The 65,787-nt window shown below is 34.8% G+C and overlaps 4 protein-coding genes across 10 annotated transcripts; 3 read left to right on the forward strand and 1 right to left on the reverse strand.

Moving 5' to 3' along the window:
- Nucleotides 1-15,729: 15,729 nt before the first annotated feature.
- LOC141677968 (3-isopropylmalate dehydratase large subunit, chloroplastic-like) lies at nucleotides 15,730-19,084 on the reverse strand. Of its 7 annotated transcripts, none has more exons than XR_012557581.1 (8): nucleotides 18,809-19,084; nucleotides 18,651-18,726; nucleotides 18,371-18,511; nucleotides 18,166-18,293; nucleotides 16,826-16,910; nucleotides 16,584-16,642; nucleotides 16,363-16,479; nucleotides 15,730-16,099 (listed from the first exon to the last, which is right to left on the reverse strand). XR_012557581.1 is itself a non-coding variant. In XM_074484129.1 (8 exons), the coding sequence occupies exons 5-8, from the start codon at nucleotides 16,840-16,842 to the stop codon at nucleotides 16,061-16,063; spliced, it is 303 nt and encodes a 100-aa protein (XP_074340230.1). In that variant the 5' UTR covers nucleotides 16,843-16,910; nucleotides 18,166-18,293; nucleotides 18,371-18,480; nucleotides 18,651-18,726; nucleotides 18,809-19,084; the 3' UTR covers nucleotides 15,730-16,060. The 7 variants fall into 7 exon arrangements, 2 of the variants coding, with proteins under 2 accessions (XP_074340230.1, XP_074340228.1); XR_012557580.1 differs by having other exon boundaries at nucleotides 16,584-16,693; XR_012557579.1 differs by having other exon boundaries at nucleotides 16,584-16,706.
- A 1,451-nt stretch (nucleotides 19,085-20,535) lies between these two features.
- Nucleotides 20,536-22,776, forward strand: LOC141679555 (uncharacterized). Its single transcript, XM_074486026.1, has 4 exons — nucleotides 20,536-20,851; nucleotides 20,971-21,195; nucleotides 21,724-22,317; nucleotides 22,430-22,776. The coding sequence occupies exons 1-4, from the start codon at nucleotides 20,536-20,538 to the stop codon at nucleotides 22,774-22,776; spliced, it is 1,482 nt and encodes a 493-aa protein (XP_074342127.1).
- Nucleotides 22,777-22,928: 152 nt separating this feature from the next.
- LOC141679557 (uncharacterized) lies at nucleotides 22,929-23,504 on the forward strand. The gene has a single exon (XM_074486027.1). It carries the CDS (start codon nucleotides 22,929-22,931, stop codon nucleotides 23,502-23,504), a length of 576 nt encoding a protein of 191 aa, XP_074342128.1.
- Nucleotides 23,505-23,582: 78 nt separating this feature from the next.
- On the forward strand, nucleotides 23,583-24,086 carry LOC141679558 (uncharacterized). The gene has a single exon (XM_074486028.1). It carries the CDS (start codon nucleotides 23,583-23,585, stop codon nucleotides 24,084-24,086), a length of 504 nt encoding a protein of 167 aa, XP_074342129.1.
- The last annotated feature ends 41,701 nt before the right edge of the window (nucleotides 24,087-65,787 follow it).

Raw genomic sequence — 65,787 nt, forward strand, 5'->3', positions numbered from 1 at the left:
TTTCTACGAGTCTTTAGGGTTTCCTCATACCCAACTCCCTTATCATTCCTCAAACTCTCTTGCCTTTATATTCCTTTCTCTTATCGTTATTTCATGAACCAACACAACATAAGCATTGATTTCAAACATCCCGTCATTCTGGATTCGTGTCTTCAGAACGAATCTTGATAACTTTTACAACTTAGATTCATAATTCATCATACTCGTCTGCCTTTGTTCTCGCTCTTAAGTTTTTACACTATCTCCATAACCTTGGGAAGTACTTTCCTGAAAACAATTGACTGAACTTAAATCAGTTTATTATAATCTCTTGCTCCGTGCCTTCCTTGGCCTTTCACCAGCGGGTGGTCTCTCTCTTAGGAGGGTAAGTGACAAAACAGTCTTTTGTGGTTCGTCAATCATTTAGAATCTCAAATGATTCATCTATTTCCTTTAGCCAGGCTCTTGCCTCGACTGGGTCAGCATGTTCCTTGGAACTCTGAGAGCTTAGCGACTTAAAGGTCATGAAAGAATTTCCCACCGCACTGTCTCCTCAGGGTGGTGGTTGGGGATAATAGTCTAAGTTCTTTTTTTTTGGACAGGTCCATGAATTGCCGTATAGGAGTACCGTCTCGGGTCTCCTTTCCTTACTCGACTTTCTATTTCCTTAGTATGAAATGTTTCAACCTTCTCCCATAATCGGGGTTATCTTATACATTAAAAACCTTGTTTTCCACTCTATTATGTTATGGGTTCTTTCTTTCTTGATGGCAACCTCCCTGACTATCACACTCTGGGTTTGCCCTAAATCCTATTCCTCAAACTATGGCTCTCATCTAAGTTCTCATCCTTAAGCTCTTAACCTTTCGGAACCCAAATTCTATAGGAATACCTCATTATTCCCTTATCATCTTTCTCAGTATTAATCTTTTATCTAATTGCTGGCTCCCTGCCTTCATTCATCACCTTTTTCTGGCACCATATGCTCTTTTCCAATAATTCGGTCTCTATTGCAATCTCAAACAGCTTTTCGGTACCGGCTCCGGTTACCTTCACTACTATTTCCATTTTCTCAAAATCTCTTATCAACTCTCCCAAAGACATTATCATCTTGAGTCTCTCCTTTTTACTAATGCCATCAGCCACCACATTGGCTTTCCCCGAATGATAAAGAATCTCCCAATCATAATTCTTGATTAGCTCTAACCGCCTCCTCTGGCGTATGTTGAGCTCTTTCTACGTAAGAATGTACTAGAGCACTTATGGCTTAGGTAATTCTCGCACATCTCTCCATACAAGTAGTGCCTCCAATCTTTAGGGTAAAACTATTGCCACGAGCCTAAGCTCATGGGCGGGGATATCGAATTTCATATTACCTTAATTGTCTTGACGCAGACGCGATTATCTTGCTGTGCTAAGAAGCACCCTAATTCCTTATGCGAAGCGTCACTTACAAATCACAAAATCTCCTTTTCCATCCGGCAACGCCAACATAGGGAACGTCACCAACCTTTGCTTCGGTTCTTAAAAGTTGTTCTCGCATTTCTCTGTCCATTCGAACTTCTCAGTCTTACGAGTAAGCCGCGTTAAAGGGGCTACTATCTTTACAAACTTGCACGAACCTCTGGTAGTGACCGGCCAATCCTACCTCTGGTAGTCGACCCAACCAGGGTCATCAATTCATCAGTGGTCCTTTATCCAATCTCGTCAGGATCCTCCATGGGATCCTCCTCAGCAACTATCCCTTCTAGAACAACATCCTCAACCGCTACATCCTCAATATCAACATCATCCGGTCCTGCGTTAGGACGCTCTATTGGATCCACAATCTGATCTCCAATTAGTAATAAAACATCATCACGTTGATGTTCCTCAACTTCAGGGTTCGGAGTCCCGCTACCATATACGATAACGAACTACGCTTCTATCGCTACATTTATAAGGGTTCCCATAAGGGTTTTAACTGTCAGTACTACGTTAGGTAGTCCGACTATGAACTTGGAAAGAGTTCTTATTATCTTAGTGAACTTATTATCTTAACGTCCCATCATCTCTGAGGTTTATAACGCTTAGCTCTGATACCATTTCTGTAACACCCCCAGATCCGGGGTCGGGGATCCGGGTCGTCACGAGTTCCATTTCCCTTAATAACACCCAATCTTAATAATTACTCAACTACTCTGTACTGTGACCCTACAATAAACACACACACCACACGTTATAGTCTCAGAGATGAACATCCAAAAATAACCACAAGTCATTTTATTCCACAATTATCTGCCAATACACCTTAAAAGGTTTTCTGAATAAATTTACATTTCTTTGCCATTATTACAATTCATAAATATAAATAAATCTGGTACATCAAAAGTTGAAAGCCTAGCCTATTGGTAGTTCCTACCTCAGCTACGGCGGCATCAATGCTTCTAGAAAACTGCGGAACGTCTCCTAATCGCTTGCGAATTGGGAGCTTGGTTCTGTTCATCTTTTATATCTGTTGTTGTATGATGAAAGAAGAAAGCAAGGGTGAGCATCAAGCCCACCAAAATAATATGTATAATGATTAATAGTATATGAGCCTTCTCATAGTACTCATGAAAGTCTTGGTCAAAAGAAATGAACCAAGTTTGATATCTTAATGCGATGAAGTCGCAAAATATTCAGTATATATACATATATACTTTTCAAAATATTGGAAGTCCTCTTCCATGCATAATATACACAAAGTCCCAGTGTATAACTGTATAAAAAAAAATATCGTTGCAAGGTGATCTCATATATCTAACCTTGTCTCAACGTTTTTCTGAAAATCTTTGTCATTCATAAGACAATTATTAATTAGATATAAGTTTAAAAGATGAGGTTACCAAATACCCCAATATACTTATATCTTTCCCAATACTACTTGAACTACCACCGTTCAAGTTATAATCAGTTTCAAAAGTTCATCACATAGATGAGACTACAAGACAAGATTTGAATAGATTCAATCTTTGAAATATTATTGAATGAAATAAAGTTACGAGATACTTTATTTAGTCCCGATATATATCCACATATATATATCTCTTAAACATTTCCTGGAACCTCTGTTATGTAAAGTATGAACAGAGTTGGTAACATCCAATGAATTTTGGAAAGGAAAAGAATTTTGGCATAAACCAGATATCTTGCTGATCAGGCAAAGATACCAATAAGTAACCTTTTCTACTAGTAGATGGATGAATCCCCCACCGGTCATCACCCTGGCCACATAAGGACCTTGTGCTGGACCGCCACCCGGCCTCTTACGCGTTGATGGACTGCCACCCAGCCACTTACACTTTGATAGACCGTACCCCGGCCTGTCGCTTATGCCGACTCAATTAGATGGGCTTACTTCCCGAACATTGGGCAAGTAATCAATTCATTTATCAAAACAGCAACCTTGTTGCGAATATAAAATACACCATAGAGCCGGATCCCTCAGGTTTTGAGCGAGTATTTAAATCCCCTTAAAAGGAAGATCTTAAATATAAAAATGAGTTTTGGGATCCGCTCTAACTTTTAAAAATCATTTTGAAGACTCGAAAACACTTTAAAGAGTGTTTGGAGTAAAGCTGATTTAATGAAGTAAATCAGTCCCCGTATATTAGAAAATATCTGAATATTATTATTTAAATAATATTCTCATAAAGAATAATCTTTATAAAAATAATTGAAGTAGAAGTATTAAAACTTATACTTGAAATAAACATTAAATAACCAAAGATATACTTATATGAAAGTATTATCTTTATTTGAATAATCGAAAATAAGTTTGATTATTAACACTTTATTCTCTAATGAAATAAAGAATATATTTCAGTAATAAGCGGAGTCATAATACCTCGAATGAATATTATAAATAATATTCATTAAATAAAATAAACGGAGTCATACATCCTTCAATGAATAACCAATTAATAATCAATAATAAAATAAAGGAGTCATACATCCTCAAATGAATATCCAAGTAATATTCAATAATAAAATAAAGGAGTCATAAGTCCTCGGATGAATATTCATAATAATATTCATTAAATAAAATAAAGTTATCGAATAAACCTTATTCGATTAATAGTTTTGCAAACTATCACCATATATATATAAATATATATGTATATATATATCCATATCCATACATACAAAATCTACTCGGGATCCTCGACTCCCGGTTTTAGAAAATATTTTCACCTTTGGGTCCCTATACTAAGGGTATATGCAAGTTACCGCTATCCTCTAGCATAGGTATTATCAACTGAACCAACAGATATATTTGGCAAGAATACGAAACAGGCATGCATATATATACCATATCAGCATGCTTCAATATATCGCAACATTTGCTAATTAACCAACATGCATCTATCGCAAGATAATGCATATACATATATACATCACAACAACAGTATAACGGATAGAAAACTTGCCTGAGCGACTGGGGGTTACGAATGGCTCGGGACGAGTCTGGTAACCTATAAACAACAAGTAAGTTGGAATTAAACCAAAGTCACTTGTAAATCTATACTTTAACTAACTTAGACTCTAACGCTTGTTTTGCGCTTACTGATTCTCTTAAGTCACTCGAGTACCCTCGACTCCACTATTTTTAATAATTTAACCTTTACGAGTTTTAAGGCGATTCCTTCGCGAGTGTCTTACCAACTGCCTAACACACTTACCATAAATGTTTCATATATTAATTAACCCTTTTTGGTCTTTAACCTATGTTTCAAAGTAAGGCGAGGGGAAAAGTTTCGTTCGCGAAACGCCGTTATTTGAAACGGTCGTTTCTCCTAAACCGTGCATCGGAATCGAACGAACTACATATCAAAACGAAGCTCGTAACATGAGCTATCTAAACATGGCAGTGGTCATAATCTAGCAGGGGGTTCTCGGGTCCTAATGTTATGCACAAAAACAGTCCAAAGAAAATCGGACGTTACGACGGCTATGTTTACGCGATTACCAATGTTTAAACTACTCCAATTAACCACCAACCAACTCATAACCATCAATACAACAAAACTTCACCTAAACCATACCACATCAGTCCATAATCTCCAAGGTTTTCAACTCAAACAACCACAATCACGACCTATGAACTATAATCAAGCTTCAATTACCAAAAACACTTCCAAATCAAACCAAACTACTAATAATCACAATCCATGCTTCTCATTTCACAACACCAACCATTAAACTTACTAACAAATAAAGTAAAGGCTAGGGTTTGAAGTTTATACCTTCCTTGGGAGGTGTTAAGTTGCTAGGAAGCCTTAGGGAGCCTCCTACAAGCTTGATCTTTTCAAAGAAATCAAGAACACAAAGTTAGGCTTTGAAGTTTCTAAAAGTCCGATTTAAAGAACTGTAAAAATGAGGGTCTTACCATGATTATTTGGACGAGACTTGTGAACAAGAGTTGTAGGCCATCTCAATACCTTTCCAATGAGCTATAGAACACAATATTTGAGTGAGAAATGAAGGAGATACAGCAGTTTTAGTGTTCTGGTTCTGTTTTGGCCGAGAGCATGAAGAGCAATGCCTTGGTTTCTTTTTGATTTTGATGAAAAATGATTTGCTTGGCTTGGTTGGTTTGATTTTTGTGTTTGTTTTAGTAAATTACCTAGTTGCCCTTGATTTTGTGTGGTTAAAAAGCCACCACATCTCCTTCCTTCCCATGTCATGCTTGTGTCATCCTCATGATGTCATCCTCCCCTCCTTGTCCTCTTCTCATTGGTTGGGTGACATCATCCTCTCTAATCCCTTTGATTAACTTCCTAATTGTTTGCCTAATGACCGCTGATATGTTATACGGTTCGCTTAACTTTCGTTTTCGTTTATCGTTTGAAGGATCATACCCGGGATCTTATTACTTAGGTTCCCTTAACCTTTATCAATATATTATATTCCTTTTATGATCCTCTCCTATAATCCTTTAATTTAAATCATTTTTATCCTGTTACCTTTTTCTCAAATCTTTCCGTATCTAGTGTATTTCCGGGAAAAATCAAAGTGTTCGGATTTGGATTCTGACGATCTTTACATACACTTATATCCCATATAAAGTACTAATAAAATCTCAGAATATCCATATCAGAACCCCTACATAGTGTGGCATGAAAAGTTTTCTCATTCAGCAAAAACACTATTCATAAGGGTTTCAAAAATTTTCCAAAAATTGGGGTTATTATAATACCGCTCATTATTTATAATTTAAATGTGAGATATTTAAATTATTTTCAACGTGATAATAACCTATAGGGTCGTACAAAGAAAGCTTGGAGGAATATTTAATTTAAATATTCGGATTTGAATTAAAAAGAAAATTCAAATTATTTATTATTAATTATGTTGGACGTAATTAATGGGATAAATGAATTTTGAATTTGTATATTATTAAATTCGAAATTCAGTTGTTATTAGATAATTCAGTTAGACTTAATTATTGAACAAATAGGATTTTATATTATAATAAACTCTAACTTGGATTTGGGTTAGGAATGTTGTTGGCCTCTATATATAAACATCCTTAAAGCTAAAATTAGGATTACATTTTTCTTAGATAGAAACACAAAATCCTAGCAGCTAAAGGGGTGTATGTGTGTGAGAGAGAGAGGGAGAGAGAGATAGAGAGTAAGAAGAAGAAGAAGAAGAAGAATAAAACAGGTTCGTTCTTGGTGCTAGTACAAGCCTCCTCCGTACCGACTTTCATGTGGATACCTCTACGATGTAGATCATTAAGGCGGGCTACGTGGTGTTCGGTTAAAGCTAGTATCTCCTTTTGACAACCACAATCGTAAAGCTCTTTAAGGTAAACATCTCATCCATAAATTAAATATTATTTTTCGCATGTTCAGTTTTTAAAGTTTTAATTTCATTTCTGATATGTTTTTATGTCTCGAAACCTAACAACTATCTGCTTCAAATAAGGTATAATTAATTTGTTTGTTAGTTACCACGATATTGAATGAAGGTGATTCTGTCACTGATAATGTGAACGAATTTAATATATCCTTGAAAGATTGGCTTCGATGGATATTAAATTCAATGATGAAGTACAAACCTTGTTGTTGGCATTTTCATTACCAGAAAGTTGGTTAGGATTTGTCACTGTTATAAGTAATTCATATAGGAGTAGTAAAATGATTTTTTTTGGAGTTCGAGATTTGATTCTTGGAGAAGATATTCGTAGGAGAAAATATTGAGAGTTTTATCAAGTTCTTTGTTGAGTGCTGAGAATATAGGCAGAAAGTTTGAAATGAGGCAGAATAAGAAGCATAGCAGATCGAAGTCACTGAAGAGAGGACAATCCAAAGATCGCAAGGATATTGTTTGTTGGAATTTTCATAAGAAGGGTCACTTCAGGAATTAGTGCATGTCTCTCGCAGCCCCTAAAGGAAAGATTAAAGAGGATAATTCAGCTAATACTTTTAAAGAAGTGGTGGATGACGATGTTTTGATTTGTTGTGCTAACTGTTCGGTTGAATCTGGTGCATCATTCCATGCTAACCCTTGCAAGGATTTGAAGTTAAATTTCAAAGTTAGAAATTTTTGGTAAAGTCCATCGTGTTGATGACGACACTTTGGATATTATGGGTATAGAAGATATTAATCTCAGAACCTCTTTGTAGAATAGGTGGACGCTGAAATAAATAAGGTACTTTCCTAGAATGAAGAAGATGTTGCTATCTGTGGGTCGGTTAGATAAGGACGGGTATCGAGTTACTTTCGGAGACGGATAGTGGAAGGTTATAAAGGGAAATCTATTTATTGCTCGGGGAGAGAAAAATAGGAATTTGTACATTGTTGAACAATCTAGCTATGAAGCAAATGCAGTTGCTGATGATATTGGGTCTTCAACTTATTGGCACTAAAGGCTGGGTCATATGAGTGAAAATGGTATGAAGCTGTTAACTTCGAAGGGAATATTTCATATTTGAAGAATATGGAGGTTGGGTTCTGTGAGCCTTGTGTTCTTCAAAAGCAGAAATGAGTTCCTTTTACAAAATTAAGGAGGACTCCCAAGGCTAAGAAGTTGGATCTTTCTACTATGTCACTTTCATTGATGTTTCCACCAGAAAGTTATGTGTTTATTTTTTGAAAAATAAATCAGATGTGTTTAATTCTTTCAAGAAGTGGAAGACTGAAGTTAAAAATCAAACTAGTTTGAAGGTGAAGAGTTTGATGTTTGATAATGGTGGTGAATACATTAGTCATAAGTTTAAAAGCTATTGTACATAATTTAGGATTAGAATGATTAAAACTATTCCAGAGACACCACGACAGAATGGTGTTGCAGAGCGTGTGAATATAACCTTGAATGGGAGGGCCAATAGTATGAGATTACATACAGGGTTGTCAAATATATTTTGGGCAGATGCAGTTAGCACAACAACGTATCTCATAAATAACGGACTATCAAGTCCTTTGGGGTTTAAGATTCCTGAAGAACAATGACAGGAAAATGAGGTAAATATTTCACACTTTCAAGTTTTTGGTTGTGTTTCTTATGTGCTTGCTAAAGATTCTGACAGGGATAAGTTTGATCCTAAAGCAAATAAGTGTATATTCATTAATTATGGCTAAGATGATATGAGTTATCATTTCTGGGATGAATTGATAAAGAAGGTCGTTTGATGTAGAGATGTTACTTTTAATGAAAATGCAGTGTATAAGGATAAACTTGCAGTTAATTTTGAATTTACAAAAGAACAATCTGAGAAAGAGAAAGTAAATGTATATATGTTTAAGATAATACTAAATATATATTTATTAAAACTTGGACTTATATATATATATATATTTGCCATTCAATATTTAAAATAAATTTTATTAAAATATTATACTATCTATAAAATAAATAAGATAAATAAAATGAATTACTAAATATTTTGTTAAAACACGAGTTTAAGTTTGAGATATGTACTAGTTTTAATATTGTTGTACCAATCATGTATGAAAAAATAATAATATTGTATTTATTCTTATTATAATACTTATAATTGTAAATGTATTAATTCAATACAACCATTAAATTAATATAATTTGATAATAGAATAAAAGGCGTCTTATACCAATATAGTATTTAAAATTTAAAATTCATATTTATAAATTTATATGATAAAAATGTTACAAGTATTAGTTTATAAAATTACTGTGCGGTTTAAACCGCACTATCAAAAACTCAAACTGCGACCCGTATTACGCATTTTATAAAAACTCACACCGCAACATGAAAATTAAAAATCACATTTGACAATGTGGTGTGTTGCGGTGCGGTACGAGCGGTTTAATGAATACCTGATGAGCTTGGACTTTATCTTAATATTGTCCTTATATCTTGTTTATTTTGTACTGGTTTGTATTTTTATTTAATAAATATTAATATTTTATTGTAGATATCAAGGATCAAGGTGTTTTATTATAGATATCAAGGATCAAGGAGTTATAGTAAAGAAAGACTTGGAGTTTACAAAATCAGATTTGGAGTTTAATTTGATTTAAAATCGGATTTTATGGGCCAGCTGCGCAGTCTACACTGTTTGCGCCATATCTGGAGTTCTAGAAGTCCGATTCTAATAATTCAACAGCCTATAGAAATCTCATGAGAAGAGTTTTATTTCAGAAGTGGTCTTGAATTCAAAGTCCAGTCGAATCAACCCAGAATCAGAGCCCAAAAGTCAACTACGAATTTTCACTTTCTTGGATTTCAATTTTAATTGGAAAATCTCCTTGTATTTGCTTTAATTCATTAAAAAGACTATTATTAGATATTAGTAGATGAAAAAAGGCCCCATATGTCACTATTTGGGGAAAAATGACCCTCAATGTCACTTTCTAAAAAGATGTCCTAAAATGTCACTCCAAAACCTAGTTTCAAATCACTTTTTTGTAAACATAAAAATGGAACATCTTTCCACGTGTAACAACCATTTCACTTTTTATTTTTTCTTTAATTCATTTTATTACTTTAAGTCACGTTTGGAGACCCTAAAAATCACTTGATGTTACGTTTTTAACAATATAACACAACTTAAAAATATGTTTTCATTCATTTTTAATTAATATTTATTATTTTCAAAATTTGTTTATTGGGTTTCAAAAATATAAAAATTTAAATTAATTTTTTAAAATTCAAGCGTGAGCCCAATTTGAACAATTTTTAATATTTTAGGATTCAATAATCCTCTTTTGGGTTTTAGAAATATTAAAAAATTAAATAAAAATATGTTTAATTTAATAATTTTTAACATTTTAGGATTCATCAATCCTCTTTTGGGTTTTAGAAATATTAATAAAAATAAATTAATAAAAGCTACAACAATTTAGTTTTTAATATTAATTAAGTTGGGTTTAACAAACTATAATTATTTAGTTTTTTTTAATATTTTAGTTTTTAATATTTATTAAGCTGGGTTCACCAAACTATAATTATTAAGTTTTTTTTAATATTTTGGAGTTCACCAATTCCTAATTTGGGTTTTAAAAATAATAAAACATTTATAGATATAAATAAAATACGAATAAAATACCGTTTAGATTAACCTGTTAAGCTTAAAAATATAATATTATCTAACATTTTGAATAAAAATATAAAAAAAGAAATATGCAAAACTTTAATGTGTTTTGCGTTTAGCTCCAAAACTAAAACTCAAGTTGACTTTAATGCGTTACCAGTGAAATAAGTAATTTTAATATAAATACTCAATTGACTTGATCCCGTAAAGACCACAAACACATTAATTTATATTAACATAAGATATTAAAAAATTTCACATTATTGGTAAGATATTCTCGCCGAGCTTGTAATTTAAATTTACTAAACCTAGAATGTGACGATGTTTTTCGGTCGGGTCATGTAGTCAAATTTTGAGTATTTTTTGAACAATGGGCCAAGTTCTAAAATGCATTGACTCATTATAATTCGAACTTATCTAAATATGTAATACCAATATAGATTATTTATATATAAGCGATTCTATTTTCAATATTTTTTTAAAAATTATATATGTACATTTTAACTACTTTTTATAATAAAAAATATGTTAAAAATATATAAGATATATTTTTAAACTAAAAAATGATTAATAAATAAGATAATAATCTATTTATGTATTATGCCTAACTTTATATCTAGAATTCAATTCTTTAAAATTAATTGTACAAACATTCAAGTAACTATCTTTTTTTTTGCAGATCAAGTACCTATCTTTAAAGTTAAATAAAATATTCATTTAGCATACTTACATATTATATGTATGATAAAAAGCACATGTGACAATATGGTGTAATGGTATGAGTTTGTATACATGAATGAAATATCTTGAATTCGGTTCTCACAAACCACATCTTTTATATAAATATTAAAAATTGTGTTTTTCTATTATCTATATATTCTTAAAGTGTACTCCTTAATTTGCCCATTTTCCAAATGGGTAAATTTTTTTACCCATAACCCATGTTAAGTATAAAATCACTAGATCCATGGATATATCCACAAAATTTACCCAATGGGTAAATAAATTTACCCATGACCCATATTAAGTATAAAATCTATATATCCATGGATATATCCATATAAATTTATCCATATTTTTACCCATCACAACACTGAACATGGAAATGTTTTGAATTTTAAAATTTAAACATTTTATCTAAGGAAAGATTTGCATGATTTTCTCACATCTGTTACAACACTAATTCAATGATAATTATTGGTTTCCTTATTCTCTCTCATTCTTTGCAAGCATGACCTAATTTTTTCATAAAATTCTTGATGAAGATTTGATGTGTATCATGTTCGTCATACAAGTTTACAGAATATGTTGTTCATCTGTTAAAACCAGGTTCATGATTTACTGAATATATCCAGATGGATTCTCGAGGAACAAGTACATCAGGTATTCATCTCCTTTGTCAGTTTACTTATAATAACATCGTTTTACAGATATCTGATTTGATCATGATTTTCTTATAGGTTCAAAATGATGTGTTCGTGGACGCAATATTGAAAATGTGTTTAAAAATCCATCAGAACCAGAGAATCAAGGTAGTGTACACTTTAATTCCATTTCTGATTCGTTTATTGAAAGTGATAATGATGTTCATGTATTAATTCAGTTGTCAAACATCGTACACGTGGGAAAAATGTGGACAAGAATCTCACAAATTCAGCGAACAGATATGATACATGTAAGCTTTCTCTATAGAATTTCAGATTGGTTGATGTATATATACGTTTGACAGACCATGTTATGTAACATACCATGTATCATCTCCGACTGAGCATATGAGTAATAATAATATACATTGTTATACATATATATGATGTGCTTATGTTAATAAAACAAGTCATTATGTAAGAACTCCGTTATCAATTATTGATCAAAGCATGACACCATAACAGGGTATTGGTCTCATTGTTTATCCTCCTGATTGTTTTTATACATGGATTGATAATTGTGTCCTGAAGTTTCTATTAACATTCAGGAATAAGACAGCTTTCGAAAGATGTGTTTCATAGTGGAGTTGCGGAAAATCTGGAAAGCAATAGAATGACATCAGAGTATATCAATGGTATCATTCTTCATCCATTCTGATTGTTATTACACAGTTTTTGTAATGATGTCTTCAGTTTGCATATATGTGTCGTGTTGCTGTTAATAATAAAAAAGGTCAATCTGTAACAACTCCGCAATCAATGATTGATCAAAGCGTGACACCGGAACAAGGTATTTGTATCATTGTTTATCCGTCTGATTCTTTTTATACGTGCATTTATAATTGTGACTTGAAGTTTCTATTAACTCAGGAATAAGACAGTTTTCGAAAGGTGTTTTGCATAGCGAAGTTGCAGCAAATCTGGAAAGCAATAGAATGACATCAGAGTACAATAATGGTATCATTCTTTATCCATTCTGATTGGTATTATACATTTTTTGCAGTTTTGTCTTCGATCAATTATTATATCTGTTGTGCTACTGTTAATAATTTAGGCCTAATATATTGTTAAGATCATCAATAGGTAAAATAAGGATGGATTTTACCCATTACTACTAATTAACAACTTCATGCAGGTATTGTTTCATCTCAGTTTACACAATTAAAACAGCAGCCGCAAAGTGTTCTAAAAAGTCCTCTTTCAATATTTGATGAAAATATATCTCCTAATATTTCAGCAACCTCAAAAACAGGTTAATTTTAAAATAGTTTGATCAACATCTTATTCCAGCCTATTAGGAGATGTTGGTCATGTTTCATGCTTCCATTTATTTTCCATCTTCTATGTAGTGCGAAAAGTAAGAATTCGTTTAAAGAATTTGAACAAACAAGATTTCGGTGTTTTTCGTAACACCTTAGCAGATGGAGAAAGCAATAGAATGACACCAAAGCACAATAATGGTATTATTCTTACTTCATTCTAAGATGTATCATACCTTTTATAATTGTGCCATCAATTTGCCTATATCTGTTGTGTTTCAGTTAATAATATAGGTCATCCAATGAGAACTCCTCTATCAAGAACTGATGAACGTGTGCCGCCTAATATATTGTTAAGATCGTCAAGAGGTAAAATTTAGTTGGATTTATTTCACGATTACTATTTTTAACATATAATTGCCAGAATTTATAGCGGAGACATGCTTTAGGTAGTATTTCATCTCAGAATTCATGGTTAACACAACATACGCAAAGTGTTCTGTAGACCTCTCTTGCAGAAAATCTTGAAAGCCACATAATTTGTTCAGAAGAACCTAATGGTATAATTCTTGATATATCTCATTTTTCTGATACATCTGTTATAAAATTGCTTTTGAAATTGTGGATTTTGTGGGAATAGTTGCAGCAATGAACAATAGATCTATGATGCAGCCCGTTGCGGTAAAAAAATCACAATCGTGTTAGCCGAGCCCTCTATCAAGATTTGATCAAAATATATCTCCTAATATTCCATCAAATTCAAAATCAGGTTAATTTTCATTACTTTCATTAACTTCTTATTTCAGTCTATGTATGAGTGTTTATCAGCGCAGATGCTAAAATATGTTTCCCATCTTCTATGTAGTGCATAAAGTTAGGATTCGTCCATAGAATATCAACAAAGAAGATCTCGGTGTATTTCGTAGCACCTTACCAGATTTGAGAAAAATATCCGGACAATGTACGTTATCGCCTAATATTCAGTTTTCTTCTGCAACTAATACACAGTCATCAGGTAATTTTTTAAATAATAAAATGCAATTCCGGATGTATCAGTTGATTACGAAATTATGTCAAATTCTAAAAATTTCAGTAATCTAAAAAATATTTTTTCAGGAATGTATTCCTCTTCTCAGACAGCTGAACAAAGTAAAAATCAATTTCAACACATAATATAGCCAAACGTTCCTGTCAAAGGTATCAAATTTTGTGGCTTATTCCTGAATTACAAAACTATGAAGGATTATTTAAACAATGTGTCATGTTTAATACTCTGCATCTACTAATGTATATCATGCAGAACATAAGAGTAAAAATGCAGAAATTCAGAATATTAACAGCAGTGGAAACAGTTCTCTCATATTCTCAATTCCTGAATCTTGTGTGACAACCATTCACAAACAAAAAGGTGTCAAAAAGAAAATTGTTGCTGACAGTGAAGAAGAACAGAATCATTCAAAAAAAATTATGGAAAACTATCACCAGGTCCTTCGTCGTTCAATACAGCAAATGTAAAGAGTACATTTGAAAAAGGTGAAAGTTCTAGGCAAAAAAAATTAATGAATGAGTTCAACGATGTCGATGACAATGTTACCATCGACAGTGATACAACATGTGGAGGTATTAATTATTTGTTTTCGAATAATTTGTTTAATTCTGCAGGACATTAATAATTGTTTTACTGTCTGAAGCATCACATACTTTTGCTCAATGATGATTTTTAAAATTTTGCATTTTTTGCGACAGACATGGCAAGTGATATTGAGGATATTGATAAAGAATATTTGAGCAATAATCAATTTATGTGGGACGGATACTTGGATCTTGGAGCTCCCGATAAAATCTGTTCGAAGTGTGATGTTGTCATGTGGAATCACAAAAAAAATAATAAGAGTTCTCCTAATAAGCCACCAACATTTTCTCTTTGTTGTAAAAATGGTCAAGTCGTACTGGATAAGGAGAAATAGCCTCCTGAACCTCTGGCTACTCTCCTTACTGGTGGTGTTCATTCACTACGCCATAAGTGGGCTATTGTAATGCCTAAATGGTGTTACAATAGGCCCCAAAAGCGTTACAATAGGTCTATTGTAACGCTTTTGGGGCCTATTGTAACACCATTTAGGCATTATAATAGCCCACTTATGGCGTAATGAATGAACACCACCAGTAAGGAGAGTAGCCAGAGGTTCAGGAGGCTATATAGGTCTATTGTAACACCAGGGGGCGTTACGTATACGAGCATTACAATAGACACCTTATTGTAACACTTTACTGATCTATTGTAACAGAGAGGATAATGTTACAATAGGCTTCTACTGTAATACTAACTGGCCCAAATGTAACACAAAATGAGTGATACATTAGGTTCAATCAAGATTGCAAAAGTGGCCCCGCGTGTGGGGCCCACATAGCCTATTGTGATAGTCTGTATTATCTATTGTAACACCATTCTTTTTGTAATTGAACAACAATAGCATTAGTAATACAACACTGTATATAACATAAATTTTACTAGAAAATGCAGATTGTAATAGTTAATTTTAAAAAATTTGAAATAAATGTTTTGTGCAAATCTCATTAGCAACAAAATATCAAAATTTCTATACATAACGGTCTTTATCTCCAAACCAAACCATACTAATATATATAAGAGTATCATTCTTCAAACTAGATTACCATGTTGATCTCGCTAAAGGAACAAGGCATTAGTGATGACTCTGATTTCATTTGGTCCATGTTGATTTTTTTAGATTCCCATTTATCGGCTTATCAGGAGGCTAGGACTGTGTTGACCTATCCGCTTCTACACCACATGGATCTCCTTTCTGGCCAATACTTGTATTAATTTTACAACCATTCACAAAACACAGAGGTTGTCCACTGATGGAATTTTCCCCTGCAAAACAGGCTCATTAAGTTATATTATAGGCAACAGAGTACACACCTCTGACATTTTCTACTCTATTTCCATAGATATTTTACAGAAGAAATTTATTAAGTGTAATTTTGTAATCAGGTAAAAAGAAATTGGATTTTTTGTATATTGATAATAGTTTCTCAAGTTTAAAATAACTAATCCTTAAAAAAGGAAGAACAGAAATGAAGTGGAAAATTGGTAAGCAGAAAACAGAAAGAAAGGTAGAGTTTTCATTCAGAAACCTTGAGCAAAAGCTTTCCTGTTCCCAGTACAAAACCAGCATCAGTATTACCAATACATGTCGCAAACTGCACGAATGCGCCAGCAATACATGTGTGGGAATCTGTTCCTAGCGGAACCTGAATGCATAAATTTAAATCAACCATTCCCACCTATAACATGTGAATGAATTTGAAAGAATTTATCTATATATATAGAAAAATATTAACAGTTAAAGTACCACCTCCCCAGGCCTGCAATGACCTTCTTGAACAAGAGCTACATTGGCCAGGATAGTAAGGCCTGCATTGAGGATAAAATTCAAATCAAGATATGCTGCATTCAGGCTTGCTCCTGCCACATCGAACTTTTGACTTTTCAGATGGTTGACAAGATAAACTGTGAGAACTATAAGACTTGTTAAAATGATTAAAATCCAGAAGATTGGACAGAAGATGGCAATACACCACAAAATGGCTTACATACTTGTTTGAAAAATGCATTCGCAGGATATAGGGCTTCTATAAATTTTTGATTCTGTCAGGCTTCAGTCGAGGAGGAATAACCATTTCTGTTAACAGATAATTCAATATAATTATTAAAATAGTTTGCAAGTAACGATATCTCAGCTGTCAGCTCTTATCGACACATAGCATGTACCAGTGCTTGTCACATTCTCATACTATCTATATAAACTATAAGACCACTGGCATATCACAGAACATAACTCAACAAGACTAACATTACATTACATTACAAGTCATGGGGAGAATCCACATTTCTGATAGTTTCTCATAGTTCTAATATTACCTGAAGCATTTAAACTGAGGGAAACCTTGATCAAATAGTTTAAATGCTTTAAGAAAATATATCTAATTAACAGCTTAATTAGGCCATCCAAACTTATTTATCCATATTTTGTACCAATATAACAAGTGGCAGAACTAATATTTTACACTAGTGTGCTCCTTCGCCAACTATAACCAAAGTCAATCTCCTCAAGAAAGGGGGGGAGAAAGAAAGAAAGTGTAGAAAAAAAGGTCATGGGTCATTGGCTTTTGAGGTTTTAGACCCTGCTGTATACAAGTATATACATAAACAACTTTTGACGTTTTAGACCATGTAGTATACAATTATACATAGATAAAAATTAAGACTCTAGTGTTTAGAATACCATAAAGTGAACTTTGATATATTACGCATTGTAGCAACCAAACTATTTGGAAAGAACATCAAACTGAGCATAAAAAGATACAATATTCTAGATGACTGCAACTATTACTTTGAATAGTATGTTTCTTCCGACAGATACCTCAGGTAAGTCTTCACTAAATCTGAACTATATTTCACTTCTAAAATAATATACCTCTCATTTAGTAACAAGTCTTATTTAACTATTCAAGTTCCATTTCTACAGGAAGAATGATTAAATCTTCGACTTAAACATAATTATAATATCAGGATTTATTTTGGTAAAAAGTTAAACAAATAGGGTTAGTTTATTCCAGGAATGAAGTTCCTGATAATATTTAGAAAGGACTCTGTTCTCATGTTTTTCTTATGTCCAATGATTGTATCTGAATATAAATAAATGATGCTCAAGTGCTACAGATAAAAGATACCCTCACCTGAAGACTTATGTGTAGACGTTTAACACTTCACTTGAAATGCCCAGTTAAAGAGGTCACTGTATGTGCCTAGACTAATTTCTATTATAGATATTTGTTTCAATTATAAACTGTACATACATTTCCGTCACATGTACAATACCTCAAATTTATTAGTAGCATCAAGTTTCTAATGAAAAAAATAGTGTTAGTGCATACCACAATTGAATCTATGCATCTGCCCCTTCCTATCTTGAATTTTAAACACAAAAGCTGTAGGAATGTTTATCGAATATCTCCCAATTTCGGTTCATGTTCCTTCGGAAAGCAATTTCAATGAACTCTCACTGCAGTGCCACAGAACTTAGTAAGAAAGTGTAAAGAAATTAGAAGCATGTCAATATCACAATAGAAATATTATTACCTCCGTGTCTCATCATCATCATCAATGGGGCTTAAAGCCATAACAGAGTCCCAAAATTTTTGCATCATACTGCTTGCAGCCTCATTATTAACCCCGGCCGCATTTCTCACCTATTTAATCCTTTAAATAGTGACCACATGTCTACTCCAAACATTATAAATAATAGATTAAGTACATTAAAAAGTATAAAAATTAATATCAAATTATTATGATAACAAACCCTACTTTTCACAGTATATCATTTGCTAAATAATGGCCGCAAAATTAGAACAATATTTACCTTCCCAACATTAGTCTTGAATTAAGCTTGAACTTAGTGTAAGTGTGGATTTAGAAATTTATGAAGCCCTAATCTCCTACAAAACAAAACCTCCTGTAAATGGTACCAAAACCCATAATTGAACGCAACAAAACACCAAATAAGATGTAAATGCTTACCAATTCACTTCGAACCCCAATTTGGAACCCCAATCACTTGTAAAATTAATTAAAAATTAGTAATTTTCTTCGAATCGCCATAGGGAATCCCTACAAACCTTGCAAAATCATATAAATTGCCAAGTAAGTACCAGCCTATTAATTAGAGCCATATAAATATTTATTCAAATTCCAAATCCCCAATTTGTTATTCAATTCATCGAGTCGGGAGAGAGTGTGTGTGTTTTCAGAGAGAGAGAGAAAATGTTTGTATAGTTTTGTCCAAGTAGAGAATAAGTCGGGCCATTTTTGTTTAGGGGGGAAAAGAACCGCCCATTTTTCACTTAGAAAAATGTGTGTGTAATTTTAATTTTTTAGTTTTATGTTAATTGTTAAATTATTATTTTATTAAATTAAAATCTAAAAAAGTGATTTTTATATTTATGTACAACAAAAAATTTTAACTTTTGTAATATTATATATTACATTCTTGAATCATTAATAATCCAAAACATTATTTTAATACCAATTTATGATAACATTTTTACTTTAATATTTTGAAAATTTAAAAAAGTAACTAATGTAACACTAGGTGATGGTGTTACATGTCGTGCAATACCGGCATTTCTGTGTAACACTAATTTTAACCTACTGTAACACTAATTGAGAGGTGTTACAATAGGACAAAAAAAATTTAGCTAATGTAACGCTGCTTGTAACACTTGCATTACAGTAGCCCACTTATGGCGTAGTGATTTTAAGCATTTCAAACAAAACATAAGATTTTACAACTGCATGGTTGCCATGAGTTCTACTGGAGGAAAGATTGACCATTCAATAAACAGAGGTGGTGCGCCATATTGCTTCAAGGTCCAAGGTGTTAATTACCAAAAAATAGGAAGTCTGGTCCCAACTGACGATAACACTCCAAAGTTTTGTCAGCTTTATATCTATGACACAGAGGACGAAATCAACAACAGGATCAATGCAGTTAATGGTGGCAGGGATACTGTTAATGAAGAAATTGTACAATCTTTGTTGCATATGTTGGATGAGCATAACAGGTTGGTTAAAGGTTTTCGTATGGCTCGCGAAAGGGTTAGGCAAAATGCAGTAGATGAGTTTAAGTTGGTTCTGATTTCATCGAGTTCAGCAAGTGGCCGACCAAATCACATTGCTCCACCAAATGAGGTAGCAGGATTGATTGTTACTTCTCCTTATGCAAAAGGCTGTCGAGATACTATCATTGATTCTAGAGTTGACGGATGACAGAGGATTTTTGAGACTGATCCACGTTTCATGCAACTTCAATATCCATTACTTTTCCCTCACGGAGATATTGGATATTACCGTGAGATCCCATCAAATAGACTTGTGAAGCATTCTAAGAGAGACGTAGAAGTTACCGAATCTGAAGATCCTGATGAAAAAGGTGCTAGAGAGTATATTACAATGAGAGAGTTTTATAATTATAAACTAATGATACGTCTTTCCGAAGGTACAAAGTTTCTATTTAACAGAAGTATAATTTCTCATTCAGATGTTCAACTTTGTGATAATTAGTTTATATTCGATTCATTTATACCTTTTACTGTAACAGGTTTGACACCATATCTCGGAGGTCGTTTATGGCAACAATATGTTATGGATGAAAGGCTTTCACCGCAATTGAGCAGTACAGATTGGACTGGATTAGAGACCATCAAACTACTATAAGATATGATCTCTACCATAATATCAGAGATGCAATGCAAAAGGGAGATAGAAATCCATCCAATATTGGTAAAGCAATCATTCTTCCCGCTTCATTTACCGGAAGTAAGCGTTATATGACTCAGTATTTTAAAGACTCATTAGAAATATGTCGAACTTTAGGACATCCTTCATTATTCCTTACTATGACCACTAATACAAAATGGCCCGAAATTCAGCACATGTTAAAACATATGCCTGGTGTTGATGTTGCTGATGCACCTGATGTTGTAGCCAGAGACTTTAAAATGAAGGTTGATCAACTTATAGATATGATTAAAAAGAAAAATTGTTTTGGCAGATGTGTAGGAGGTATAATTTTCGCTAAGTTTTTTTATACTCACACAATTATTCCTAAATTGTTCTATCAAAATGCACTTTTAGTATATATTTTTCCTGGTACTAACCGTTTTTCTACAATATATCCATAGTGATGCATGTAATTAAATTCCAGAAGCATGGATTGCCTCACACTCATATATTAATTTGGTTGCACCCCGACGATAGACCTAAAACAATTGAGCAAATTGATAAAATGGTATCAGCTGAAATTCCTGATCCAGAAATTGATCCAGTTGGATATAATGCTGTGAGCAATTATATGATCCACGGACCATGTGGTTCTGATTATACTAAATCCCCATGCATGGTCAAAGGCAACTGTATAAAGCATTTTCCTAAGCGGTATTTTCATTAAGATCCTTAAATTATAAATACTTTACTTTGTTAATACCTCCAGTTTTATTACCCGATTTTTTACAATTTTAAATATGTTTTGTTACATGTATAATTCTCATACATTTTTTTATGAGTGTGGATTCCCCATATATAAAAGAAGAAGGACTGGAATTACCATTAACAAAAAGGGGGTCAATCTTGATAATCACTTTGTTGTCCCATTCAATCGCGATCTTTTGGTGCATTTTCAATGTCACATGAATCTGGAGATTTGCAATAATTCAAGATCATTAAAGTACCTTTTCAAATACTGTCTAAAGGGTCCTGACACGGCAACAATGTGTTTGAGGAAAACACGTACATGTACTTCTGCAATAATCCCAAAAAAGCACCAAAAGGCCCGATTGATGAGGTAAAACATTATTTGGATGGGAGATATGTTTGCGCGTCAGAAGCATCTTGAACGATATTTGCTTTTGACATTCATTCTCGTTGGCCATCGGTAGAGAGGTTACTAATATATTTACCAGGTGAGAAGCATGTTTCGTTTAAGGCTGGAGATGTCTTGGAGGATGTTTGCGACAAGGCAATATCAAAAAAAACCAAGTTAGAAGCATGGTTTGATGCAAATCAGACTTTCCCAAATGCGAGGAATTATAGTTATTCTGAATTTCCAAATAAATTTACTTGGCATCCTCGACCTGGTATTTGGAAAGAAAGGAAAAGAGGAGAGGTTATTGGGAGACTCTCTGAAGTGCATTCATCAAGGAAGAAAGGTTCCAGGTCTTTTGAAGATCTTAAAACTGTTAATGGACATATCCACGAAACATTCAAGGAAGCATGTGCGGCCCTTAGTCTTCTACAAAATGATAACCAATGGCATGAAGCAATTGTCGAGAACTCTCATACATCATTGCCTCTACAGTTACGTGCAATGTTTGTCAATATTTTGGCATATATTCCTATTTCAGATCCACTTAGACTTTGGGAAGTTAATTGGCAATGTATGTCAAACGATATTCTCATCATCAGGCGACATATGCTTAATGATCCTCATCTATACCTATCAGACGAAGATTTGAAGAATTATGCACTTGCAGGTTTATATCTCATTATCATACTACCTGAATAATTAACATAATTCTGTTTTAGATATTATATGTAGTATACTTTTAAACTAACATAACACTTCATGTATATTTTTGCCCGCAGAAATTGAAAAATTATTTAATGACATCGGGAAGAGTTTGAAGGACTACGCGACAATGCCATTTCCAAGTGAAGTTTATTTTAGCAATGCTGTTAACAGACTACTCCAAGAAGAAACTTCATATGATAAAGAAGAACTGGAAATTTTGCATGAAAAGAATCATGGAATGCTCAACCCTGAACAGAAGAACGTTTACGATTCTATCATACAAAATGTTTATAATAAGGTAGTGGTGTTTTCTATGTATATGGAAGTGGAGGATGCAGCAAGACATTTCTGTGGCAGACATTATGTTATCGCCATCGTTCAGAAGGAAATATTGTGCTTCATGTTGCCTCATGTGGAATAACAACCGTATGGTTGCCTGGTGGTAGAACTACACATTCAAGATTCCATATTCCTTTGAAACTTGGTCATGACAGTACAGCCGGAATCAAACATGGAACCGATATTGCAGAATTAATCCAACAAACTGATTTGATCATTTGAGATGAAGCGCCAATGCAACATCGTCATGCCTTTAAATCTGTTGACCGTTCTTTGAGGGATATAATGTCTGCTATTGACAAAAGGAGAGCAAAGAATCCATTTGGTGGTATCACAGTAGTTTTTGGCGGAGATTATAGGCAGATTTTACCCGTGATTCCAAAGGCATCCAGAGCTGAAGTAGTAGGTTCCACCCTCAATAAATCAAAGATTTGGGAATTTTGCCAAGTATTTTTACTTAAGCAAAATATGTGTCTTCATGCAGGAAATACAGATGTGGAGAATAAGGTTATAGCGGAATTCAGTAAATGGCAGCTTTTAGGTGGCGATGGTAAAGTTGAGAACTTTAGTCCTGATGCAGACACTGGTGAAATGCTAATAAAGATTCCAGATCAATATGTTGTTCATACCATGCAAAATCCTATAGAAAGTCTTTTTGAAATTACTTACCCGGATTTTCTAAGAAACATGTCTTCACATTCTTATCTAAGATCAAGAGTTATCCTAACACCAACTAATGTTGTGGTGGACGACATCAATAACAGCATTCTTGAGAAAAATCCTGGAACTCTACACACATATCTTAGTTAGGATTCAATTGACGATGCTGGTGATAAAGATAATGAATTCAGATCAGCATTTCAAGTAGAGTACCTGAACTCATTAAATATGCCTTGCATTCCTAAGCACGAGTTAAACATCAAGATTGGCGTCCTTGTCATGCTTATGAGAAATTTAAACCAAATTATGGGATTGTGTAACGGCACACGAATGATTGTGATATCCTGCAAGAATAATAGTATTGAGTGTGAAATATTATGCGGATCCCATGTTGGCTCAAAACATTTGATCCCGAGGATAGAGATGATTCCAACAGATACCAGCTGGCCTTTTGAGTTTAAAAGAATTCAGTTCCCACTCCAGATTTGTTATGGAATGACAATTAATAAGAGCCAGGGCCAATCACTTGACATGGTTGGTCTATACCTTCCCAGAGCAGTGTTTTCTCATGGCCATGTCTACGTTGCCATCTCAAGAGTTACAAGACCAGAAGGTCTCCACATTCTCATCGACAGTGATGATGGTACCACCACAAATATTACATCAAATATAGTCTATGAAGAAGCATTTTACAACCTACCGAGCATAAATGATGAGAATGTATCAGATTAGTTATTTGTATTGCACATTTACAATCCTGACTAAGTTACTCATCATTTTATTATAATTGGTAGTTTGAGAAATTATTTGTTAATAAATTAGAATTACATCAGGTCATATTGGTTATTGATGCTCATATGCGAAGTAAAAGGCAGATTCTCGAATAGTTTTTCATGCATATCAAATTCTCAATAAAATTAGATGTGATATGTTTTATATTAATAAGGAGACATTATGATAATCAGAGAAGATTATGGGATAACAACAATAACTATCAGATAATTAACTCATATTTAAATATTTGTTTAATATCACGTTTATGTTACTAATTGATCTTCTATTTTAACACAATCTTTTTTTCCATGCTAATATTAGTGTAAGCTGTTAAGGATCATTATATAACTCTAATAGATATCTATTGATTGAGATTTTCATGGACTAATTATCAGCCTATCACCTTAAATATAAAGATAGTGTATATCTTTATTAAAAATACAGCCGATTGTCTTAAACGCTCCACACATTCGGATTTTTTTTGCTATATATCCAACTCACAAACTAATTTCAGAGTTCATATGGCAGAACATCCAAGTATAATTACAATTCATTACCTCTTTGTTGATATGAACATTTAACATACTCCTTTTTTGATAACATCTATTAACTTTTTCGTTACTCAGATATGCAGGACCATCATCATTTATCCAATCTGGATGGTAATCATACTGCTTGGACTATGAAGGTTCGTGTGACAAGAATGTGGGTATCAACTTATCGACAAGGTGTTTTAGTCAGGCACAATCTTATTCAATTGGACTATGAGGTTTGATTGAATAACTATATGACTTATACCGCATCTATGATTGTGGTTTCCAGCCTCTATCCTAAAATTTTCTTTTTTTGCAAAATAATCACATACTTGTAATTGTTCCACCAGCTCTTTGGAATTTCTTTGCCTTTATCAGTAAACCTGGCACATTGTTACGTATCAGAAATGTTTAGGTTCTTCCAGCTGCTGGGTTTTTGAGGCCTGTACATTCTACAAATTATATCATGTTTCTTCCCATCACTGTGGTGGTGTTGGAACCTGAGGAAATTTTGAGTATACCGCGCCATAAATTTGATTTGGTTCTTGTGACGCTCCTATATTATTCCCTTCATTATTCTGCTCTCGATGAGCTTCCTATTTATTCCACTGGTATTACGTATTAAATTTTAGATCAAATCTCTTACAGTTTGTTGTTTTTAACTTTAAGTTTATTGTTGTAGATGTTATTGGAATTGTTGAACTCCTACAACCAGTACAATCTATTATGACAAGATTTGGTGAAAAGGAAGTGTTACGCTTCAGAATTTCAGATGGCGTGTAAGACTCTTCAATAAAAATTTTGACAATTATAAAAATACTACGCCATCCTCTAATTTTCATATTTTACGCGTTAACACTATTGAACATCCATAATTGTTTGACGTTTTATTATATTCATTTTAGGAGGGCCATCCAAGTGTGTTTTAGCGGTTCTTTGCCAACAAATTTTGAATCATTGTACAAGTTACTGAAATTGAACCCAAAATTGTGATTCTGGCATCTGTTAGAGTCTTTATGTATCGAGGTTAATGTCTTATTTTTTATATTAAAAACCTTTAAAATTGTAAGCCTTCTCATAAGTTATAGAATTTCTTCTAGCTCTTAAATAATATATATTTTTCTCTCTTAAAAACAGGAAGAGCGTAGATCAGCAATGTTAGATATATTTGATAATGTCATGGCTAATATGATTTATGTTTAGTTTTCAGATCTTACTTAACAGGACAAATCAGTACTTAACTGGGAATCAGTACTTATACTGGAAGTCAGGACTTAAGGATATCAGTACTTATATTATCAGGAGATAATCATCAGAAGTTGGATATCAGAAGTTAAGTGCTGAAGGACGATCAGATAAGGACAGTAGCTGATTAAAGGAAAGAAGATCGAGATAAACATAAGAAGAGATATGCATGAAGAAGGAGTTCCGTGAAGAATGGAATACTTGGAAGAAAAGATATCTGATTGATATATTTTAGGAAGCAGAATTATATTCCATATCAATTAGCGATTATCTTATAACTGTGTAATATATAAACACAGACATAGGGTTTACACTATAAGTGTTATCATATTCGAGTAGATTATTCATTGTAACCCTAGCAGCTCTCGTGATATTTGTTTATCACTGAGAGGTAACAGTTCCATACTGTAACAGAGTTTATTGTTCAATAAAGTTTGCTTTCTGTTACTTAAGATATTAAAGTTTGATTTGATTGTATTTTACACTGTATTCACCCCCTCTACAGTGTGTGTGACCTAACAAGTGAGGAAAGGAGGAAAGTCAAGGACAGTTGCTCTTAAGGCTGAAGAAGAATCCCCCAAGGCAGCTACCTCAAGGAAAGACAAGGGTAAAGCTCTGTTCACAAAGTCTGATACTGAGTCATCAAGTTCTGAAAGTGATGATGACTCAGATTTTGAAAGCTTGCCTGAGACTGATGCTGATGAGGAGATGATGAAGCTGTGTGCTCTTATGGTGAAAGGGATCACAAAATTGCATACAGGAAGTTCAAGAAGGGAAAGAAGTTTTCCAGGAAAGGCATAAGTTCTGATAAGAAGAATTTCAGAAGATCTGAAGGCAGAGGAGGAAAGTCTGATAGAGGAGATTATACCAATGTCAAATGCTATAACTGTGGTGAGAACAACCACATATCTCCTGATTGCAAGAAGGTAAAGGGTGACAAAGGCAAGGCTCTTGTCACAAAGCAGAAAAGCTGGACAGACACCTCAGACTCTGAAAGTGAGGAGAACTATGCGTTGATGGCAAATGCTGATAAAGAAAGTGCTGAGAGCAGTTCTGAAATCGCTGAAACAAAGGTACATTAGACTACTTATGCTTTTCATACTGATGATATTAATGAGTTGAGAAGATATCTTAAAACCATGTTTGTTAGTTATAGAGATCAAACTTTAACATGTGAAAGATTAACTTCTGAAAATCTTGCTTCTAAGAAAAGAAATGATTTCTTAGAAAAAGAGTTAGTTATGTTCCATCAAACTCAGAAGGATAGAGATGATGCTTTTTATGTTAGGGATGAAGTGCTAAAAATGAATGAATCTCTAAAAACTGAGTTAGAAAAGGAAAGAGAGATAATCAGGACTTGGACTAACTCTGGCAGAACAACTCAAAATTTGCTAAGTAGTGAAAATTGGAAAGAGGGCTTATGTTATGGAGAGGATAAGAATGATAAAGGAACTGTAGAAATTAAGCCTATGGTTAAGCAAAAGCCAAAGTTAAAACCTGTTAAGTTTGTAACTGTAAAGTCTGATAATGATAAATTAGAAGTTAGAGAGGGATTAACTTCTGACAAACTAAGACAGGAAAAGACAGCTGAAGTAAACATAGGCTTAATGACTAAGAAGCAGCTTAAGCATAAGCTGAAAGATGTAAAGAATGTAAACAAGGTAAAATCACCTAGGAAAAATAGGAATGGAAAGGAAGGTGTGAATAAAAGAAATGATTATAAACCTGTTCCTGATGCTCCTAGGAAAACATGTCATAACTGTGGAAGTTCTAACCATCTGGCTTCTTTTTGCAGGAAGAATAAGAACATTAACTCCTTACCTTCAAATCAGGAGTTAAGAGTCAGTCTGTTAGATATAAATCACAGAATCCTTGTTTTCATTGTGGTAGTTTATGGCATTCCATTTATACTTGTAAGGAATATCATAGTTTGTACTATAATTATTATCAATTAAAACCTTCTTTGAAGAAAGTTTCCATTGTTCCTTCTAGTGTAAATTCTGATTCAAAGTCTGATAGTGTAAGTTCTGATAAGAAAAATGTTAACATAAACTCTGATGCTAAATCCACTGCAAATGTTAACAAACTTGATAAGGCCAAAGGATCCAAGCAAGTCTGGGTCCTTAAAACTAATCATTAGTGGTCTTTGTGATTGCAGGGCAACAGGAAAAATATCCTAGTTCTGGACAGTGGATGTTCAGGACATATGACTGGAAATAAAGCCCTGCTATCAGACTTTGTGGAAAAAGCTGGCCCAAGTATTTCTTATGGAGATGGCAACATTGGAAAAACATTGGGATATGGCAATATCAATCTTGGGAATGTCATCATTAAAGAAGTAGCTTTGGTGTAATAACCCCAATTTTTGGGAAATTTTTGAAACCCTTATGAATAGTGTTTTTGCTGAATGAGAAAACTTTTCATGCCACACTATGTAGGGGTTCTGATATGGATATTATGAGATTTTATTAGTACTTTATATGGGATATAAGTGTATGTAAAGATCGTCAGAATCCAAATCCGAACACTTTGATTTTTCCCGGAAATACACTTGATACGGAAAGATTTGAGAAAAAGGTAACAGGATAAAAAGGATTTAAATTAAAGGATTATAGGAGAGGATCATAAAAGGAATATAATATATTGAGAAAGGTTAAGGGAACCTAAGTAATAAGATCCCGGGTATGATCCCTCAAATGATAAACGAAACGAAAGTTAAGCGAACCGTATAACAGATCAGCGGTCATTAGGCAAACAATTAGGAAGTTAATCAAAGGGATTAGAGAGGATGATGTCACCAACCAATGAGAAGAGGACAAGGAGGGGAGGATGACATCATGAGGATGACACAAGCATGACATGGGAAGGAAGGAGATGTGGTGGCTTTTTAACCACACAAAATCAAGGGCAACTAGGTAATTTACTAAAACAAACACAAAAATCAAACCAACCAAGCCAAGCAAATCATTTTTCATCAAAATCAAAAAGAAACCAAGGCATTGTTCTTCATGCTCTCGGCCAAAACAGAACCAGAACACTAAAACTGCTGTATCTCCTTCATTTCTCACTCAAATATTGTGTTCTATAGCTCATTGGAAAGGTATTGAGATGGCCTACAACTCTTGTTCACAAGTCTCGTCCAAATAATCATGGTAAGACCCTCATTTTTACAGTTCTTTAAATCGGACTTTTAGAAACTTCAAAGCCTAACTTTGTGTTCTTGATTTCTTTGGAAATATCAAGCTTGTAGGAGGCTCCCTAAGGCTTCCTAGCAACTTAACACCTCCCAAGGAAGGTATAAACTTCAAACCCTAGCCTTTACTTTATTTGTTAGTAAGTTTAATGGTTGGTGTTGTGAAATGAGAAGCATGGATTGTGATTATTAGTAGTTTGGTTTGATTTGGAAGTGTTTTGGTAATTGAAGCTTGATTATAGTTCATAGGTCTTGATTGTGGTTGTTTGAGTTGAAAACCTTGTAGATTATGGACTGATGTGGTATGGTTTAGGTGAAGTTTTGTTGTATTGATGGTTATGAGTTTGTTGGTGGTTAATTGGAGTAGTTTAAACATTGGTAATCGCGTAAACATAGCCGTCGTAACGTCCGATTTTCTTTGGACTGTTTTTGTGCATAACATTAGGACCCGAGAACCCCCTGCTAGATTATGACCACTGCCATGTTTAGATAGCTCATGTTACGAGCTTCGTTTTGATATGTAGTTCGTTCGATTCCGATGCACGGTTTAGGAGAAACAACCGTTTCAAGTAACGGCGTTTTGCGAACGAAACTTTTCCCCTCGCCTTACTTTGAAACATAGGTTAAAGACCAAAAAGGGTTAATTAATGTATGAAACATTTATGGTAAGTGTGTTAGGCAGTTGGTAAGACACTCGCGAAGGAATCGCCTTAAAACTCGTAAAGGTTAAATTATTAAAAATGGTGGAGCCGAGGGTACTCGAGTGACTTAAGAGAATCAGTAAGCGCAAAACAAGCGTTAGAGTCTAAGTTAGTTAAAGTATAGATTTACAAGTGACTTTGGTTTAATTCCAACTTACTTGTTATTTATAGGTTACCAGACTCGTCCCGAGCCATTCGTAACCCCCAGTCGCTCAGGCAAGTTTTCTACCCGTTATACTGTTGTTGTGATGTATATATGTATATGCATTATCTTGCGATAGATGCATGATGTTTATATTAGCAAATGTTGCAATATATTGAAGCATGCTGCTATGGTATATATATGCATGTCTGTTTCATATTCTTTCCATATATAATTGTTGATTCAGTTGATAATACCTATGCTAGAGGATAGCGGTAACTTGCATATACCCTTAGTATAGGGACCCAAAAGGTAGAAATATTTTCTAAACCGGGAGTCGAGGATCCCGAGTAGATTTTGTATATATGTATATATACATATATATTTATATAAATATATGGTTATAGTTTTCAAAACTATTAATCGAACTAGGTTTATTCGATAACTTTATTTTATTTAATGAATATTATCTTGAATATTCATTCGAGGACTTATGACTCCTTTATATTATTTATTGAATATTACTTGGATATTCATTTGAGGATGTATGACTCCTTTATTTTTTTTATGAATATTATTTATAATATTCATTCGAGGGCTTATGACTCAGCTTATTTATTTATTGAATATTATTTCGAATATTCATTCGAGGGCTTATGACTCAACTTATTTTATTTATTGAATATTATTTGAATATTCATTTGAGGATCTATGACTCCGATTATTTGCTGAGATATATTCTTTATTTTATTAAAGAATAAGGTGTCGATAAGTCAAACTCACTTTTCGATTATTCAAATAAAGATAGTACTTTCGTATAGGTATATCTTTGGTTATTTAATATTCATTTCAAGTATAAGTTTTAAACTTCTACTTCAATTATTTTTATAAAGATTATTCTTTATGGGAATATTATTTAAACAATAATATTCAGATATTTTCTAATATATTGGGACTGATTTATTTTGTTAAATCAGCATCACTCCAAACATTCTTAAAAATGTTTTGCGAGTCTTCAAAATGATTTTTAAAAGTTAGAGCGGATCCCAAAACTCATTTTTTATATTTAAGATCCTCCTTTCGAAGGGGATTTAAATACTCGCTCAAAACCTGAGGGATCCGGCTCTGTGGTGTATTTTATATTCGCAACAAGGTTGCTGTTTTGTTAAATGAATCGATTACTTACCCAACACTCGGGAAGTAAAATTCTTGGAACAAGTTAATCCATTAACAGGCATCGCCTGGGAAATATCGGTGAGTTCTCCTTTCCAACTAGATACGACTTCTTGGTGGAGCCGTATCAACAAGTTTCTACTTGGGGAAAGGAGGAACGAGCTTTACGTTTCAGAGTCATGGATTTCATCTGAACTAGGAGTGGCGTAAGTGGTCGAGTGGCGCCGGTCCCAGCCTTATTATATTGGCCCAAATGGCCTGGAAGTTCCGCTAAGGCGGTCCATTCCTTAGGAGTTCAGTGTTCGGATTGACAAGTAAATCCGACAGGTTCTCCTCTACATGTAGAAAATGGTGGGGTTGTACTACTACGACTGATCATCGTAAGTGGTCTTCCTGGCGCGGCAAACTCCCGTAATGAGTTCATCATCCAATTGGATATTTCTGCAACACTACCCAGAGCACTTCGATAGAAAGGCTACGGCTGGGCGATTGTTGAGTGTTGGCAGGGTCAAGTTTTCAAAATGATGTTTGCATCAAATGAAGTATCTCGTAACTTCATTTTATTTTGATGATATTTTAAAGATTTAATCTATTCAAATCTGGTCTTGTAGTCTCATCTACGTGATGAACTTTTGAAACTAATTATAACTTGAACGGTGGTAGTTCAAGTAGTATTTGGAAAAGATATAAGTATATTGGAGTATCTTGTAACTTCATCTTTTAAACTTATATCTAGTAAATGATTATCTTATGCATGACAAAGATTTTCAGAAAAAAACGTTGAGACAAGGTTAGATATATGAGATCACCTTGCAACAATATTTTTATACAGTTATAAACTGGAACTCTGTGTATATTATGTATGGAAGAGGACTTCCAAGATTTTGAAAAGTATATATGTATATATACTGAATATTTTGCGACTTCATCGCATTAAGATATCAACTTGGTTCATTTCTTTTGACCAAGACTTTCATGAGTACTATGGAAGGCTCATATACTATTAATCATTATACATATTATTTTGGTGGGCTTGCTGCTCACCCTTGCTTTCTTCTTTCATCACACAACAACAGATAGAAAAGATGAACAGAACCAAGCTCCCGATTCACAAGCGATTAGGAGACGTTCCGCAGTTTTCTTGAAGCATTGATGCCGCCGTAGCTGAGGTAGGAACTACCAATAGGCTAGGCTTTCAACTTTTGATGTACCAGATTATTTATATTTATGAATTGTAATAATGGCAAAGAAATGTAAATTTATTCAGAAAACCTTTTAAGGTGTATTGGCAGATAATTGTGGAATAAAATGACTTGTGGTTATTTTTGGATGTTCATCTCTGAGACTATAACGTGTGGTGTGTGTGTTTATTGTGGGGTCACAGTACAGAGTAGTTGAGTAATTATTAAGATTGGGTGTTATTAAGGGAAATGGAACTCGTGACGACCCGGATCCCCGACCCCGGATCTGGGGGTGTTACAGAAATGGTATCAGAGCTAAGCGTTATAAACCTCAGAGATGATGGGACGTTAAGATAATAAGTTCACTAAGATAATAAGAACTCTTGCCAAGTTCATAGTCGGACTACCTAATGTAGTACTGACAGTTAAAACCCTTATGGGAACCCTTATAAATGTAGCGATAGAAGTGTAGTTCGTTATCGTATATGGTAGCGGGACTCCGAACCCTGAAGTTGAGGAACATCAACGCGATGATGTTTTATTACTAATTGGAGATCAGATTGTGGATCCAATAGAGCGTCCTAACGCAGGACCGGATGATGTTGATATTGAGGATGTAGCGGTTGAGGATGTTGTCCTAGAAGGGATAGTTGCTGAGGAGGATCCCATGGAGGATCCTGACGAGATTGGATAAAGGACCACTGATGAATTGATGATCCTGGTTGGGTCGACTACCAGAGGTAGGATTGGCCGGTCACTACCAGAGGTTCGTTCAAGTTTGTAAAGATAGTAGCCCCTTTAACGCGGCTTACTCGTAAGACTGAGAAGTTCGAATGGACAGAGAAATGCGAGAACAACTTTTAAGAACCGAAGCAAAGGTTGGTGACGTTCCCTATGTTGGCGTTGCCGGATGGAAAATGAGATTTTGTGAAATGTAGTGACGCTTCGCATAAGGAATTAGGGTGCTTCTTATACAGCACAGCAAGGTAATCGCGTACGTGTCAAGATAATTAAGGGAATATAAAATTCGATATCCCCACCCATGAGCTTGGGCTCGTGGCAATAGTTTTTCCCTAAAGATTGGAGGCACTACTTGTATGGAGAGAAGTGCAAGATTTACACAAACCATAGGAGCTCTAGTACCTTTTTACGTAGAAAGAGCTCAACATACGCCAGAGGAGGCGGTTAGAGCTAATCAAGAGTTATGAGTGGGAGATTCTTTATCATTCGGGGAAAGCCAATGTGGTGGCTGATGCCATTAGTAAAAAGGAGAGACTCAAGATGATAATGTCTTTGGGAGAGTTGATAAGAGATTTTGAGAAAATGGAAATAGTAGTGAAGGTAACCGGAGCCGGTACCGAAAAGCTGTTTGAGATTGCAATAGAGACCGAATTATTGGAAAAGAGCATATTGTGCCAGAAAAAGGTGATGAATGAAGGCAGAGAGCCAACAAATAAATATGAGATTAATACTGAGAAAGATGATAAGGGAATAATGAGGTATTCCTATAGAATTTGGGTTCCGAAAGTTTAAGAGCTTAAGGATGAGAACTTAGATGAGAGCCATAGTTGAGGAATAGGATTTAGGGCAAACCCAGAGTGTGATAGTCAGGGAGGTTGCCATCAAGAAAGAAAGAACCCATAACATAATAGAGTGGAAAACATGGTTTTTAATGTATAAGATAACCCCGATTATGGGAGAAGGTTGAAACATTTCATACTAAGGAAACAGAAAGTCGAGTAAGGAAAGGAGACCCGAGACGGTACTCCTATATGGCAATTTATGGACCTGTCTAGACATAACTTAGACTATTATCCCCAACCACCACCCTGAGGGGACAATGCGGCAGGAAATTCTTTCATGACCTTTAAATCGTTAAGCTCTCAGAGTTCCAAGGAACAGGTTGACCTAGTCGAGGCAAGAGCCTAGCTAAAGGAAATATATGAATCATTTGAGATTCTAAATGATTGACGAATCACAAAAGACTGTTTTTATCACTCACCCTCCTAAGAGAGAGACCACCTGCTGGTGAAAGGCCAAGGAAGTCACGGAGCAAGAGATTATAATAAACTGATTAAAGTTCAGCCAATTATTTTTGGGAAAGTAATTCCCAAGGTTATGGAATAGTGTAAAAGCTTTAGAGCCAGAACAAAGGCAGACGAGTATGATGAATTATGAATCTAAGTTGTAAAAGTTATCAAGATTCGTTCTGAAGACACGAATCCAGAATGACGGGATGTTTGAAATCAATGCTTATGTTGTGTTGGTTCATGAAATAACGATAAGAGAAAGGAATATAAAGGCAAGAGAGTTTGAAGAATGATAAGGGAGTTGGGTATGAGGAAACCCTAAAGACTCGTAGAAATAGAAATAGAAGAGTATGTAATCGTCAGGATGAGGGTGATTCACCATGAGTTAAAATTGATGGTTGAAGGCATAAGAGATACATATATATTATCCCCTGTAAGTTGGGAGGATTCGAAGAAACCTTGAGATAGTTCGAAGGATAAATAATGAGACGCGAATAGACTGAGGAGACAAGAAAGTAAGAAATTAAGAAAATTGGATGAAGGAAGTGACCTTCAAGAATGTGAAGTGTAAGACTGGTGGCTTGATACCCAGGAAGGGAGACGCCAGGTATGAAAGATATCCCAACATTGAGATGACTGTTGAGATAAACAACAAAAGTAAATAAGGATTTATTAAGAAGAAGTTCACGTTGAACACGACCAATATCTTCCAGATCATCCATGTGATCATTACCAAATCAGGAAAGAAAAGCGGATAACCATTTTTATCTTTTGGAGGCCATGTGGATTGACCTTAACTTGAATAAGGATGCTATTGTGAAATTCGATATAGACTATCGAGGTGGAAATGATTGAATAAGATACCCTTATCAGGGATATATGACTTTATTTATCCATGGAAGGATGCTTGTACCTTTTTAAAGGTGGAATTAAGGATAGAACATCGGTAACTTAAAACGAATCCTAGGGGAATGCATAAAGGTTGGCATTTCACCCTTAATAGGGATAGTATGAGTTTTGACAGTATGAATTGGAAAGGATTAAGGTAATAATAACCTTTAAGGATCAGTGGAGAAATTTTTCAGAAGTATATAGACAATGGTTCTAGTATCAGTAAATGGTATTTTGATATGCCCTGTATATAGGGAATACAGGAGGAACGATTGAAGGATAACCTTAGAGGTTTTACAAGGAGAAAGGAAATATTTGAAATTCTCAAGAATAAAAATGTTGATAAAGGAAATATGACATAATTATAATGATGCCAAGTGGGGCACGTGTTAAACCACGAGAAAGTATGGATCGAACCAGTAAAGGTCGAAATTATTCAGGGCAATTAAGACTTAAGATAAAAGATGTTCTAAGTATGATTGAGAGTCAGTCGTGACAGTGATTAACCTCTAAAGACTGAGGCAATAACTTATGGAAAAATGGTGATATTTTTTTTTACTCATCAGATTTTAAGGAATACATCTTCACAAAAGCAGTGATTGAAATAAGGTAGAAAATTTATTTGGAGGTGGTTAAAATGACATTGACTATAAGGAAATTTTAATATCAGGAAAGGCCAAAGAGGTGGCCGACACTTTAAAGGTAAGAGGATAATTATAGGCGCTTGTGCCAGAGGAATACAGTGATGATGGTTAAAACTGTGAAGGTTGTATTATGGTTTGGAAGATTGACATTCCTTCTGATGACTGTGCAATACCCAACCGTAATAGTAGTTGGTAAAAGTTTAATTCGTGTAATCGCCATGAACGGGCTATCTATCTTAGGAGGTCCTATCTTGGGATAAGCCAGGACCATATTTCCAAAAGGACTAGACGAACCTTTGAGTTAAGTCTTCTATTTAAGGCATATGATTAAGAATGGTATTAACCTGCTATCGTTGCTTTGATTGAAACTCTTCTGCAATTTTATCTGCTTCACGTCATGAATGTACGTCAGGATCAGGAGTGTTCTTCATGAATCAAGAACGGTGATCATGTTACCTCCTTAGAAGGATTTGATACGACATGTATGGACTCCGTATGGTTAGCTATTAAGATTTCATGGAAAGTGAATGATGACAGTGGGTCAGTGGTGGACCATAGTAAGGCAGCAATGATTCTGCGAGTAACGAGCTGATTACAACCGTGAGAGTTGTATTGGAATGGATGTTGAGATTGAGTACCACTAATCAGGTCGTGGTAGTGTATAAGTTATCATTGATAGACTAATTAAGTAGAGTATCTACCTAGTGAATATTTATTCTTTCTTATCAATAGAGAGTCGTATTATTATACGAAGAAGGTTGCGGTATAGAAATGGGTTCTAGTAATGATGATGTCTAGAATGAGATCCCAGATTCGATTTTCGATGTCGAGGGAGTTTCAAAGGTGATTGTGTATAAGCTCGAGGAAGAGCATGGGTCCATAGAATGATGAACGGAATAGAAATATTTAGGCATGGGAAATACGATGCTATAATACTTGATGCTGATATAAATACGTTTATGTTTTGTTCTCCTATGACAAACCTCTATAATTCAGAGGTAGGTTCCAAGCCAGATATTTTGTGGCAGTATATATTTTTTTTATATATACAATTCTCTTCAGTTCGTTCTTTTCTCTTCTTTTCATTTCATGTAATCTGAGAAGAACAACCCTTCCAGAAGGGGAGGTATTGCCGAATGACTATCTATCTGTGTGATAGAAGCCTAGTAGGATACCATCTATTGTTTAATTGCTTGTCAAGTACTAAAGGCTGGCCACCTTCTGTACTAACTATGTAATATAACAAGTGTTCATGATCATAGTGATCTCTCAACAAATTCCTTTACTTCTATTTGATTGATCAAATTTTGGAAAATAGAAACAACTGAAAAAGGAGTAATAAAGTGGTGGTAGTATGCGGAATGGAAACACATTCGTGATACTAAGGTTGTCGTGGTCATTAAAAGGTTATAGAACGCTAACGAGCAAAAGTATAACTAGTATAATATTAGGAACGGAAGGTTGTAGCGATTACGAACTAGAAAAGAATGGGTATTGAGAAGCAAAAGCTCTAATGCTAAATGCTATAATGAGAGTCTGTGCAATAGACTTGAAAGAATTTGGAATGATCACTTAACGCGGATTTAGTTATATCACGACAATAGATCATATGTCATTATCGAGGTGTCACCTTATGAGATCCTTGAGGGAAGATAATGTCGATCTCCCTTATGTTAGGATGAAGTTGTAGAGCGCAAGATGCTCGGACCCGCAGTAGTCCAAAGGACCAGGGATATAATAGATCTAATCAGAGGACGGCTGGTAGTAACCCAAGATGGACATAAGAGGTATGCTGATTTGACTCAAAAAGGACAAAGAGTATGAAATAGGGGGCCTAGTAATGTTATAGGTATCCCCTTGGAAACCCTTGAAAAGGATTGATGAGGTTCGGAAAGAAAGGAAAGCTAAGTCTACAAGTTGTTGGACCCTTGGATATATTAAGACGTTTGGGAAGTTAGCATATGAGCTAGCCCTACCCCCGAACCTGTAGCAAGTTCATAACGTGTTCCACGTATCAATGTTAAGGAAGTGTAATTCAGATGCCAGACAAATAGGGGCATATGAGCGCATAGACATGCAACCAGACGTAACCTATATGGAGCAACCAGGAAGGGTATAGAGTAAAAAGGAACGAGTGCTTAGGAGAAGGGTTATCAAACTAGTAAGAGTTTGATGGTAGAACCACAATGTGGGAAAATTTACTTGAGAGTTAGAAAGTGCAATGCTAAGAGAGTATCCCTATTCACTTTCTATCTGATTCCGGGACGGAATCCTTTTAAGGAGGGGAGACTGTAATAACCCCAATTTTTGGGAAATTTTTGAAACCCTTATGAATAGTGTTTTTGCTGAATGAGAAAACTTTTCATGCCACACTATGTAGGGGTTCTGATATGGATATTCTGAGATTTTATTAGTACTTTATATGGGATATAAGTGTATGTAAAGATCGTCAGAATCCAAATCCGAACACTTTGATTTTTCCCGGAAATACACTAGATACGGAAAGATTTGAGAAAAAGGTAACATGATAAAAAGGATTTAAATTAAAGGATTATAGGAGAGGATCATAAAAGGAATATAATATATTGAGAAAGGTTAAGGGAACCTAAGTAATAAGATCCCGGGTATGATCCCTCAAACGATAAATGAAAACGAAAGTTAAGCGAACCGTATAACAGATCAGCGGTCATTAGGCAAACGATTAGGAAGTTAATCAAGGGGATTAGTGGGGATGATGTCATCCAACCAATAGAAAGAGGACAAGGAGGGGAGGATGACATCATGAGGATGACACAAGCATGACATGGGAAGGAAGGAGATGTGGTGGCTTTTTAACCACACAAAATCAAGGGCAACTAGGTAATTTACTAAAACAAACACAAAAATCAAACCAACCAAGCCAAGCAAATCATTTTTCATCAAAATCAAAAAGAAACCAAGGCATTGTTCTTCATGCTCTCGGCCAAAACAGAACCAGAACACTAAAACTGCTGTATCTCCTTCATTTCTCACTCAAATATTGTGTTCTATAGCTCATTGGAAACGTATTGAGATGGCCTACAACTCTTGTTCACAAGTCTCGTCCAAATAATTATGGTAAGACCCTCATTTTTACAGTTCTTTAAACCGGACTTTTAGAAACTTCAAAGCCTAACTTTGTGTTCTTGATTTCTTTGGAAAGATCAAGCTTGTAGGAGGCTCCCTAAGGCTTCCTAGCAACTTAACACCTCCCAAGGAAGGTATAAACTTCAAACCCTAGCCTTTACTTTATTTGTTAGTAAGTTTAATGGTTGGTGTTGTGAAATGAGAAGCATGGATTGTGATTATTAGTAGTTTGGTTTGATTTGGAAGTGTTTTGGTAATTGAAGCTTGATTATAGTTCATAGGTCTTGATTGTGGTTGTTTGAGTTGAAAACCTTGGAGATTATGGACTGATGTGGTATGGTTTAGGTGAAGTTTTGTTGTATTGATGGTTATGAGTTGGTTGGTGGTTAATTGGAGTAGTTTAAACATTGGTAATCGCGTAAACATAGCCGTCGTAACGTCCGATTTTCTTTGGACTGTTTTTGTGCATAACATTAGGACCCGAGAACCCCCTGCTAGATTATGACCACTACCATGTTTAGATAGCTCATGTTATGAGATTCGTTTTGATATGTAGTTCATTCGATTCCGATGCACGGTTTAGGAGAAACAACCGTTTCAAGTAACGGCGTTTCGCGAACGAAACTTTTCCCCTCGCCTTACTTTGAAACATAGGTTAAAGACCAAAAAGGGTTAATTAATGTATGAAACATTTATGGTAAGTGTGTTAGGCAGTTGGTAAGACACTCGCGAAGGAATCGCCTTAAAACTCGTAAAGGTTAAATTATTAAAAATGGTGGAGCCGAGGGTACTCGAGTGACTTAAGAGAATCAGTAAGCGCAAAACAAGCGTTAGAGTCTAAGTTAGTTAAAGTATAGATTTACAAGTGACTTTGGTTTAATTCCAACTTACTTGTTGTTTATAGGTTACCAGACTCGTCCCGAGCCATTCGTAACCCCCAGTCGCTCAGGCAAGTTTTCTACCCGTTATACTGTTGTTGTGATGTATATATGTATATGCATTATCTTGCGATAGATGCATGATGTTTATATTAGCAAATGTTGCAATATATTGAAGCATGCTGCTATGGTATATATATGCATGCCTGTTTCATATTCTTTCCATATATAATTGTTGATTCAGTTGATAATACCTATGCTAGAGGATAGCGGTAACTTGCATATACCCTTAGTATAGGGACCCAAAAGGTGGAAATATTTTCTAAACCGGGAGTCGAGGATCCCGAGTAGATTTTGTATATATGTATATATATACATATATATTTATATAAATATATGGTTATAGTTTTCAAAACTATTAATCAAATAAGGTTTATTCGATAACTTTATTTTATTTAATGAATATTATTTTGAATATTCATTCGAGGACTTATGACTCCTTTATTTTATTATTGAATATTATTTGAATATTCATTTGAGGATGTATGACTCCTTTATTTTATTTAATGAATATTATTTATAATATTCATTCGAGGTATTATGACTCCGCTTATTACTGAAATATATTCCTTATTTTATTAAAGAATAAGGTGTCAATAGTCAAACTTATTTTCGATTATTCAAATAAAGATAGTACTTTCATATAAGTATATCTTTGGTTATTTGATATCCATTTCAAGTATAAGTTTTAATACTTCTACTTCGATTATTTTTATAAAGATTATTCTTTATGGGAATATTATTTAAATAATAATATTCAGATATTTTCTAATATATTGGGACTGATTTATTTTGTTAAATCAGCATCACTCCAAACATTCTTAAAAATGTTTTGCGAGTCTTCAAAATGATTTTTAAAAGTTAGAGCGGATCCCAAAACTCATTTTTATATTTAAGATCCTCCTTTCGAAGGGGATTTAAATACTCGCTCAAAACCTGAGGGATCCGGCTCTGTGGTGTATTTTATATTCGCAACAAGGTTGCTGTTTTGTTAAATGAATCGATTACTTACCCAACACTCGGGAAGTAAAATTCTTGGAACAAGTTAATCCATTAACAGGAATCGCCTGGGAAATATCGGTGAGTTCTCCTTTCCAACTAGATACGACTTCTTGGTGGAGCCGTATCAACAAGTTTCTACTTGGGGAAAGGAGGAACGAGCTTTACGTTTCAGAGTCATGGATTTCATCTGAACTAGGAGTGGCGTAAGTGGTCGAGTGGCGCCGGTCCAGCCTTATTATATTGGCCCAAATGGCCTGGAAGTTCCGCTAAGGCGGTCCATTCCTTAGGAGTTCAGTGTTCGGTTGACAAGTAAATCCGACAGGTTCTCCTCTACATGTAGAAAATGGTGGGGTTGTACTACTACGACTGATCATCGTAAGTGGTCTTCCTGGCGCGGCAAACTCCCGTAATGAGTTCATCATCCAATTGGATATTTCTGCAACACTACCCAGAGCACTTCGATAGAAAGGCTACGGCTGGGCGATTGTTGAGTGTTGGCAGGGTCAAGTTTTCAAAATGATGTTTGCATCAAATGAAGTATCTCGTAACTTCATTTTATTTTGATGATATTTTAAAGATTTAATCTATTCAAATCTGGTCTTGTAGTCTCATCTACGTGATGAACTTTTGAAACTAATTATAACTTGAACGGTGGTAGTTCAAGTAGTATTTGGAAAAGATATAAGTATATTGGAGTATCTTGTAACTTCATCTTTTAAACTTATATCTAGTAAATGATTATCTTATGCATGACAAAGATTTTCAGAAAAAAACGTTGAGACAAGGTTAGATATATGAGATCACCTTGCAACAATATTTTTATACAGTTATAAACTGGAACTCTGTGTATATTATGTATGGAAGAGGACTTCCAAGATTTTGAAAAGTATATATGTATATACTGAATATTTTACGACTTCATCGCATTAAGATATCAACTTGGTTCATTTCTTTTGACCAAGACTTTCATGAGTACTATGGGAAGGCTCATATACTATTAATCATTATACATATTATTTTGGTGGGCTTGCTGCTCACCCTTGCTTTCTTCTTTCATCACACAACAACAGATAGAAAAGATGAACAGAACCAAGCTCCCGATTCACAAGCGATTAGGAGACGTTCCGCAGTTTTCTTGAAGCATTGATGTCGCCGTAGCTGAGGTAGGAACTACCAATAGGCTAGGCTTTCAACTTTTGATGTACCAGATTTATTTATATTTATGAATTGTAATAATGGCAAAGAAATATAAATTTATTCAGAAAACCTTTTAAGGTGTATTGGCAGATAATTGTGGAATAAAATGACTTGTGGTTATTTTTGGATGTTCATCTCTGAGACTATAACGTGTGGTGTGTGTGTTTATTGTGGGGTCACAGTACAGAGTAGTTGAGTAATTATTAAGATTGGGTGTTATTAAGGGAAATGGAACTCGTGACGACCCGGATCCCCGACCCCGGATCTGGGGGTGTTACATTTACAGCTTCTTCCCAAAAACTAGTTGGCAGATTGTCATCTTGCAGCATTGTCCTTGCAGCTTCTACTAATTTTCCGTTCTCTCTCAACTACCCCATTTTCTTGAGGTGTTCTAGTAGCATAGAATTCTTGAACAAGGTCTTTGTTTTTACAGAATTCACTCAATGTTGTATTTTTGAATTATGTTCCATTATCACTTTTCAATCTCTTCACACAGTTTTGATCTTTAGCCTGATTCTCTATCTTCTTTATGTGCTCAATTATGATGTGTGGAGTCTCATCTTTAGAATGCATAAATTCTACCCATGTGTATCTTGAGTAGTCATCCACCATGACAAGTGCATATTTGTTTCTTGAAATTGATAAGACATTTTCTGACCCAAACAAGTCCATGTGAATAAGTTGCAATGGTGCATTTATGAAATTCACAGTTTTTAACTTGTGACTTGATCTTTTCATTTTTCCTTTCTGACAGGCTTCACAGACTTCAATTTGAGCAAACTCTAATTTTGACATGATATCCTTCTTATAATCTTACATAACTCATCTACATTATAAAGCTCCTGCTAACTCAGTCCATCTTATCCTGAAATCCTAGCTTGCACACTGGACTGGGAATCCTCGTTACCAACAATTTCCTTTTCAACTGTAAAATAACATAAACATATTTGCAAGAGTGAGCTAACTAGCTCAGCAAGTCATAATAGCAATAACTGAGGTTCAACAATGATCAGTTGAAATAATTCATAAGAATTAAGTTTATGGATAAGCAATGAATAAAATTGGATATTCTTTTCATTTTTAAAAAGAAACAAGGTTAGGCTGCTGATCAGTCACGCACTAACCCCGAGCAAGGCTCCCAGCTTTGCTCTATATACTGGATCCAAGGCACACATTGGCCTAATATGACCATGAATCTGGTCTGACCACGAATCTGGTCTGACTACGAATCTGGTCCACATTTATAAAACCATCCAATTATAAGATAATTCAATATGATAACCATTGTAATTTAATAAAAACGGAATCATGATTAACATTGATAAAGCATTTATCTTAGAGCATAAAACATTTCACAGGTATCACCAGGGTGTATCAAGGTGTGTATGTATCTGCAGAGTAGTATTGTATTGGAATGGTTTAATGTCTGGGAAATCAACCGTTGGTGGTTTACAAGAAATAAAGCTTACAGCTCAAGTTTAAGGATATGATCAGAGTTCAAGGTTGGATAATTAAAGCACTTGCAATGTAAAATAAGATTTATTTTGAATACTAGCAACATGTTATGAGAAAGTTCAGAAATATTTGCAATATATCTCGAAGAAAGGTTTAGAAGGACTTGCCTTATCATAGATGATTTCCAACTTTACTTGTACTCATCTAACAGTTCTACTCATCAATCACTTTCCTTCTTTTTCTATGCCTTGCTTCTATTCGTCAATCACTTGCCTTCTCTTTCTACACTTCAAATTTATCTACAGATCACTGACTTTATTTTTCTATGCCTCGCTTACTCTGCTAGGCATCATAAACATCTATCAATACTCAATCTCATACTATTCTAATCGTCACATAGACTTCATAAGCTTTTATCTACCCATCGTTTTACCCAAATCCGATTTACGGATGGAAAGTTACAGCAAAAACCGTCAAACAATAACCACATAGGAATATAACACATCAATTAGATAGCACGTAGCACATAGCACGCAAGATATTCGATCAAAATAATTTTTCAAAGAAGGTTCGGGGTCAAAATGATTTTCCAGGTATTTAATACGAATTTTTGAACATTTTTTGAAATTAAAATTGGACTCTGAATCATTTTATAATTAAATAAGAGGGTTCGAACACCCGAATCTGACTTTAAAATAATTTTAAAATAATTATCGAGCCTTGAAAATAATTTAAAATAATATTTTAAAACTCGAAACTATTTTTCAGAATTTTTAAATCAAAAAAATAATTAAATCTAATTATTAAATCAATTAAAATTAATTATTAATTAAATTAATTAATTAATCAATTAATAATAAATTAATCGATTAATTAAAATAATTAAAAATTAATTAAAGTTAATTAATAAAATAATTTCAATTTATTTTTGAATAAATAAATAATTAAAACAATTTTCTGAATTTAAAAATAATAACAAAATATTGTTTTTGAAATATTTTCAAACAGGAGGGACTAAAGTGTAAAGTCTTGCAAACTAGGGAAGCTAAGTGGTAGTTTCACCGTCTTCTCTGACGGTATAGGCGGCAACACCGCCGGCCGTTTCATACTCGCCCATAACGCCACCAGACTATGCAGATTTACAGTACGGAACGATATGGGCATTATTTCACAAACCAAATCATCAGATTACGCCTAAAATGTTTGGAAAATCAGGAAGAACACTCGCTGGCGGCAAGTGTTTCCCCGAATTCCGGCAAAGCTGATTCACTCACCCCAGGCATCGTCTGTTAATTCCAAATACATCAATCGATTTATTTTTCCACGATCTACACAACCATGTAATCAATTTCATCTAATAACCCCAAACAAAGAAATACCCAAATTTCAATTATGAACATTCAAAGCTATAAACCCTAGTTTTTAATTTCGAGAATCAAACATCAATTTGAACATGTTATTAAACTCCAAATTCATCATATAATATACCAAAACGACCAGGAAGAAAAGATCTACATGATTTTAACATCAAATCACACAAAAAACATCAAGAACAAAAATTCCTATTTTAATTACTAAATAATTCAAATTAAATTAATTAAATAAGAAAATCACCTTGATTTCTGCACTGAAATGGATGATTGATTATGAAAGAACTTTTTGAGAGATTTGATTTGATATATTGCACCCCCGAATCGGAGTTCGTTAACGCCTTTGTTTGTGTGTTTAATTATGAAGAACGCGATGAATTTTAAGGTTTTTCTCTGGAAACTATATAGTTTTACTGTTTGCAAATGATTATCTGTACAAAATACAATACTATGTTGGCTATTTATATTTACGGAATATTATTACGTTCTGGATCGTGTTGGATCGATAAATACATTTCTTAGACGCTAAGTAACTATGAAAACGATCCTATCGGATAACGTTTTGGATAGACATTATCCTGTTTTGGATAAGCATTATCCTGTTTTGGATAAGCATTATCCTGTTTTAGATAAGCATCAAAGATTTTGGATAATTATCAAAACCGGGCTTTTATAAAACGATTTGTACGAAGATAATGTTATCGAAAAGGGTTAGCGTATCGAAAATATTGTGTCGGGCAGCGCACGGGTCAAACCGTAATCTGGATAAAAAAAGTCAAAATATGGAAAATGTCTAGAATTACCAGATTAGGTTCAGAAGGAGTTTTCGGAAGAGTTTCGAGTTGTAAAAACGTAAAAACGGTTGAGGTTGGACGATTCCCGGCTTTAGAAAATGATTTTGTAATTATTCAGAAAATAATTAATAAATTCATCAATCAATATAAAATCATATAACACTCCAAAAATTACCAGAAAAATACCTTAATTATCTAATTTTATTCTGGACATAATAAAATTAACATACTTATACTTTACCATATATAAACATCCACATAACAACACCAATCATCAGATAATTCACCAAAAATCACAATATAATCACATAATAATTATTTATCAATAAAAATAATTACACGCTATGTCCCAGATATTACATCCTTCCCCCCTTAAAAGGATTTCGTCCTCAGAATCACACTAAGGATCAGATAATGATATGTTTCAGTATCTCACTTCCATTTTTCTCAGGTTGATCTCTCAACCTTACAACTCTTCATAAACTTTTACTCGCAGCATCACTCATTACTTAACAACCTCTCGCTGACATTATATTCTATTAGTTGCTCCTATAACTCAACTCAAGTCTTCATTTTATATATAATGGAGCTTAATTACTTTTCCTGAATATACACATATAAACACCCTATGAACAATCTATACGTGTGGCGGTGAAGCCAACTCACTTACACTTATCTTGCCTATTTTACCTTTTCAAAAGAACCAGCATAATGCCTATTAATTCTCTTTTCTTTCTAATTCTAGTAATTCGTGCTCATGAACGTTTCCAATAGTTACTGGTTATTGAACCTCATTCCCACATGTTTCTCTGTTCAATCAACCTAGTTCGTAATCGCTCATAATCGCATTCGAGGTTCTTTAATCGTCCCCTTAATCTTCTTGTCCATCTGCGAATGATATATTGAAACCAGGACGTATTCGATTTCTAATGTTCTTGAAATTACTTTAGAATTAAGAGTTAATGAGAAAATCTCGACCGGATACGATTGGCGCACAACCGTATCATCATACCTTAATTTCCTTGAATCACAATCGAGTGTATTTGCTGAGCGAAAATTTCTTACTACTTTAAAGAGAATACACTAACTGGAGGCATCACCGGCATATTCTAACCCATATTATCATTTATTTTAGTTTTAAGAAGTTCTCATACGAAACTGACTGTAATGCTTCCCTTGACGTCTAGTCCCATTTAACGTTTATTCTTTCTTTATGCCATACTATCAGAAAGTCTTCTTTGACATCTATGTCTCGTATCATATTCTCGGAGTAGCTTGAATCCCTTGAGTTATCGTAGCCAATATTCCTATCTTTTAGTTCTTCCTTACTTACTTCCAGTTCATCTAGGAATGGTATATATTATTCCGGTTCGACATATGCCTTTTAAATCTCTCGGAATGGAGGTTTTAAAAAAAGCTCCTAAATGCCTCAAGCCATATATTGAGGAAGCCCCCACTCTTGAGCTTAAGCCTTTACCTGAGCATTTGAGGTATGCATTTTTAGGTGATGCATCTACTCTGCCTGTTATTATTGCATCTGACCTTTCACGTAGTGATGAGGAAAATCTTATGAGGATTCTGAGAGAGTTCAAATCGGCAATCGGATGGACTATAGCAGATATCAAGGGAATCAGCCCTTGTTACTGCATGCATAAAATTCTTCTAGAGGAAGGTAGCAAGCCTACGGTCGAGCAACAAAGAAGACTTAATCCAATCATGAAAGAAGTGATGAAGAAGGAAATTCTTAAGTGGATAAATGCAGGGATCATTTACCCTATTTCTGACAGCTCATGGGTAAGCCCGATTCAATATGTGCCAAAGAAAGGTGGTATTACTGTGGTAGCAAATGAAAAGAATGAGCTAATTCCTACTAGAACAGTCACGGGGTGGCGAGTTTGCATGGATTATAGGAAGCTGAACAAAGCCACTAGAAAGGATCACTTCTCTTTGCCCATCATTGATCATATGCTTGACAGGTTGGCCGGTCATGAGTACTATTGTCTTCTTGATGGCTAGTCGGGTTACAATCAGATTTGTATCGCTCCAGAAGATCAGGAGAAAACTACCTTCACTTGTCCATTTGGTACTTTCACCTTCATACGAGTTTCTTTTAGTCTGTGTGGTGCACCAACCATATTTCAGAGATGTATGATGGTCATCTTTTCTGACATGATTGGCCAAAATGTGGAGGTGTCCATGGATGACTTCTCAGTCTTTGGCGATTCTTTTGATGAATGCTTGCAAAATTTTGGACGTGTTCTGAAGAGGTGTGTTGAGACCAATCTGGTTCTCAATTGGGAGAAATGTCACTTTATGGTGCGAGAGGGCATTATTCTCGGGCACAAAGTTTCTAGTAAGGGTCTTGAGGTGGATAAGGCCAAGGTGGGGGTCATTGAGAATCTTCCTCCACCCATTTTTGTTAAGGGAATTCGCAGTTTTCTTGGACATGCAGGTTTTTACAGGTGTTTCATCAAAGACTTCTCTAAGATTTCGAAGCCATTGTGCAGTCTGCTAAAGAAAGATGTTCCTTTCAAGTTTGATGATGAGTGCCTTGTAGCTTTTGATACATTAAAGAAGATTTTAATCACGGCACCGGTCATAATTGCACCTGATTGGAATGAACCTTTTGAGATGATGTGCGATGCAAGTGATTATGCAGTTGGAGCAGTTCTTGGGCAGAGGAAGAACAACATATTTCATGTGGTCTACTATGCTAGTAAGACCTTAAATGGTGCTCAACTGAATTATACTACTACGGAGAAAGAACTTTTGGCTATTTTCTATGGTTTTGAGAAATTTCGATCTTATCTACTTGGGACTAAGGTGACAATTTTCACTAATCACGCTACAATTCGATATCTCGTCTCAAAGAAGGACTCAAAGCCTAGATTGATTAGATGGGTTCTTTTGCTCCAAGAATTTGAACTAAAGATAAAGGACAGAAAGGGAACGGAAAATCAAGTCGCTGATCATCTCCCGCGTTTAGAGAATCCTAATGCTACTTCATTGGATAAGACATTGATAAATGAATCTTTTCCCGACGAGCAGCTATTTGGAGCACAAGAAGAAGAACCGTGGTTCGCAGACATTGTGAGCTACCTTGTGAGTAATATCATGCCTCTCGATTTATCTTCTGCTCAACTGAAGAAGTTTCTACATGAAGTAAAGTGGTATATGTGGGATGAGCCGTTTCCCTTTCAACAAGGAGCTGATCAAATCATCAGGAGATGTATTCCTTACAGCGAAACGGGGGGTGGGGGGGATCTTGCGAGATTGCCACTCAACGGCTTATGGAGGACATTATGGTGGAGAAAAGACAGCGGCTCGTGTTCTTCAAGCAGGTTTCTTTTGGCCAACCTTGTTTAAAGATGCTCATCAGTTCATTTTGAAATGTGATTGATGTCAACGTGTGGGTAATACGTCCAAAAGGATGAGATACCTCTTAATGTGCTTCTCGAGGTTGAGGTCTTCGATGTTTGGGGAATTGACTTCATGGGGCCATTTGTCTCATCTTGTAACAATCAGTATTTTTTGGCGGTTAAATACGTGTCAAAATGGGTTGAAGTTAAGGCGTTGCCAACGAACGATGTGAAAGTTATTGTAATATATAATAGATGATGTGAAAGATTACTGATGCTAACAATGTCATTAGCAATCAGTTATATAATAGATGATGTCAAAGATTATTGATGCTGACAATGTCATTAGCAATCAGTTGGGGGAAATTGTAATATATAATAGATGATGTCAAAGATTACTGATGCTAACAATATCATTAGCAATCCGTTATATAATAGATGATGTCAAAGATTACTGATGCTGACAATGTCATTAGCAATCAGTTAAGCTTGGGGCCAACCCTAAGATTAGTTGTATTGTAACCTTAATCTATAATTCATACTTGTAACACTTATTGTCTGTAAAATGAAAATGGAGCAGACTGGAGCATTTTTCCCTAAACAGTGTCAAGCCTAAGAATTCTATCTGGAAGAAGATCAGGAAGGTCATGCCTCAGAAGAATTATGAAGAAGCTTAGAGTTGAATAATTCTGTTTGGTGAAAAACATTCTAAGTCAAGATCTCTACAAGTCACAAAATTAGTGTTATAGAGAAGTCATTCGAGAACTCAGAAAGACCTATCGAGAACTCAGGAATTGCCTATCGAGAACTCAGGAATTGTCTATTGAGAACTCAGGAAATGCTATTGGAGATATCGATAAGTCAGATACCCATTCGAGAACTCAGAGATATTGACAAGTATACATTCATTAGAGAATTCTGAGTTATCGATAAGCCAAAGTCCATTAGAGAACTCTGAGTTATCGATAAACCAAAATTCACTAGAGAACTCAGAGTTTTCGATAAGTCAAGTCAATAATGAAGTTTCAGAGATATTGACAAGCCAACATGCCTATCGAGATGTCGAGTTCTCTACAGCTTAATTGGAGATCTCGAAGTGAAGAAATTTCTCTAAGTACAGAATTGCAGAACAGTTCAATATCCAAGGTTGCAAATCAACAAACAATTCACACAGCTGGATTGACAAGTCTACAAAAAGCAGCTTGAGAGATGTGCAAGATCAATGGCAAAGATTAACTGACAGAGGAAGATTAAAGCAAACACGGGATGCTAAAGATATGCTAAGCCAGAAATGGAAGATTTGCTTTTCTATAAATAGAAATGACAAGTGACAGTTTAGAAAAGCTAATAGCATGTTTATTACACACTGTGTAAACCAGCACTTAACTGAGTTATAAAGTAAACACTGATCCTTAGTCAGTTGTAACAATCTAGATAGAAAATCTTGTATTCTCTCTCAAGAAAGAAGCTAAGTTCTAAACCAAGAACTTGGAGATTTTGTAGCAAAACACTGCTTGATTTTTAATATAAAATTAAGTGAGTTTTGAAGATCTTTATTTTACATATTTGCATTGTTATTTATGTTTAACATCTATTCTACAAGATCATTGATAACAACCAACTGCTAAACCCAAAGTCGACCAAAAAGTAAACATTTAAGCCAAAACACATTCACCCCCCCTGTGTTGTATTCATACCTAACAAGTGGTATCAGAGCAAAATCTGAAAGTAAACAGATTAGATCTTGGAAAAATGAATACACAGAAAATCAGTAGTATCAAGATTCCTCCCTTTGATAAGGCCAACTACACTTTATGGAAAAAGAAAATGTTGTTGTTTATAAGAATGTCCAATCACCTTTACATTCAGATCTTCAAGAATGGACCCTTCACTCCTATGGTTAGAGTTGATGAAACCACAGATGGTGTGACATGGTTATTCCAGCTCATTTTGCTCCCAAGGATCCCTCTGAGTATACTGATATTGAAAGAGAGAAAGTTTCCCTAGACAGTGCTTTGTAACTGATACTAATTGAGTCAATTGATAATGTAATGTATAATAACATTGTCAACTATGACACTGCTAAACAGATCTGGGAAAAGATTGAGATACTCTGTGAATGAACTGAGGAGGTTAGGTCAAATCAAAGAAGGATATTGATTTCTCAGTATGCGGGTTTTATGGCTAAATCAAAGGAGGGTATTACTGATGTGTTTGAAAGGTTTAATAAGTTGATAAATGACTTGCAGCTTCATGATAAATTTTATGATGTTGAAGAAGTGAATTTAAAGTTCTTGTTTACTCTCCCTGATCATTTGGAACAAAAGATCTCTGCAATTAGAGAAGGAAAGGATTTGAGTAGAATCACACTGGAAGTGCTCTATGGGGTTCTGAAAACTTATGAACTTGAAATGATTCAAAAGAAATCATTAAGGGCTGGTCAAGGATATGTAATGGATGGCTCAAGTGCACTGATTGTGAATGATGGCCAGACCTCTAATGATGAGCAAAGATCCCAAACTCTAGAAAATTCTACTAGTGAGAAAAGAGTCAATGACACTAAAGAGCAAGTCATACTGGAATTAGATGAAGAAGATGAGTTCTACACTCTGAATGAGCTTGATGAGCTAGACAAATCAATGGCTTACATGGCTAGAAAATTCTCTAACATTAGAGTGAAGAAACCAAGATTTTTCAAGAGCAAATGACAGTCCTTCAACAAAGACAGCAGCTGGAAAGGAAAAGGGAAGTACACTCCTGATAGCAAAACTGGCTACAAAACTGGATCTGTTGATAGATCAAACATAAGGTGCTTTAACTGTGATGAGTTGGGCCATTTTGCTACAGAATGTAGGAAACCCAAGAAGGCAAAGAAAGACAAAGCCTATCTTGAATTGGAAGCAAAGTATGATGCTCTTCTAAAGAAGCAACAAGGGAAAGCTTATATTACTGAGGGTAAAAGCTGGGATGATTCAGATAATGATGAAGATGAAGAAGTTGAAAACTATGCACTCATGGCCTTAGAGCAAGGAGATTCTTCATTATCTAAATCACAGGTACCAACTCTTACCACAATTGATTTAAATGTGAGTCAATATAAGGAAACTGTTGAAAAGATGAGCACAGAAATATTCCACAATCATACAAGTATGGTTGCTGCAAATGAGGAAGTTAGCAGATTGAAAAAGATCAATGAAAAACTTGAGAGTGAAAAACAAGAGACTGAATTGTTGTTGGTTGAGCTTGATACTGCTAAGCAAGAAAATGCATACTTAAAGAACAAATTAAAGTGTGCAAGTGAAATTGAAGCAGTATTGAGAGAAAGACTGGAGAAGAATGAAGTGAAGCTGAAATCTTTCAAAAATGCTTCTGAGTTGATTGGCCAATATCATGAAAAGAACAAGCCTTGTGCAAATATTGCCATTGGTCTTGATTATGAGGGTTTGAACAACAAAAGGAAGTCTGTCAGTGACAAAGGAAAATCAACTGAAACTAAGGATGTTCCAATTATTTTGAAGAAAGTTGAATCACCTTTGTTCAAGACATGTGAGGTGAACTTTAGTGAAGAAGAGTTGATCATCAAACAAGAGATAGTTGATGAGGACAAGGAAAAGAAAAATGATGAGATAACTCAGTCTTCCATCTCTGTTGAAACACCAAAAGCCTATCAAGAAACTAAGGAGCCTGTGAAGGAGATTAAAGCTGAATAGGTCAAAAAGAAAAAGAAGAATAGAAATGGAAAGATTGGGATAAACAAAAGCAATAATTTTGCTGATGTTGCAGATGCTCCTAGAAAGAGGTGTGAGAATTGTGGATCAATGAATCACCTAACTCATCTTTGTAAAAAGATTGTTAGCAATCCACCTGAAGGAGTCTGCAAGTATAATGAAGCTAAGGCTAATGATCCCTATTCATTCGGTGATAAGTTTGACTGCATTCCCTGCAACATGAAAGTGATGAAGAGTTGCCACAAATTGAGAATTGATCTCATGAAATCAAAAGTTGGTTCTATATCTAAAAGGGAAAATGCTCAACAGTCTATGAATTCCATTTTATCTGAAAATTCTCATTCTACTTCTGCAAAATCAGTTAACAAGAAGAAAGTGCCCAACACAGCTTGGGTAGCTAAACGCACTTAATCCTCATTGTGTGCAGGGAAAAGGAAAGAAGGTCATATGGATCATTGATAGTGGATGTTCTAGGCATATGACAGGTGATAAGGCCCTGCTATCACAATTTGAGGAGATGGTTGGCCCTTTGGTGACCTTTGGAGACAAAAGCAAAGGATTCACAATGGGATATGGCAAGATTGATTCTGGAAATATTGTCATTGAAGATGTAGCACTAGTTGCTGGATTAGAAGTAAATCTTCTAAGTGTTAGTCAATTTGCAGACAGAGGTTTTCAAGTTGTTTTCAACAAAGAAGATTGTGCTTTTATTAGCAAAAAGACTGGTGAAATTACTCTTAAAGGAGTAAGAAAGGGAAGCTTGTTTGTTGCAGACTTAGACTCAACAAATAAGGATGGAGTGTGTTATTTCTACACCAAGGCATCAGAAGAGCAAAGCAAATTGTGTCATAAGAAGTTATCTCACTTGAATTTCAAAGCAATCAACACCTTAGTCAAGAAGGAGCTTGTGAGAGACATGCCTAGTCTGGAATTTGTTCAAATGAAAGTTTGTGAAGCTTGTCAGAAAGGAAAAATGAAAAGATCAAGTCACAAGTCAAAATCTGTGAATTCTATAAGTGAACCTCTGCAACTTATTCACATGGACTTGTTTGGGCCAGTAAATGTCTTTTCCATTTCAAGGAACAAATATGCCCTTGTCATGGTTGATGATTTTTCAAGATACACTTGGATTGAGTTCATGTACTCTAAAGATGAAACTCCAAAAATTATAATTGAGCACATCAAGAAAATTGAGAAGCAAGCTGAAGGAAAAGTTAGTGTGAAAAGATTGAGGAGTGATAATGGAACAGAATTCAGAAACTCAACATTAAGTGAATTCTGCAAAAGCAAAGGCATTGTTCAAGAATTTTCAGCAGCTAGAACACCTCAACAGAATGGAGTAGTTGAGAGGAAAAATAGAACATTGGTTGAAGCTGCTAGAACCTTGCTGCAAGATGCTCAGTTGCCAACTAGTTTTTGGGAAGAGGCTGTTAATACTGCATGCTACACTCAAAACAGATATCTCATCAACAAAGCTCATGGAAAATCACCTTACTCAATCATGTCTAAGAGGAATGTTAGGTCCCACTGTGTTTGTAGAATGGGGGGTTGAATATAAACAGTACCGAATAATCAAATTAAATGCGGAATAAAAATGTGAAACAAAATTCAAGTTAAATAAAAATATTATTAAACTTGAAAGGTGTTACAACAACTGTATCGATTACAAGGAATTAATCTCAAATTAATTATCACAAATTTAGAATAAATTCAACATGAACTTTTTCTATTTTTGCAATAATTAGAATCAAATGCTAAACGTGATTTGAGATTAAGTTCTAGGGATTTTGATCCGCTAGATTGTTACACAAGAACAAGAGAATGATTTCTAGTTGATTGGATTTAACTTTACAAACTAGAAATTTAATCTTGAAGTATGCAGATGAAAATGAAATATTTGATGCGGCTGCTGTGTTCTTGTTTTTTTGACTTGTGTATTGGATGATTGAATGTGTTCTGCTTCTGCTGCTTTTTAAACAATCCACCGAATAGAAAATAGCTGGTATGACAATCCTTTTGAACTAGCAAGACTTTCGGTAGGACTATCCATTTCCAGTAGAACTTTCGGCAAGACTATTGTTAGAACTAGCAAGACAATCAGAATGAACTAGCAAGACAATCAGAATGAACTAGCAAGACAATCCTCCACCCAGTGTAACTTTCGGTGAGACTATTATTTGTATTAGCATGACTTTCGGTATGACTATTGATTGTCATACCGATTGTCATATTAGTACAATCAGATTTGTCTTGCTGAATTTAAATGAATTTTAATCCAATTTAAATTTTGAAAATCCTTAATATTAATTCTGAATTAATTAATCAATTAATTCAATTAATCAATAAATTAATCTTTGCAGATATAATTTATTTTCTTAATTAAATTATATGACTTAATTAATTAATAGAGAATTAATACTAACCTTGAGCAGCAACCATTCTTCTGAAAATCTTCTGAAAATCACTGTCAATTATGAATCAATTCCACCACTTCAATGTTGACACTCGATGTACTGTCTGGTTCATGAGTGACTACCTTCCGTGACGTTTCTTCATGTCTTGACTTTGATACTCTTGATTTTCTTCAGACTAAATCCTTGTAATTAATTGATACTCTGATGAGATCTCTGTCACTTGATTAAATCCACGATCTTGATTTATATCACTGAGGCATGATCAATTTCTTGAACTTCTTCCAGTGATTTAATTCCTCAAGTCTGTAGATGAACCTTGTTTCTGAATCCTTTGACAGATATTACTTTGCGAGATCTCTCTGACGGTAGATCCACTATTTACTTATTACATTCTTATTTGAGTTGAGTTAAATCCTCGAATATACAAATAGGCTATGACATATGCCTTACAATCTCCCCCTATTTGTTTGTTAGACAATAACACACAAATACCTAGAGGATAACTCAACTAAAAAAAAGATATAAACAGAAATGCAAAGTAAATAGTTAGAAAAGTTCTGGACTAGATTTAACATTTTCCAGATTCCAAGTAGATGTTCCTCTAGACTGAACATATCTTCAAGTAGTTCCATCTTCATTTGTACAACCACATTTCCTGTTGAGAAGCCCATATCTCTCTTGCTTCTCCCCCTATGAGAATCAACTGATTAAAGAAGATCACCTTCGTTTACCACCTCTCCCGTACAATAGGATCCGCAGATAAAAGCCAATGGTACTCCCCTTTTAAAAACAACAGCTTCTTCCCTTACTAGAAAATCACCTTGCGTTTACCACCTCTCCCGTACAATAGGATCCGTAGTTACAAACAACAAAGGTGTGGTGTAGTGTACATGTTGGATCTTTTTCTTACTCCCTGCTATTTCTCCCCCTTAGTTGAGGAATCCTCCAAACTATTACTTAAGCTTTTATCTCCCCCTTAAAGAAGGAATGTATGCCGTCATCTGAAGGAGTTCTCATATTCACTTGGTTGGAAAAGAAATAACAAGTAGTTTCTCTTTCTTCCTCACTGTGAGTGTGTGATTCTGTTTAGTGTACCTCACATGTGTTTCACTCTTCTCTCCACTCGTGTTTACACTCTTTCTCACAAGTGTATCACTCCTCTCATAGCTCCATATTCCAGATGTACCTGCAAGGAAAATCACCTTAGCCATCCTTAAGGAGGTCACAGGTGGTGCAATGGGAGTTCACAAATCCCCATCCTTGTTAAACTCGTCAGATGAATCTGAGTCATAATTTACAAGTTGCTAGTTTCCCTTTTAGGGTTCCAGATTTGAATTATGGGAAGGTAAACAATGATCCATCGAATTTAGCATAAAGATCAAAGTTCCCTTCTAATGTCTGTGAAGACATTTCCTTGTGACTCATCAGGTAATATCTGAATCATTGTCAACAAGTTGCTGATCTGCGCCTATGTCAGATCCACTATCCGCAGATGCATCTAGGGGAATTAAGCCTGGGGAGGTAGACACTGACCACTGACATATGGCTTTTGGATCAGTATCCTCTCCTAACACCTGTAAAGGCAATTGGTCCATTAACGAACCTTAAACAATCGAATCTGACCTTAAAATGGTCAAAACTCTTGTTTTCGTCAACTCATCCTTTGTGTGTGTAACCTCTCCTTGTGCATCAAGAATTGTTTATATTTGAAGTGGTGACACTACATAGGATACCTTGGCCGACAGGCAAATTTCAATAGAAGCACCCTGTTGAGAGAATGAATCTAGTAACTGTTTTTGTGCCTTTTCAACCATTACATCTTTTTGAGAAGATGTATGGGGGTTAGCAGTTGTCTCGGTTTAAATACTACTCATCTATTTAGGAGACAGAGCTACTGGGTTGACTACAGAACCTTCCTTATGTGGTGCACTAAGGCACTATCTCCCTCACGCTAATTCATATTTCATTTAGTGGTAAGAGAGTGTTGGTTGGTTCTGTTTTTATGTTTGTCTTTACAGTCTGGGATAGATGTTGTGGGTTTTCAACCTCATGACTGTCAATGAAAGAAAGTCATTGGAGACTGAACCTATAACACAGAACATATGGTAATAGAGAGAAAATGATTTACAATAGTGATTTCAAAAGATTTTACATGAAATAAGAAATCACTAATGTAGAAAGAAGTTTGATTTTGTTTTTCAATATGAATGAATTTTTGATAAAACATTGATCACTTAGGGTAAAGTCTAAGTAATTCTCATTCATATCAAAAGCTTACAAATATCTGCAACATAATGTTAACAACATATCATTGACCGATACTTGTCAAGTACTTTAGATACTAATTGTTATGTTGCATAAACAATATATCACTGCACATATAAAATAATATGATTGTGCCTAAAGATAAGGGAGTTAAAAATATGACGACTTTACTAGTTCATATTAAACAATAACTTCAGTTAGAGTGCCATACCATGTTCTTGACGATTGCTTGAGTAGTACACTAGTTCATACCAACCTGAAGTGAGATTGTGAAGAAGAGATTGCATAGTCCAATAGATCTGCAGCTACAAAGTCCATGAACTGTGGTGCATTGACTTCCTCTTTTGACTCACCAACCAGGAGTACACTTATACACATCTTACTAGAGTCCAATTCCAAGTGTAATGTGCAGCAGGTGCCTGATATGTCGTAATATTCTCAAGTCTCGTCACTGGTGCTATATGTTAGATGATGCTTCCTGATAATAACCTAGCAGACTATACAAAATTTTCAATGATAACATTCCCAGCTTGCAAACAGCCATATCCCTCAGATAAACCTTTGCTGTTATCTCCAAAGGTAACCAGGGGGCCAGCTTTCTCAATCCACATTTGATAGCAGGGCTCTATCTCCGGTCATATGTCTTGATGATCCACTTGTCAAGAATCCACACTACCGGTTACACCTGTATACTACCCTGCACTTCAAATGGATTAGACCTTCTTCGGAACCCAAACTTGGTTGGGCCCGGCATACTTGTAGAACTGTCCTTTGTCAGGCAAAACAACATTTTTAATTTTAATTGTCTCAACTTTCTCAATGACTGAACATTTGACCTTGTAAACAGCCTTAACAAATTTCTGTTTAAACTTAGGCACAAATGTCTCATTTCTAGCCTTAGAAGGACTAGCAGTCTTAGACCTATCATGCTTCTTGTTATTCACATGCTGACGAGGAGTAGTCTTATCATTGGAAACATGCTTACCATTAAAATAAGCATACATCATATTAAAAGCACAAGACATACAATTAGAAACACCACATGCTTTATGAGAGTGATTAATAGTAGGCAATTTATGCATGGCAGACATGGCATTTTTGTTATCCAACTCATGTGTGTCTGAGTTAGTCTCAGTTGCTTTCACAACTTTGACTGGAACTTTCGACACACTTGACTTGGAAACAACCTTCTCATTAGCATGATCTTCAGCACGTATTTCTTCCTGAATAACAGAAGAGGTCGCATCAAATGGTTCAGCAATTGATGGTTTGTAGAGGGGTTCATCAACACCCTTAAGCACATGTGGTACTTCCCTCCCTTTAGCACAGACACGAGGAGAGGAGTTTATGCCTAATTCTCCAATAGCAACATTGTAATCAAAACCTATTTCAGATGTTTGATTAACAGATTGCTTACTGTAGAACTCTTTAGCCTTCGAACAAGAATTGAAGTAGGCTCTAACCTTAGTCTCAAGACCGGTGATCTTGTCTTTGAGAATAGTTTCGAGTTTTCTATAACAGTTGACTCTATTCTCTAGAAAAGATACTTGTTCTTTTAATTTGTCTTGATTAATGTGCACAAGTCTTAATTCATTGACCTCTTTCTCAAGGTCTGTGATCTGTAAACTTAACAGTTCATTATCACGACGTGCACAATCTAAGTTACCTCTTAGATGATAAACCATTTCAGCATCAGAAAGTTTTACCTCTATTCTTGACGATGAAGCTTTTCCATCAATAGCCATAAGAGCAAGATTTCCTTCATCTTCATCTTCACTGTCAGTATCATCCCAGCTTCTTTCCTTTGCCAAATAAGCCCTTTCAGAGTTCTTTCTTACTTGCTTTGGCTTCCTACATTCTGTGGCAAAGTGTCCCAACTCATTGCAGTTATAGCATCTAATGGTGCTCCGATCAACCATCCCTGTTTTGTATCCACCACTGCTGGTGTTAGAGGATGAAGATCCACCTTTCTGGAATTTGTTGTAGTTGGACTTGTACTTAAGCTTGGGATTCCTCTTGAATCTGACATGGGAGAATCTCTTGACAATTTGGGCCATTGACTCGTCTTCCAATTGCTCCAGCTCTTCCAAGGAATAAAAATTATCACTTGATTGATTTGTAGTAGGAGGATCATATTCTGCTACTAACATATTTTCCTCAGCCTTGGAACACTGTACCATTCTCTCCAATTGTTGAGATTGCTGTTGTTGTTGACCTTCATCTACAAGGGCAGTAGATGTGCTGACCATTCTATCCTTCCCGTAGACTTCCTTTTGTTGAATCTGCTCCAACTCATAGGTTTTTAACACACCATAGAGTCTATCCAAATAAATCTCACTCAGATCTCTAGCTTCTCTAATGGCAGTGATTCTATGTTCAAGATGAGTTGGCAGTGTTAAAAGGAACTTTTTGTTGACCTCCCTGACTGAATAATATTTCCCATTTATATTCAGGTTGTTGATCAACGCATTGTACCTCTCAAACACTTCGGTAATTCCTTCTCCTGGATTTGATTTAAAATATTCATACTCAGAGGTTAGGATCTCTAACTTGTTCTCCCTAACTTCCTCTGTGCCTTCATTGATCACCTCAATAGTTTCCCACATGTGTTTGGAATTTTTACAGTTCATCACATGTCTGTTCATCAAGGGATCAAGGGAATCAATTAAAATTAATTGAAGGCTGGCATCCAAGGAGGCTTCTTCCTTTTCATCATGAGTAAAATCTTCAGGATCTTTAGGATAGGTTCTGGCTTTGGTGATCACAACATCATCTACTATCACCTCTGGTTCAATAACCATCGGAGTTTTTATCCCCTTCTTTAACAAGTTTGAATATTTGGGATTTGCCACTTGTAAAAACAAGAGCATCTTCTTCTTCCACATAATATAATTCTCTTTATCAAATTGTGGAATTTTAACGGTTCCAACTTTTTTGTGAAGTCATTATGAATTTTTAAATGAATAAAAATTCAAAGAGTTGAAAAATCACAAAAGTCTAGGATCTTGATTTGTTCGTTAATCAGAAGGCTCTGATACCAATTGTTAGGTCCCACTGTGTTTGTAGAAGGGGGGTTGAATACAAACAGTACCGGATAATCGAATTAAATATGGAATAAAAATGTGAAACAAAATTCAAGTTAAATAAAAATATTATTAAAATTGAAAGGTGTTACAACAACTGTATCGATTACAAGAAATTAATCTCAAATTAATTATCACAAATTTAGAATAAATTCGACATGAACTTTTTCTATTTTTGCAATAATTAGAATCAAATGCTAAACGCGATTTGAGATTAAGTTCTAGGGATTTTGATCCGCTAGATTGTTACACAAGAACAAGAGAATGATTTCTAGTTGATTGGATTTAACTTTACAAACTAGAAATTTAATCTTGAAGTATGCAGATGAAAATGAAATATTTGCTGCGGCTGCTGTGTTCTTGTTTTTTTGACTTGTGTATTGGATGATTGAATGTGTTCTGCTTCTGCTGCTTTTTAAACAATCCACCGAATAGAAAATAGCTGGTATGATTTTGAACTAGCAAGACTTTCGGTAGGACTATCCATTTCCAGTAGAACTTTCAGCAAGACTATTGTTAGAACTAGCAAGACAATCAGAATGAACTAGCAAGACAATCAGAATGAACTAGCAAGACAATCCTCCACCCAGTGTAACTTTCGGTGAGACTATTATTTGTACTAGCATGACTTTCGGTATGACTATTGATTGTCATACCGATTGTCATATTAGTACAATCAGATTTGTCTTGCTGAATTTAAATGAATTTTAATCCAATTTAAATTCTGAAAATCCTTAATATTAATTCTGAATTAATTAATCAATTAATTCAATTAATCAATAAATTAATCTTTGCAGATATAATTTATTTTCTTAATTAAATTATATGACTTAATTAATTAATAGAGAATTAATACTAACCTTGAGCAGCAACCATTCGTCTGAAAATCTTCTGAAAATCACTGTCAATTATGAATCAATTCCACCACTTCAATGTTGACACTCGATGTACTGTCTGGTTCATGAGTGACTAACTTCCGTGACGTTTCTTCATGTCTTGACTTTGATACTCTTGTTTTTCTTCAGACTAAATCCTTGTAATTAATTGATACTCTGACGAGATCTCTGTCACTTGATTAAATCCACGATCTTGATTTATATCACTGAGGCATGATCAATTTCTTGAACTTCTTCCAGTGAATTAATTCCTCAAGTCTGTAGATGAACCTTGTTTCTGAATCCTTTGACAGATATTACTTTGCGAGATCTCTCTGACGGTAGATCCACTATTTACTTATTACATTCTTATTTGAGTTGAGTTAAATCCTCGAATATACAAATAGGCTATGACATATGCCTTACAAGGAAGCCTACAGTGAAGCATCTACATGTGTTTGGAAGCAAGTGTTATATTCTAAAAGACAACTCTAAATATGTGGGAAAATTTGACTCTAAAGTTTTTGAAGCAATTTTTCTGGGATATTCATTGGAAAGAACAGCCTACAAAGTTTATGTGACTGATCAAAAGAAAATTATGGAAAGCACATATGTGACTTTTGATGATGACAAGTGTCCAGGCTTGGAATGCCTTGATGTAAATGATGTTGAAGCCCTTGCATTTGAAAATCTAACCATTGATAGTGATTCTAATGAGGAAGATGAAGTTGTGGCACAAAAAATGACAAATGAAGAGACTTCTGAACAAAATCATGGGAATGAAAGCTCTCTTCAGATACCTGAATTTAATGGCACAAACTCAGGGGGAGAAGAAGAGAATGGAAATGACAGTCATGGTAATACTGAAGAAAATGATGAAGGCACTAGTCAACAGACACACACTAGAAAGTGGGATAGGAGTCATACAGTAGAAGCTATTATTGGTGATTCCTCAGCTGGTGTGAGAACTAGGAGTGCAACTGCTAATGAATGCCTACATGCATGTTTTCTATCTCAAGTAGAGCCCAAGAAAACTGAAGAAGCCCTATTGGATCTTGATTGGATATGTGCTATGCAGGAGGAGCTGAATCAGTTTGAAAGAAACAAAGTTTGGAAATTAGTCCCTGCACCAAAGAACAGAAGCATAATTGGAACTAAATGGGTGTACATGAACAAAATAGATGAAAATGGAATTGTTACTAGAAACAAAGCAAGGCTGGTTGCTAAAGGCTACTCACAAAAAGAGGGAATTGACTATGATGAGACTTTTGCTTCTGTTGCAAGACTAGAAGCAATAAGAATTTTTCTGGCATTTGCTGCACACTCAAATTTCAAGGTGTATCAAATGGATGTCAAGAGTGCTTTTCTTAATGGTGAACTAGAAGAAGAAGTTTATGTGCAACAGCCACCTGGCTTTGAAGATCCAGAATTTCTTACAAATTACTCAAGGCTCTATATGGATTGAAACAGGCACCTAGAGCCTGGTATGACACACTGTCAGAATTTCTACTCAAACATGGTTTTACCAGAGGTACTAGCGATAAGACTCTCTTCTACAAGAAGCATGGTGAAGATATGATCCTAGTTCAAATCTATGTGGATGATATCATCTTTGGATCTACAAATGAAAAGCTTTGTCAAAGATTCTCTAGGCTAATGCAGAGTGAGTATGAAATGAGCATGATGGGAGAATTGAGTTACTTCCTTGGCCTTCAAATTAGTCAAAGAAGTGATGCTATTTTCATCAGCCAAACCAAATATGTGAATGACTTATTGAATAAATTTGGTATGGTGGATAGCTCACCTGCATCTACACAAATGTCTACTGTAACCAAGTTGGATGAAGACAAGAAAGGCAAGAGTGTGGATATTTCAAGCTACAGAGGGATGATTGGATCATTGCTTTATTTGACTGCTAGTAGACCAGACATCATGTTTGCTACTTGTCTATGTGCTAGATTTCAAGCCAATCTAAAGGAATCATATTTGATGGCTGTAAAAAGGATTTTCAGATACTTAAAAGGAACTCTAAACTTGGGATTATGGTATCCTAAGGGAACTGGTTTTGAAGCTGTTGGATACACAGATGCAGATTTTGCTGGATGCAGGGTTGATAGGAAAAGTATTAGTGGAAGTTGTCAATTTCTTGGTCAAAGACTTGTATCCTGGTATAGTAAGAAACAACAATCTGTGTCAACTTCCACAGCTGAGGCTGAATATATAGCTGCTAGAAGTTGTTGTGCTCAGGTGCTTTGGATTAGAAATCAGCTAATGGACTATGGTCTAGTATTACACAAAATTCCTATTATGTGTGATAATACTAGTGCCATATCTATAGTAGCTAATCCAGTTAATCATTCTAGAACAAAGCACATTGATATTAGGTACCATTTTATCAGGGAACATGCTGCAAATGGTACCATTGAGCTCATTTTTGTTCCAACAGAGAAACAATTAGCTGACATTTTTACTAAACCTTTGGATGAAGCAACCTTCACTAGACTTGTGAGTGAAATTGGAATGCTCAATTCTTCATCCTAAGGCAAGAACTCAGCTAATGTGTTGCAGCAGATTAATTTCTAATAAATCAACCTAGTTTGATTTAATTGGAAATTAACTGAAATATGAATTATAAATATTTCAGAACCTCTGTATATTTATTTTTCTTAAAAACTCAAAAATTAACTTAAAATATTTCAAATTCTAAGTAAACTGCTTAGTTGTTAATTTACATCTTAAATGTGTAAAATTAACACAAGGCAGAATAACAGTTCTCAAAAGTATAGAGAACTGAGTTCTCGATAAGTCAAAATGACTTATCGATAAGTCATTTTAGAGTTCTCGAGTGAGTCCTCGATAAGTCTACTTACAGACTTCTCGAATGACTTCTCGAAAAGCTCTATTATGACTTATCGATAAGACCGTGTAGAGTTCTCTAGTAGTATTAATTCACAGAGTTCTCGACAAGGATATTTTGAGACTTATCAATAACTCAGAACTAAAATAATTTAATTCAATAAATTATTTTAGACAAATACTTTTGGAAAATTTATTCTGATTTCAATTTGATTCAATTCAAATAAATTAGAATTATTTCAGTCCATTTTCGGACAAACTGGGCATTTATCAGAGTTCTCGATAAGTCATTTGACTTCTCGAATGTACCTTTTTCATATTCAAAATTACTTCTCGATAAGTTTAATATCAAACGTTTATTTGACTTCTCGATAAGTATTTTACTTTTTCTATAAATACCCAGACTTCTCGATTAATTTGAACTTGGAATTTTTCAAAATTCTAAGTAAACTGAATATTTATTACTTCATATCTTCAGTATATGAACTTAATAAATAACAGATCAAAAGAAGCAAAAAGTAAGAAAAACTGAACAAATTTAATTCATAAATTATGTTCATAAAAATACTGTTGACATACTTTGTCTCTAATTTCTCTGACTTATTGACACATTTACATGCTTATATGATTTCTTGTTTACGTGAAAATAAGTTAGTCCAATGTTAGTAGACTAGTACATTATTTGTGTTGTTTTGAGTATGCTAATAGTGGTAAATTTATTTGACTGATAGGATGAGTTATTTTTTATGTAGGGAGTACGTGCTTTTTTTTGCATGGGGAATAGTCACTCTTTAAAGTAAACTAATATTCTTGAGTACTTGCATGGGGAATAGTAACTAGTCATTTCTAGCTGTCAAGTATGCTTATGAGATTATTACTCTTATTATCCGGGCAACTCAAGAGTCTCTTGGTTTCTATCTTTACTCCCTCTATAAATTAAAATGCTTCACTTTTTATCATTTATCACTACTCTTATTCTCAACAAATATCCTCTTTCAAACTCACCTCCTGTTCATCTCTCTCTCTCTCTCACTCAAATGGATGCCCCAGTCTTTTACAGACTTATTCATGGAGTTTACCAACCGGTCCATCATTTGGATGATGACCTAGTTTATTTTGATCCTATCAGACTTCGAGTCCGTCTCAAGGGTGTTGGATTTTAAACGCAGCGGGGGCATGGCAAAACACTTTTACACATACAAAATCCCAATAAAAGCATACAGATCATGAATAAAAATTCGAGGGATCGAATCTAACCTTTTAAAATAATTCGGAGACAACGATCAGAGATCCTTAGCAGTTGCTCCTCAAGTGTGAAGCACTCCACCGGTATCCACCAAGAAAACGATGTTAAGGAGGAGAAAGGAGGTGGAGAGAATTGGGTTTTCCAAACTTTGTGGGTTTTCGGGTTCGATGTGGGTTAGAATAAAATAGGGTCTATAATAGTGTATTTATAGGCAAAATTTTCAGCTGAAATTTTCCCAT

This window comes from Apium graveolens, chromosome 8, assembly GCF_009905375.1.
Source record: "Apium graveolens cultivar Ventura chromosome 8, ASM990537v1, whole genome shotgun sequence".
Classification (NCBI taxonomy): domain Eukaryota; kingdom Viridiplantae; phylum Streptophyta; class Magnoliopsida; order Apiales; family Apiaceae; genus Apium; species Apium graveolens.

What these genes read in the sequence shown, in the direction of transcription:
- LOC141677968 (XM_074484129.1), bottom strand. An exon ending in GTCATTGCAGGCCTGGGGAG is followed by an intron (nt 16,480 to 16,583) that starts GTGGTACTTTAA and finishes TTATGCATTCAG; the next exon opens with GTTCCGCTAGGAACAGATTC. An exon ending in CAGGAAAGCTTTTGCTCAAG is followed by an intron (nt 16,100 to 16,362) that starts GTTTCTGAATGA and finishes CCTGTTTTGCAG; the next exon opens with GGGAAAATTCCATCAGTGGA.
- LOC141679555 (XM_074486026.1), top strand. Translation starts at nt 20,536, where the DNA reads ATGCAAAAGGGAGATAGAAATCCATCCAATATTGGTAAAGCAATCATT. An exon ending in ATCCCCATGCATGGTCAAAG is followed by an intron (nt 21,196 to 21,723) that starts GCAACTGTATAA and finishes GGCCATCGGTAG; the next exon opens with AGAGGTTACTAATATATTTA. An exon ending in GAAGAATTATGCACTTGCAG is followed by an intron (nt 22,318 to 22,429) that starts GTTTATATCTCA and finishes TTTTGCCCGCAG; the next exon opens with AAATTGAAAAATTATTTAAT.
- LOC141679557 (XM_074486027.1), top strand. Translation starts at nt 22,929, where the DNA reads ATGCAACATCGTCATGCCTTTAAATCTGTTGACCGTTCTTTGAGGGAT.
- LOC141679558 (XM_074486028.1), top strand. Translation starts at nt 23,583, where the DNA reads ATGCCTTGCATTCCTAAGCACGAGTTAAACATCAAGATTGGCGTCCTT.